General features: G+C 32.5%; 4 protein-coding genes across 8 annotated transcripts; 2 read left to right on the top strand and 2 right to left on the bottom strand.

Moving 5' to 3' along the window:
• Nucleotides 1–20319: 20319 nt before the first annotated feature.
• LOC108323658 (calcium-dependent protein kinase 10) lies at nucleotides 20320–23868 on the bottom strand. The gene is made up of 7 exons (XM_017556146.2): nucleotides 23035–23868; nucleotides 22684–22827; nucleotides 22413–22565; nucleotides 22047–22162; nucleotides 21767–21934; nucleotides 21138–21368; nucleotides 20320–20921 (listed from the first exon to the last, which is right to left on the bottom strand). Exons 1-7 carry the CDS (start codon nucleotides 23663–23665, stop codon nucleotides 20748–20750), a joined length of 1617 nt encoding a protein of 538 aa, XP_017411635.1. The 5' UTR covers nucleotides 23666–23868; the 3' UTR covers nucleotides 20320–20747.
• Nucleotides 23869–31462: 7594 nt separating this feature from the next.
• Nucleotides 31463–40944, top strand: LOC108342889 (uncharacterized). 2 transcript variants are annotated; one of them, XM_017580794.2, is made up of 16 exons: nucleotides 31463–31675; nucleotides 31745–34482; nucleotides 34574–34702; nucleotides 34780–34968; nucleotides 35058–35104; nucleotides 35208–35496; nucleotides 35845–35947; nucleotides 36040–36246; nucleotides 37067–37171; nucleotides 37693–37889; nucleotides 37995–38210; nucleotides 38293–38568; nucleotides 38694–38841; nucleotides 38926–39059; nucleotides 39592–39678; nucleotides 39753–40944. In XM_017580794.2, the coding sequence occupies exons 2-16, from the start codon at nucleotides 31813–31815 to the stop codon at nucleotides 39837–39839; spliced, it is 4884 nt and encodes a 1627-aa protein (XP_017436283.1). In that variant the 5' UTR covers nucleotides 31463–31675; nucleotides 31745–31812; the 3' UTR covers nucleotides 39840–40944. The 2 variants fall into 2 exon arrangements, with proteins under 2 accessions (XP_017436283.1, XP_017436275.1); XM_017580786.2 differs by having other exon boundaries at nucleotides 36037–36246.
• A 9242-nt stretch (nucleotides 40945–50186) lies between these two features.
• On the top strand, nucleotides 50187–51732 carry LOC108342317 (LOB domain-containing protein 27). Its single transcript, XM_017580078.2, has 2 exons — nucleotides 50187–51054; nucleotides 51630–51732. Exons 1-2 carry the CDS (start codon nucleotides 50267–50269, stop codon nucleotides 51730–51732), a joined length of 891 nt encoding a protein of 296 aa, XP_017435567.1. The 5' UTR covers nucleotides 50187–50266.
• A 1316-nt stretch (nucleotides 51733–53048) lies between these two features.
• Nucleotides 53049–63648, bottom strand: LOC108319200 (zinc finger protein BRUTUS-like At1g18910). 4 transcript variants are annotated; one of them, XM_017550259.2, is made up of 12 exons: nucleotides 63198–63645; nucleotides 61137–61355; nucleotides 59204–59398; nucleotides 58782–59071; nucleotides 58386–58617; nucleotides 56292–57979; nucleotides 55459–55677; nucleotides 55209–55343; nucleotides 53816–54050; nucleotides 53673–53732; nucleotides 53437–53508; nucleotides 53049–53367 (listed from the first exon to the last, which is right to left on the bottom strand). In XM_017550259.2, exons 1-12 carry the CDS (start codon nucleotides 63477–63479, stop codon nucleotides 53260–53262), a joined length of 3735 nt encoding a protein of 1244 aa, XP_017405748.1. In that variant the 5' UTR covers nucleotides 63480–63645; the 3' UTR covers nucleotides 53049–53259. The 4 variants fall into 4 exon arrangements, with proteins under 4 accessions (XP_017405748.1, XP_017405739.1, XP_017405744.1 ...); XM_017550250.2 differs by having other exon boundaries at nucleotides 58782–59128; nucleotides 63198–63642; XM_017550255.2 differs by having other exon boundaries at nucleotides 53049–53361; nucleotides 58782–59128; nucleotides 63198–63641.
• Nucleotides 63649–72089: the final 8441 nt, after the last annotated feature.

The raw sequence follows: 72089 nt of genomic DNA, 5'->3' as shown, positions 1-72089 counted from the left end.
CTTCCTAAAGTGGATTGCCACATGTCACTCTAAGAGTGGAAAGCTTTTGCAAAAGTGGATTGTCACATGGCACTTTAAGAGTGGAGGAACTTTGCAAAAGTGGATTACCACATGAGTGGAGAAGACTTTACAAAAGTGGATTGCCACATGGCACTCTAAGAGTGGAGAAACTTTGTAAAAGAGGATTGCCACATGTCTCTTTAAGAGTGGATAGTTTTTAGGGTTTCTTGTCTACTTTGGAGACACCTTTCTCTATAAATAGAAGGGTCTCCTTCCTTGTAAAATCACTTGATGAATTTGAATGTTATTATGCCAAAATGTGTGCAAACATATCTTGTCTCAAGTCAAGGCTAGAGCATCCCATGAGGTCCCTCTAACCACCCTTCTCTAGAGTTGGCCCAACCTCTCCGGAGATCCATCAAACACCTCCATCCTACCACAAATACTCACCAAAAACATCACCAAAATTGTGAGCCCACCACCATATCCATCGCTTCCGCACAAATTCCACCTCCATAGCTTCATCTTCGTGCTTTGGCCCAACCTAGCTCGAGGAGGACGCTATCATTTGGTATCAAGAGCTTTGGATCTACAAGAGCTAAGTATCTTGGTCCTTTACCTATCTTTGTGTATTTCTTGTTGTTATTGTGTTGTTCTTTATTGTCTTCCATTGTTTACATCCATATACGTTATTTTTATGGTTCTAGTTTGTTCTTTTGCGGAACCATTCGGTTTTTACCACTAAGTTTCCATATACATGTGTTGTGGCGTGCTTTTATATTTTTTTTGAGTCTTTCTTCATATATTTGGTTCTGTTTTAATGTCATTTTTGGGTTATTTTTTATTTTTAATTCCATCCATGTTGTCTAGAGTCATGTGTAGTCATTTTTATGTCATTTTCTCTTAGTTCGGGCTTTGCAAAAATCATAAAAAAATATGTCCCATTGGGATTTCGAAATTACAGTATATACATCCATTTGAGTGCTTTTTTATTTCATATTTGAGTTCATGCTTGTCATTAGATCATTGTCAAGTTCTTAGAGTTAAGTTTCTCTTGTGTTTCTTTGAGTTTCATGCTCTATTTTTGATTCTAGTAAGATTTCTTCCATTTTTTTTCTTTGAGTCATGAACTTTGAGCTACCCAAACAAATTGTCCAGATCTAATTTGTGTTGAAAAACAAAAGTGTAGACAAAAGTAAAAAGCCAAAGTAAAAAAAAAAGTGAAAGTACAAGCAAAAGCAAAAGTAAAAAAAAAAGTTACTTTGACTTGAGACTTTGACATGAGACTTTACCATGACACTTGGAGATGATACTTGGACATAATACCTTGACATGACACTTGGACATGACCCTTGGATATGCGACTTGGACATGACACTTTTGACAAAATATTGTCTCTGCCTACATTGCACCATTAGCTCAGTGTTTGTAAAGATAAGAAGTAATAATTCTCTATTCTGATTGTTTTTTGTTTTATTCATCTATTCTAGTGCCTTTCTTTAGGTAATTCTTTTGAGTGCCTAGCCTTTGTTTTTAAGCTTTATTTTCTTGATTGTCTTGTTCATTACTCTTTGTTTTGTCTCAACATAACTCCTTTTGAAGAGCTATTGTTCAAATTGGCCCTTGATTTGCATTCTCTTTGGATTCCTACCTTTCGGATTTGGTTTGATATTTGGTGTAGGATATTCTTTGGAGGAAAAACGAAATTGGACATAGTATATTGGGTGATCGGAGACGTCTTTGGACCTTGAAACCTTGAGGAAGAGACAAGAAGAAAAGGAGTGAAACACTTTAGAGAGGAACACACATTATTTATTTGTATTACGCATTTTTGAGTTGTAAAATTGTATTGCTTTTGGATTTGTAACTCATAACCTTGTTAGGTATCTTGGGGTAGTCTGTGATACTCAATCCCATATCCTAACAAAGACTTGTAAACCATATTGAAAACGTTTTTAGTTGGTTAAAGTTTGAAGGTTCCAAAGTGCCTTCTAACTTTACCATTAGGCCGCATAGTCTAGTTTAATTGTTGTCTTTAACTGCTTATAATTTATTGTGTGTCTACTTGTGTATCAAACCTAATTCCATTTGAGAAGTTTGGTGCAAGAGAACTTGAGGTAAACTTTGGCTAGGAAAGGCTTGGATTTTAAGTGATCCTTAGTGATTCTCCTCTCTTTCCTGGAAGTGAACTTGAGATTATTTTGCCTCCTTAAATCTCTAAAGGAATTTACTTTTGAAATACAAGTTTGTGTGTGCATTACATATTTTGAATTTTTTTTAAGAATGTCTAAGGAACCTTCTTACCAAATTGATAGTGATTATAGTGAAGAGGCCCAACCAAATTTAGAACAAATGGCCAAGGAACTAAAATCACTAAAACTTTGGCAAAAGCAAGAATCCATTTTGAAAGAAAAAGAAAGAATTGAGAGAGAACAATATCTTGAAACCTTAGAAGAAGAACTTAGAGTTCTAGCCCAAAAACAAGAAAAGGTCCAAGAAGAGATAAAGAAAAGTAGGAGTAGGAGTCACTCAAGGAGAAGTTCAAAAACTCCCACAGAAAACACATACCCTGAACAAGATAGTAGGACTGCTGCCCAATTCTACCAACATCCTCCACCTAGAAGGTATAGAAGGGAGAGTGAACAACCACCAAGAGAGATTAGGCTAGACCTTCCTCATTTCCATGGGAAAGAAGATGTTGAGGCATACCTAGATTGGGAAATGAAAGTAGAACAACTTTTTGAGTGTCGTCAAATAATAGAGGAAAGGAAAGTTTCCCTAGCCACCCTAAGCTTTCAAGGGAATGCCATGTATTGGTGGACTTCCCTAGTGAGAGAAAGAAGACTCTCCAATTCCCCTCAAGTCCAATATTGGAATGACTTAAAGAGTGCTCTAAGAAGAAGACACATACCTTCCTACTACCATAGAGAGCTTATGGATAAACTCCAAAGGCTCCAACAAAGAACCATGAGTGTGGAAGAGTATAGGCAAAAGATGGAACTCTACATGATGAGAGCGGGAATTAGGGAAGAAGAAGGAACCACCATTTCTAGATTTCTAAGTGGTCTTAATCTTGATATTAGAGATAAAGTGGAGTTGTTGCCCTATCAAGATCTCAATGATTTGGTACAAATTTGCATAAAAGTTGAGCAACAACATTTGAGAAAAGGTTTGAAAATTGACCACTCTAACTCTAGTGTTAAGAAAGACTATAGGAGGGAAGGTAAGCAAGTGATGGAAGAGGAAACCTCTAGGAATCTGTGGAAGGAGAAAGAAAAAGATAGATCAAGGGAGGGAACATCATTACACACTCGTACTAGTGAAATTAAATGTTTTAAATGTCAAGGTAGAGGTCATATGGCATCACAATGCCCCACTAAAAGGACCATAATCTTGAGGGATGTTGACTCATATAGTAGTGAAGAGGAGGAGGAGAAAGACACAAGTAAGGATGAGAGTGAAGGAGAAGATTCCTACCCATGCGAGGGAGATCTCCTCATGATGAGAAGAGTTTTGAAGAATCAACCTAGTCCCCAAGTCCAAACCCAAAGAGAGAACATCTTTCATACAAGATGTCAAGTTTTAGAAAACACGTGTTCTCTTATTGTGGATAGTGGCTCATGTTGCAATTGTTGTAGCACTAGGTTGGTTGAAAAGTTAGCCTTAACTATATTGCCTCACCCCCAACCTTACAAACTTCAATGGCTTAATGATGGTGAAGACATGATAGTTAATCAACAAGTGAAGGTTAAGTTGTCCATAGGGAATTATGAAGATAGTGTGCTATGTGACATAGTACCTATGGAAGTTTGTCACATCTTGTTAGGAAGGCCTTGGCTTTTTGAAAAGGAAACCATACATCATGGTCGTACCAATGAGATAACCTTCAACCATAAAGATAGAAAGTTTGTACTTCATCCTCTCACACCATCTCAAGTTGAAATAGACCAAGTACAAATGAAAAATAAGAGAGAAAAGGAAAGAGATGACATTAACATATACAAAATCAAATGTTCAGAGTGTCAAAGCAATACACACATGTCCAATGAGTGTCCCAACAAAAGAGCCTTCATGTTAAGGGCCACAAGCTTGTGTGAAGATTCAAAAGGGGTATTCTTTCCATCTTCCTTTAGTAGATTGGAAAGACAAGACCAAATGAGACTTGGTGGTAAAAAAGGAAGTCACTCCAAATGCATATGCATTCAACACAAGATAAGCCGGGACTTAAAGGGAAAATACATAATTGGGTTGATTATTCTAATAATACTTACTTTATCTCTTGTTTTTTGCAGAAAGTTATTTGACCCCGGAGGGTTTTGTTGATACATAAGTTGATCAATATGAAGAAGAGGGTTTTTGAAGAAACTTAAAGATTTGAGGACAAATCCTTTTTAAGAGGGAGGGTATGATGGCATATGCCCTAGCCATGGTAAAATTGTGTGTATTTTAGACCTTGTATTAAGGGTCAAGTAGTATAGGGTATATTTTTAGGCCTTGTATAATGGGCCAAGTATTGTATGGTTTGTAATATTAGCTTAAAAGAGTGTGTCCCACCATGGGACATGATGGCCACATGGCAAGCTCTTAGTGAAGACACTTCTTAAAAAGGAAGTGGCCATGTGTCACTTTCCAAGTGGAGAAACTCTTCCTAAAGTGGATTGCCACATGTCACTCTAAGAGTGGAAAGCTTTTGCAAAAGTGGATTGTCACATGGCACTTTAAGAGTGGAGGAACTTTGCAAAAGTGGATTACCACATGAGTGGAGAAGACTTTACAAAAGTGGATTGCCACATGGCACTCTAAGAGTGGAGAAACTTTGTAAAAGAGGATTGCCACATGTCTCTTTAAGAGTGGATAGTTTTTAGGGTTTCTTGTCTACTTTGGAGACACCTTTCTCTATAAATAGAAGGGTCTCCTTCCTTGTAAAATCACTTGATGAATTTGAATGTTATTATGCCAAAATGTGTGCAAACATATCTTGTCTCAAGTCAAGGCTAGAGCATCCCATGAGGTCCCTCTAACCACCCTTCTCTAGAGTTGGCCCAACCTCTCCGGAGATCCATCAAACACCTCCATCCTACCACAAATACTCACCAAAAACATCACCAAAATTGTGAGCCCACCACCATATCCATCGCTTCCGCACAAATTCCACCTCCATAGCTTCATCTTCGTGCTTTGGCCCAACCTAGCTCGAGGAGGACGCTATCAGTAGATACCTTGAAACTTCTAATTATATGATTGTATGGTGAATTGAGAGAATGTCTGATTTGTGTGGTGAGTACGACATGTTGAACTGGTGTTAAGTTCTTAAATTGCATAATTGAATTGTATGATGAAATTTGATGAATTGAAATTTTGGTTTGAATGTTTGATTCATGAATTTGTTGGTGTAGGTTTGATTTTGTGTGTTTAAAAGAGTTATAATTTGAGTAAGTGGTACACGTTTTCATATTTAACTGTTTTGAACTAATTCACTGATAAAAGATTACCTATTTGATCAATTGAACAAATATATGTTTTCTTGAAAAGTATAAAATATAGGTTTGATATCTGCTATAGCGTTGAGCGGTGTAAGGGTTACACCGAACGTCCTATTTTATGAATGTGATAGCATTGAGCAATGTCAGGCGATGTTGGGTGTCCGATTTTGCGAATGGTTTCACGCTAGTGGTGACAGAGTGTTGTTGAATGCCATACTTTTACTACAGGTCTGAAGCATTTTAACTTCAAGACACTGTGCACCAAAAAGTTTGGTTGAGCACCTTTTTGAGAGAAGAATAACCCTAAGCGTCATTTCTGAGCGCCAATGTTTGTGTTTGAATTATCTTATTCTTTGACTGTTTGAAATAAATTTACAATGGACTTTATGTATGTTTGAGAGTATTATGTTGTTTATTTAGGTATGGTTTGTTGAATGTTAAAATAATAGTTTATTTATAAAGTTATTGCGAGAAATTAATAGATTTATGAATAAATATTCGGGCAAATAATGATGTATGAAATTGTGATGATGATAATGGATATGAGTATTGTATGTGCTTGGCATAAATATAGGGATCTCATTTAGAGATTTTATGATGACGTTTCTTTAGTGTGCACATTGATGTGGTAGTACACATGGTTGGAGGTTATCATGTCACTCTAATAACCATTCAAGCTCGGGTAAAATAGGATGAAGTGGTGAGATGTACAAAAGGTTATAGTTTATAGACTTTACCTTGACCAAAGATGATAATACACTAACCTTGAGTGTGATAAGGAGAAAACCTTTACAAAGTTAAAGAGGCCCATAAGTGCGAGACTACTCAAGTTTTCACATAAATGTTTGTATCCAGATAATTGAGTATAGTATAAGTTTTTATGTGTAATATGATTATTTTTATGAATACGTGATGTATGAAAATATCTTTTAATTTCGTTATGAAAACTCTTTTGCAAATTAGTTTACCCTATTATTTTTTGTTATGTTTCTTTATTCATTGTAGTAATTTTCTTATTGGTATAAGCAGATGATTGATGATAGGTGTTAAAATATTTTTAGTAAAAGACAGTGATGAAATATTTTTCCTGAGTTGTTTTAAATATATTATATTATTACGATTATTTAATTTTTTTAGACAACTATATTAATAATATATATATATATATATATATATATATTTTTCTGAGATAATCTGTTTTATTTTATTAATCTTGTAATATATTATTTTATTAATTATAAGTCGTTACAAATCCAATAAAAAACTTTATAGTTATGACTATTTAATCTTTTATTATTTGATAATTCAAGATTGTTTTTTCTTTTTCAATAAAATTGGTGACGCTATCAGTTTTTTCTCTAACTTATCAGTTTTGTTTTTATTTGAGACCTATGATACCTATTTTCTTTCCCTCGTTACTGTTGCCTTATGACAGTGCACAATAAGAAAGATTTTGAGTACAACATGGTTTGGGGACGACTTTCGTACGCTTGTTCCCGTCGAAATCCAACATGCATGTGCTGCAACTCATCATTTTCAACATTTTTCTACACAGTTCTCTTCTTCCCAAAAAGTCATTATAACATGTAAAATCGAACAGTCTTTCACAACTAACGTTAAACATAATTTGCACTTCAACAACCTACAAAAAGCTTCTCACCTCCTTATACGCGGCACATCTATCCTAATATTTTATCCCCTTTTTACTTTGATCATACACTTGGAAAAATTCACTACTCCTCAGATTTTAGGATGCTTCTTTAAGTGGACTTTAAGGTATATATATCGAAATTAGAAAATTTTAATGGGTGATTAGATAGGGGTGTTCATTAAATAACAAATATCGTTAGGATATATTCTAACTATGACTTTGATATGTTTAAAGTAGACTTTAAGTCTAACTTAACTCCCTGGTTTGTAGGATGAGGTTTGCATCCACTTATAAACTATGAATTGACTTTATCTCTAGTCGATTTGGGACTTCCAACACACTTCTAGATAATTTATTGTTTAAATTAATTTGTGTACATGGATTGAAGAATGAAATATATTCGTTTTGAGGGAATTGCAAAGAATGAAATATATAAATACTTTTCCTATCATTCGATGATGATGTGTGAAGATTTGAAAAAATTTAATTTGAAATTTCATCTTTGTCCTCTTGTAATTTGACCATTTTCAATTCTGCATATGTATGAAAATATAACTTGCTGGATCGATTTCAAGTAGAAGTATTTGATTCCAAAACCGTGTTTGATGAATTTTAAAAATCTAATGAACCAAAAATTCAGACGAACATGTATGCATTAAATAATAATAATAATAATGGAATTTTAATTTTTTTTTCTCTTTTTATAATAATTTTTACAATTATGTAATATTAATAATTATCATTTTATATTATTAAACCATTTTTTATGTGTCACATCAATCAAATTCTACAGTAATTCTTAGAAATTCTCTTTCTAAGTCCATTCTCACTCATCTCCAAATCCACTTAAATAAACAATAATTAATTCACCTTCAAATCTTCTCAAATACATACATTCACTATCTTCCAAACATTTCCTTCAAAAGTAAACGGAACCTAAGTATAAGTATGTTGTAATAAAAAATATATTTTAACTTCATTAAAAAATTAAATAATTAATATTGGTCGATACATTTAATAGATATTTGTTTTTAATTAAGTATTTATTATAGTTGAAGTCCAAATTGACATGAAATACACTATAACAAAAGGAAACAACGAAGGGGAAAAACAATAAATTGTTCAATCCTTTCCATCAGTGTCAAAAACAATTTGATTACATAATATATATATATATATATATATATATATATATATATATATATATATATATATATATATATAGTAATGGGAACTATACAATTAGTGTACGACAGTGTTTTAAGTACTTGGCTTTGTCCTTCGTTTTTTTTTTTTAAAAAGTATACATATGTATGATTTCTCATAAAACGTATTTGAGATAGAGAAATGTGATGAATGAAGGTTTAAAGTATACGTTAATCTTGAATATTTGTTTAAGTGTTTTGGTGTAAGATGTAGAATTGTATAGAATAGAAAGATAGAGGGACCTACGTAGGTTGTGTTAGGACCCATTATTGAAATCACGTTACATCCAACCATTAATGTATCTCTTCATTGCGACACGCTTAGGCTGGCACCCTAATTTTCATTCCCTATATATCACCAACCATATCACACTAACTCTCCTATCACTTTTTTTCTTTCTCCTAAATCCATTTTAATTTTTTTATTAATGTTCAAATTTTGGTCAAAAATTAAATTACCCACTGTCAATAGTATTCTAATTATAACAAATTCATTCAGATTTCCGTTATCAAATAGTCAAATTCCATTCAAGTCTTCTAATTTTCTTTTCAAAAATTATTCAAAAGCAAATAAAACTTTCAGAAAAAAAAAATCTCCATTAGAATTTGTCTCAAAGTGGCAGAGCTTCTTGAGAGCATACGAGACTCTGACCCTCCAATTTTTTTAATATATATATATATATATATAAATTGATATATAAATCAAAATATTATATTAATTAATAATATATTTGATTTATTTAAATTTGTATGTACTTATAAATAAAACTTTAACACTCCTAATATATTTTTTAAGATCCACTGGTGGTTTTGAAGACCAAATTCTGATCAACGCTATTTTACGATAAGAGTTCAACTTCTTGAAAATTGAATTCTTGAGGCGAATAATGAAAAAGCTCTATTCTGAAAAATAATACTGGTATGAGTTTATTTATTATTTTTTTAAAATAAATTTGTTATAAATAAAATCTCTTTGATAGAGTTATTGTGGTCGTTCGTCCTCATCTGTTTGTTGCCGCTCGTCATTGAGACCATCTTCCGTACCGCTCGACAGGTACGATCGTCATCATGCCTGTCGTTCGTACCGCTCCACAGGTACGCTCGTCCTCATGCCTGTCGTTCACACTGCTCGACAGGAACGCTCGTCCTCGTGCCTGTCGTTCGTACCGCTCGACAGGAACGCTCGTCATCGTGCCTGTCTTTCATTCTGCTCGACAGGAACGCTCGTCCTCGTGCCTGTCGTTCACACTGCTCGACAGGAACGCTCGTCCTCGTGCCTGTCGCTCACACTGCTCGACAGGAACGCTCGTTTCTTATTACCGATCGTTCCCTTTGTTAGGACGTTCGGTCTAGGAAGCTTTTATAAGTTTTCTTTTCTTCCTGTATATATACCTTTACCTTGTTGTATTTTTTTTGCAATTTTTGTAATACAATTCTTTTCCTCTTTGCTCTCTGGTTCTCTCTCCCTCTTTTCTCTGTTCTCTTACATGGTATCAGTAGACAAATACTTTTCTCATGGCTTTCTCCAATTCTACCACCGATTATCTTTCCAATCCTGCTAATCCTCTGTTTCTGCATCCCGGTGAGAATCCAGCTCTTATTCTTGTCACTCCTCCTCTTTCTGACAACAACTATCAACAATGGCGCCATGATATGCTCGTTGCTCTGGAAACCAAGAATAAAGAAAAATTCGTTCTTGGCACTATTCCTTGCCCTCCTGCTGATGATATTCTTCACGAAGCCTGGAAACGTTGTAACAAGATGGTGATTTCATGGCTGACACGATCCATGACGCTTCCTATTAAACAATCTGTTATGTGGATGGAATCTGCCTATGAGATTTGGATTGATCTTCTTCAACGTTTTTCTCATGGTGATAAGTTTCGTATTGCTGATCTTCAAGAAGCCATTCATTCTTGCAAACAAGGTGATTCCACTGTATCTCAGTATTATACTCGTCTGCAAATAATTTGGAAAGAGCTTTCTCTATATCAAACCATTCTTGTCTGTACTTGTCATTCTCCTTGCAATTGTGGATTATTAATCAAGATTCAACAAGATCGCAATGATGATTCTGTAATCAAGTTTCTCCGTGGGTTAAACGATGAATTCTCTTCTGTACGTTCCCAAATCATGCTAATGGAACCCATGCCGAATCTTACCAAAACCTTTTCTTTGATCCTTCAACAAGAACGTGAATTTCATAATTCGTCCTCACAAACTCCACAAGATTCTATGGCCAATTTCAATTCTTACGATCCTCAACACAAGCCTTATAAGACCGATCGTTCTGGTGCTTTTTCTGGTCGTGGACGAGGACGCACTTCTAAATTTGGTGGTCGTTCTAAATACTGTGATCATTGCAAAAGAACTAATCATACTTCTGATAATTGCTGGATCAAATATGGCCTTCCTCAAGGTTATAAACCCGTCATCAAACCTCATTTAGCTATCTCCAATTCTTCTGCCAACATGACTAATGGTGATTCACACACCTCCACTGATACTTCTAATGATGATTCTTCTGCTGATAAAAATCAACCTCAATACACTTTTTCTCAAGATCAGTATAACGCCATTCTTGGTTTATTGAAACAATCTCAATCTCCTACTACTAGGGAGGCTAGTGTTAATCAATGCACTCCACAGTCATCAGGTTCTTTTTCTTCACTTAATATTTCTTCTTGGATTATAGATAGTGGCGCTACTGATCATATATGTTCTTCTAAATTTCTTTTTCATTCCTTACATCCCATCACTCCTATTTCAATACGTTTACCAAATCACAGTTTTGTTACTGCTGAATTTTCTGGCACTGTCATTTTAGGCAATTTGAATTTACATAATACTCTTTTTGTTCCTAATTTCTCTGTTCATCTTATTTCTATTTCTAAATTGTTACATTCAAATAATTTCTTTATTGTTTTTCATCAAAATAGCTGTCTCATTGTGCAGATGGATACTTACCAGACGATTGGAGTAGCTAAGAAATACAAGGGCCTTTTTTATCTTCTTAGTAATAATGTCACAACTACTTCTGAATTGAATATTTCTCATTCTGCTTTTCATAACAGTTCTAATGATTCTTGTAATTTGTGGCACATGAAACTTGGACATCCTTCAAATAAAGTTCTTCAAAGTCTAGCCTCTCAATATACTGATATTTCCTTTCAATCTTTTGATGCTTGTGACGCCTGTGCTTTTGCTAAACAAAAACGTCTTAAATTTTCTGTTAGCAAAACCAAATCTCCTTATTTCTTTCATCTAATTCATGTTGATATTTGGGGGCCCCTTTCTATTTCTTCTATTGATGGATACAAATATTTTTTAACTATTGTTGATGACTATAGCCGTTTTACATGGATTCTTCTTTTAAAACAAAAATCTGATGTTAAAAACTTACTTCCAAAATTTATTCTCTTAACTGAAAATCAGTTTTCCTGTAAACTTAAAATTCTAAGGTCTGACAATGGCAAAGAATTTTTTCTTAATGACTTTTACTCTACTAAAGGTATTTTTCATGAAACCTCTTGTGTTGCTACTCCTCAACAAAATGACATTGTTGAACGGAAGCATCAACATATTCTTAATGTTTGTCGTTCTCTCCTTTTTCAATCTAAAGTTCCTAACATTTTCTGGTCTTATGCTATCAAACTTGCTATTCACATTATTAATAGACTTCCAACACCTTTTCTTCACAATAAATCTCCTTATGAATTAGTTTATTCCATCAAACCTGATTTTTCAAATCTAAAAGTTTTTGGCTGCTTATCATACTCCAGCTCTGCCACTGCAGGACGTACAAAACTTGATTCCAGAAGCACTAAATGTATTTTTCTTGGATATAAATCTGGAACCAAAGGGTTTGTGCTGTATGATTTGTATTCACATTCAATTATCATTTCTCGAAATGTCATTTTTCATGAAAATATTTTTCCCTATAAAAATTGTTCTACTTCCCCTTCCTCTCCTACACATGATGATAATTCTGATGTTATTCTCTTTGATTTTCCTACTGTTCTACCTTTTTCCACTGCTCCAAATCATTCACCTTGTAACATTTCTCACCCTACTGATAATATCATTATTCCCACTGTTGAACAACGCATTTCCCTTAGAAATAAAACTCGACCTAAATATCTAGATCATTACTACTGTGGTACTACTTCTGCTATTCAACCAACTCATACTACCCCTTATCCCATGCATTTGTTTCTTTCTTATAATAATTGTTCCTCTAACCACACTTCTTTTTGTCATAATATTTCTGCTCAAGTTGAACCTTCTTTTTTTAAAGAAGCTAGCAAGTTTGAATGTTGGCAACAGGCTATGAATTCTGAACTTGCTGCCCTTGAAAGAAATCAAACATGGACTTTGGTTAATCTTCCTATTGGAAAGAAACCTATCAGTTGTCGTTGGGTATATCGTATTAAACACAAACCGGATGGCTCTATTGAAAGATATAAAGCTCGTTTAGTGGCAAGAGGCTTCACTCAAACTGAAGGATTGGATTACTATGAAACATTTTCACCTGTTGTTAAAATCACCACAGTTCGGCTCGTTCTTGCTCTTGCTGCCATCAATAAATGGTTTCTTCATCAATTGGATGTCGACAATGCTTTTCTTCATGGTGATTTATCTGAAGAAATATACATGAGGCCTCCTCCTGGTCTCCGTTCATCTACTCCCAATCTTGTCTGCAAACTTAAAAAGTCTCTTTATGGTTTAAAACAAGCTAGCAGGAACTGGAATCATAAACTCACTTCTGCGTTGGTTTCTCTTGGTTTTAAACAAAGCACTACTGACCACTCTCTTTTTATCAAACATTCTCCTACTGCTATCACTGTTATTCTGGTATATGTTGATGATATACTTCTTTCTGGAAATAACCTGTCTGAAATCACCACTGTCAAAGATCATCTACACAACAAGTTTCACATTAAAAATCTTGGAGATCTCAAATTTTTTCTGGGTTTTGAAATTGCTAGATCTCAAGCTGGGATATGTATTAATCAAAGAAAATATTGTCTTGAGTTAATCTCTGAAGCTGGTATGTTAGGTTGTAAACCTGCTTCTACTCCTGCTGATCCTTCTATCAAACTTCATGCTGATGAGGGCCCTCTTCTCACTGATCCTTATTCTTATCGGCGTCTTATTGGTCGTCTTCTTTATCTCACTCATACACGGCCCGACATTACTTTTGCCGTACAACAACTTAGTCAGTTTATCTCCACTCCTCGCCAACCTCACATGCAACAAGCCATGAGAATTATTAGATATTTAAAGAATGCTCCCGGTTATGGTCTATTATATGCTACAAATAATTCTTTCCGCGTTCACGCATATTCTGACTCTGATTGGGCTACTTGTGCTACCACTAGAAGATCCATCTCTGGTTTTTGCGTTTTTCTTGGAACTGCTCTTATCTCCTGGAAATCAAAGAAACAAACCACCATTTCCAAATCTTCTTCTGAAGCCGAATACAGGTCTTTGGCTTCCTTAACCTGTGAATTACAATGGCTGCAATATCTTTTAAAAGATTTGCATACACCGTGCCCGACACCTTATTCTGTTTACTGTGACAACAACTCTGCTATTCACATTGCCAAGAATCCCACCTTTCATGAACGAACTAAGCATATTGATATAGACTGTCATGTCACTCGACAAAAGCTTCAAGATGGTCTCATCAAACTTCTGCATGTTTCCTCTACCAATCAAGTTGCAGATGTTTTTACCAAATCTCTTTATCCTTCTCCTTTCAATATGGTCACTTCCAAGCTAAACATGCATAACATTCATGTTCATCTTGAGGGGGGATGATAGAGTTATTGTGATCGTTCGTCCTCATCTGTTTGTTGCCGCTCGTCATTGAGCCCATCTTCCGTACCGCTCGACAGGTACGATCGTCATCATGCCTGTCGTTCGTACCGCTCGACAGGTACGCTCGTCCTCGTGCCTGTCGTTCACACTGCTCGACAGGAACGCTCGTCCTCGTGCCTGTCGTTCGTACCGCTCGACAGGAACGCTCGTCATCGTGCCTGTCGTTCATTCTGCTCGACAGGAACGCTCGTCCTCGTGCCTGTCGTTCACACTGCTCGACAGGAACGCTCGTCCTCGTGCCTGTCGCTCACACTGCTCGACAGGAACGCTTGTTTCTTATTACCGATTGTTCCCTTTGTTAGGACGTTCGGTCTAGGAAGCTTTTATAAGTTTTCTTTTCTTCCTGTATATATACCTTTACCTTGTTGTATTTTTTTTGCAATTTTTGTAATACAATTCTTTTCCTCTTTGCTCTCTGGTTCTCTCTCCCTCTTTTCTCTGTTCTCTTACACTCTTACTTTATCAAAACTATTACATTCATCTTTCTCTATTTCACTAATATTAATTTTAGAATGTATATTAAATAACACTCATCCTTTCTTTTGTAATTTATGAAATGTACTTTGGTAAATTTTATGTCTAACATCTTATCTATGGACCACATGTATTCTTTTTTATTTATAGAAAAGATTCTCTAGTTCATATTTATAACTACATGAAAATGACACGAATTCAAAAGTGTTAGTTAAATTAAAAATATTTTTGTATGATAATTACTATTGATCCACATATTCAATAATGCATTAGACGACATCTTAGAACATATCCAAATATTAAGAGAGTTTAACTTTCTATCACACAAGTAATAAGGCGTGATTTAAATCAAATGATGATGTTGCACATCTAAATTAAAATAAGTCATAATCTAGAAATTTTATATTTTATATTATAAACGTTTTTTTCAAAATAAAATAAATTAGAGTAGAAATATTCATTCATTCTTCATAAGTATCAATATATAGAATTCTGCTTCCCCCATGGAGTGTAAATGCTTACATTTAAGTTATTATTATATGTACATATATTTTGTGTCTCCATGTGTCATTATGGATGAAAGATCATTAAATATCAGGTGCACTCTTTACTGAATTTGTACATTAAATAACTTTCTATAAATGTAATTTCTGTCAATTTAAACGTTAAATATGTAATCCTATTTTAATATTAAATTTATATAGTGTGCATGATCATAAAATATATAAAATTAATTTTAAATATTGTTTTAATTGCGATTTACGGAAATCCCATCACATTATCAATCACGTAATAATCATTGTGATTATTTTTTTGCTTTGACTCTTCTTGTTGGTGTGACAAAAAAATAAGTTATTGAAAGACATGAACACGATAATATATAGTTTAAAATTGAGTTCACATTCCATAAATTTACTCAACATGAAACGAAGTTTAGAAAAAAAATAAATGGGAAAGTAAAATATAATTATTTCAGTTTCTATTTTTTTTAATCTTTTCCGGTTCATAATGAAAAAAAATTACAGAACCTGTAAAAAGTGAATTATATATTCCGTATGATCCATACCACAATATTTTATTTTCTAATTGTTCCTACATTTTTGTTTTGAACAAAAATGTCTATCACTATTAGAAATCTCACATCGACTAAAAATGAAATTAAATTATAATATATAAGTGAGATGCAAACCTCACCATACAAGCTAGTTTTGTAAAATTAAATTAAGCTTAAAATCACTTTCTAATATGGTATCGAAGTCATAGTTAGAATCTATCCTAAACGGTTCTATGTATAACATTTTTGTTTCTACCGGTTGTCAGGCCTCAGACCACCCCATTAATTTCTAATACCCACATAAAAACCACTTTCTAATACCCACAAAGTGTAATTAACATAAGGGTTCCATTAATCCATTTGCAAAAGAAAGAAATTAATAGTTAATAATTGAAGTGGGGAAAATTTTCTGACTTCATATATATTGTAACGGCAGAGTTATCAGCATGAAAAGGGATCACATGGCAATGACAAATTGGAGGAAGATTCACATAAAGGAATTGCTTTCTGTAAGTGGAATCGCCGTCGTAGCTCATCAAATCAAAATTCTCGACCACTTTATCATACTTTTACACCTTTTTCATTGACATTTTAAGCAGTTAGGAAATTATTTAAAGTACAATGTCTCTACGTTTGCTCCAACTCAAGAAAAAGAGAAAAGTGTCATCCACTTTACCAAAGCAAAGTAGCATTGATTTAAATGACATCAATGCGACAAAATAAAATAAAAGGCATGAGAGGTGAGAATACGATGTGAGAACATTGCAATATTTTTGGTGGATACGAACCAGAAATCAATCAAATCAGTAACAGGGTTGCATGCATGGCTTGAGATTTAATTGAGCAATGACAAAATATGAATTTGTACGCACAAATCCAAGCTTTGACCTACTGAAAAGCCATATGATGTTTGAAAAGTGAGTGAGCTTGGTCTAGCTTTCATTCATTGTCATGTTGACATTTTTGCATGGGTTTTCACTGTGATACCTAATATTAATTTAGATCTTAGGTTTTGTTTGATTTACCATTGAAGTTTTTTTTGAAGAAAAGAGAATGGTATTTATGAAGGCTTCAACCACTTATCCATATGTAATGAATTTGTGGTGCGGGAGTTTAGCTAGTTGGGGAGGCAAGTAGCTGAAGGTGAGTTATAACAGTAGGTCCATTATTTAACTCCCTATAACATGTTGCTATTCTTAATTTATGCTGCCTGCCTACACCAACAATATTAGCTATCATATTTCCCATATATATAACTTATATCTTTAAAACCAACATCGATTATATATATATATATATATATATTTAAAATGTACCAAAAGTGAAATATATCGATAGGAAGAGAAATCATAGTCAACTGACAATGAAAAATGAGAAAAATAAAATATATTATTATATAAAGAAGATTAAGTTTTTTTTTACATTTTTTTTTCAATTTTACCATTTAATAAGTATTATTTACTAATTTTACTCTTTAAATGATTTTTTTAAAAATGTAATCACTTTTTTTTTTAAATTTGAGCATTTTTAAACTAAAAATTATCTACAATAAAATTATAAAACATAATTATTATAATAATAATTTTATTATTTTTTATTATCACATTTGCATATGTTTTTCCATCGGTGATAATATAGTAATGGATGCTAAATGTAAACAGTTAAAGAAATAAAAAAATTATTTCTGACTCGTCTACCTTTTGGGAAAAAAACACTTAAAAACACACGTAGAAAATACAGAAGAAGCACACTCTACTTGTATGCACCTTCGGCCTTTTCTTAATGCACTTATTCTTTCTTTACCACGTTGACGGGGATTCTTCCTGCACCCCATATTTTTCTTCTTGCACCCCTAACTTTTTTTATAGCAAAGTTTGAAAACCCCTGTCCAAACAGTAATCGCTGGTTAAAAAATTGAATTTGCTAAATAAATATCTCTCCCTGCAATGCAACCATAGATTATATGGTAAAGGAGAGGAAAAAACTAACTATTAAAACATCATTTTCTCTATTCTGGTTTGCGCATGTCAGAAATTTCCATTTCCATTTTTCATTATTTGTTTAATTTTTTATTTGTAGGTTGGCCTGCAAGGTACGTTCGCGGGCCTGTAAAAAGCTTACTCATTTAGGACAGTTGCTCCCTCTACCACCCCAAAAGACTCCCTCCACCTCCTCAATTTTTTTTATTTCAAAATTACCCTTTCTTACATTTATTATATACTTTTTTAACTTTTAATGTTAAAATCTTAATCTATTTTCCCACTTCTCATTTTCACTTTCAGCAGCACTAATACCCTCGTTTTCTTTCTCTTACCCTCGTTTTCTTTCTCTTTTTTCTCTGCAACCCCACCCCTCACTTTCCTTTTCTTTCTCTCTTTCTTTGCAACCCACCCCCCTCCCTTTCTTTGTTTCTATCTCTTTCTTTCTATGCAACCCCCCTCTCTCCCTTTCGTTATTTCTCTGCAGCCCCACCCCCACTCTCCATTTCTCTCATTCTCGTTTGGTCTCTAAGAGGTTAGTGTTTCTTTGCTCTTCTGTTGTAATTGATTGTATGATATGTGTTGTATGTGTTCTGCATTGTATGATATATGCTCTGTGATTTTTACGAATGTCAATATCCGTTAATGAACGTCGACATCCGATGGAGGAGAAGGGCCAACGGATCTCCTTGCTTCGTTTTTCGTTTTCTTGTTTTTTTAGGTTATTAATTTAATTATATTTAGTTTGTTAATTTTTGTACATTTATTAGTTGCAGGTGATGGAGTCGAGGTCCACGACTATAGAAAAGAAAGTGTGGTTGTGCAGATATGTATGAGTGTGCGTCGAGAGAATGGAAGAAGGGTTTATAAAATGCATAGGTTAGATTTTACTAGGTTTAGAAATTTGAATGGTTGAAGAGAATAAGGATGGGGGAGAGTTTATTGGGTCATGCAGTATAGCATATGCAAAGGGAAGAGTGAGGAAAGAAGGAAGTTGGATAATTGGATGATGTTATGTTGTGGTTGGTGAGGGAGTTATTGTTACGTGAACATTAATTGGGAGAGGAAAGAAGATGAGAGTGCATGGAAAGTCTACTTGAGGTGCAAGAGTGTGTGTGTGTTTAAGAAGGTTGCCTTTTTATTTTGTTAGGATGTATGATGTCTCTGCAGAGGCCTTATTAGTATATAAATTGTAGTGGTAGGTAAAAGGTGGTCTCATAGGTGGGAAAAAGAGAATTGGTATATGCAGATGTGTTTTTATACTTGTTAATGGTGAAAAGAAAGCATGAAAGGTGAAAGGATATGGAAAATCTAAACATCCGTCCACGGATGTGGGGATGCCTTTCATGTGGAAGTGGAAGGGTGTGGGGGTGCATTCATGTATGGGATCATTAATATTTTATTAAAAAGTGAATGGATGTTGGTGAAAATTAATCTCAGTAATTATTGAAGGGCAAAAGAGGAATGAGAAGGTGGAGAGAGTAGTCTGTAGTGGTGTAGGGAGCAACTCACCCCATTTGGTTATGTTGCGGTACAGTTTGGGCCTAAACAAAGGAGTTGTTAAATTGTATACCAATTTTGTTAGGAGAGTTGTTCCCTCTACCACTCCAAGTACTCCCTACACCTCCTCACTATTTTTTTAATTCCAAAAATACCTTACGTTAATTTAACTTTTATCAAGTACTCCCTACACCTGTTCACTACAGAGAGTTCGACAATCATATCCACATAAAAAAAAACTACATGAGGCTTTTGATTTGAAGAATCATTTTCGCAACTTGCTCTGGGCCACTCGAAAAAGGATATTTCCAGGATGCATGTTTGCATGAATGAAGTTGTCCACCTGAAAGAAGACATTGCAATGTCTTGAAAGTTAAAACTTTATATATTAAAGTTTAAAAAAAAAAGAGGAGAAAGTTGCAGCATTATTTGACAAAATTGAGAAGTAGCAAGAATAGTTAACTTGTTGGCTTTATTTCTCCATCAGAATAAGGTTGTATCAGCCACCTTAAAAAGATGCAAACCTCAATGTCAAGAGTTTGTCAGATTAAGTTTGCCATGTGTACCTGTGCAGCAAAGGGAGAAAAACAGAAAGCTTAAATACGGATATTGACATCCGTTTCAACGGATGTCAATATCCGTGCACGGATGTTGACGTCCGTCTAAGAATTCAACGTATATTTATATCGTTTAAATATTACTCAAAGGGCAAAAGAGAAATGAGGAGGTGTAGAGAGCAGTGTGTAGTGGTGGAGGGAGTAACTCTCTTTTGTTAGAGACTTGCGTACCTTTTTCAAAAATATTTCAAGAATTTAAGCCCAGGTTAAATTTTAGTTGAATGTTAACATATTATTTAATTGATATAAAAAAATATGACCTAGTGTCAAACTGAAATTAAAAAACTTATGTGTATTAGTTATTAATGCATCCAAAAAAAAATCAGAGACCGAAGTGCTGTCCGTTCGTGAACATAGTGATAGGAGTAATGTATTTGAATTCATTAAAATGCATCACAGTTTTATATATATATATATATATATATATATATATATATATATATATAAATTAAACAATTCAAAAAAAAAAAGAAGAAAGGAAAAACAGGGCACAGGATATCTATGTTGTTGTCGGACAAATTTGAATTAATTTTACAGACACTTCACATTCTCGGATATTCAGAGACAAACCCCATACAAAATAAGTTAGACAAATGACATTTACAAATGAAATTATGGAACACCAACAAAAGATATACAAAGAATTTGTGATGTGACATTCTTAGGACAGCACCAACGCGTGCTCCCGCAATTTGTGCTCACAATCTATCCATCAAACAACTTTACTATGCAGCCTCCAACGCATACTCTATCCAACTGAAAAACCCACACAACCCAAATCTCTATGCTTCAAAACGCTCCAACACAAAACTCCCTTGCTTTCAAGGAGAGATTTTTCAAGCATAGTAAGTAGAAATTAACCGAGTGAGAACTACGGTTACAGAAAGAAATAGTTTCTTGCTCAAACCACCACAGCTTGACCACTAATTCCGTCATGAAGCTGAAGTGAGCCATCCTTCATCAAATTTATGCTCAAGCTCTTGAATCTCTCCCTTGAATACTGTCTAGATGCTTTTCTCCAATCGGTTCCAGTTTTCATCATCGCCACAAACTCTTCATAACTGATGCGACCATCCTGTGTAAACACAAAATTAGAAATATAGGACTACAGGTTGTAACATGATTTGTTCTCAACTAAGTAATAAAACCTTATAAGAGAAAATTAGAAATGTAGGACTACAGGTTGTAACAACCTATCTGCTTTCTTTATGTTGCATTGGCAGTGTTTGTAAGAAAATAAAAACTTGTAAAATGGAAAATAAAACAACAGTTATGAGCAAAAATGTCAAACCTTGTCAGTGTCAACTTCACGCATGATGTCATTCAATATGGCAGTGTCATTTTCTCCCGACTCATCTACTAATGCTCTCTCTAGCTCCCCAAACTCAATATAGCCACTCCCGTCTTTGTCAAAAAACATGAATGCTTTTCGGAAATGTTCATCATTCTCCATTCTTTGCAAGTGAATTGTCACGGCTACGAACTCTCCATAGTCAAGTACTCCGTTCCCGTCGACATCGGCCTAAGCAATTAATAGCATAGAAAACATCCTCGAATCACAAATTTGTTATTGCAAATCTACATTACAATTCAGAACTCCAGGCTTAGGGTGTGAATAGCAATTCGATTAAAATGTAGTCTATCCTTTTAGATTGATAAAGCTCCATTCAAATGAAATATTGGTGTCATATGAATTAGTTAAGTCATTAAAAGTAAAAGGTTATGTAATGTAATAGAATTCAAAGCCAATTAAGACACTTCTACTTCTTTGTAGAACTGCATTCCATGCCAAGAAATCATGCAACAGAAAATAGTTTCAAAGAGCTGCAACAGATCACCAAATAAGCCATCGTAATGACAATCAAAGAAGTGAATTTATACTGAAAAATTGCAATATAGATAGTATACACAGAAGCCTACCACATCCATCAGCATCTTGATCTCTGGCTCAGCCAATTGTGAACCAACCTTCTGCAACCCAGCCTTCAGTTCCTCGTATGTTACTTTGCCATCTTTGTCAGTATCCATCAATGTAAACATGTCTCTGATGATTTCTACCTCTTCAACAGATAAGTGCTCTGCAATTACCTACAGCATTCATTCAAAGAAACACAAATCACCACCATCCAAACTTCCTTATACTTCCAATACATACCAAACTCGAGTTAAAAATTATGCACAGACTGAAACAGATGCTAACCCGAAGTGCTCTCTTTTTGAATCTATTCATGACAGAGAACTGCTTAAGCCTCGTCCTCACAATATCTCCTAACGGAACATTTGAAGCTTTCTTTGCATTCTGCAACCAGGGATGTTCTGCAAACATTTTTAAGGACGGTAAACATTTAGCATCACTTTCCAAGTAGTTAGGCCATTTGGCCGCCTGGTCGTAGGGTTCAAATAAGCACCAATTCTTGTTTTCTTTTACGAGAGGGCAATGGAACAAAGGGCACAAGAGAATGGGAATACTCTTATCAAACAAAAACAAAAGAACAACGTACATGGAAATTTTGAGCAGCCTAAACATTCTGATCCCATCTTGCTTCACAAACCATAAAGTACTTACCAAGCACCTGTTCAGCCGTCAAGCGCTTCTTGGGATCAGGCTCCAACATTTGGCGCACAAGGCTCTTCGCACTGTCCGAAATCTGAGGCCACGGTTCTCTCTTGAAGTCAATCACTCCCCTCAAAATCGCCAGAGCCACCCCTCGTTCGTCGTCTACACCAAATCAAACCATTTCACCAGAATTCAAACACCCCATCAATCAACCAAAACACACAAACACAACAGCACATTAACTATCAACATTTGTCAACGAGAAAAAAATAACACACACCTGCCCAAAATGGAGGAACCCCACACAATAAAATATAAAGAATCACACCAGCACTCCACACATCCACTTCTGGCCCATAATTCCTCTTCAATACCTCTGGTGCCATGTAGTAAGGACTCCCCACAATCTCAGAAAATCTCTCCCCTGTTCATTCATTAAAAAGAAAACATCAGCACACTTCATCGAACCCACATAAAGAAATCAACCCACACGTAAAATCAACGTTTAACCCAACTTAATTAGCAACATCGAGTTCAAATCTTAAACATGAAGCTTTTTTTAATACCCAAAGCATTCATAACGGTCCTGTCTGATTTGATCGAAACGAAACAAATCCATTCACTCGCGTACCAGGTTTGAAAAACACGGAGAGACCGAAATCAATGGCTTTAAGTACAGAATTCTCCTTCTTATTCGCAAAGAGGAAATTTTCCGGCTTAAGGTCTCGATGCATGACGCCATTGGCGTGACACATTCTGACGACCACAGCAATGGTTCTGGCCACGTGCGCGGCCGCACGCTCGCTGTAGTGGCCACGTGCGACGATCCGGTCAAAGAGTTCGCCACCGGCACAGAGCTCCATGACGAGGTGAACGTTCTCCTGGTCCTCGTAAGTGGCTTTGAGCTTGACGACGTTGGCGTGGTCCGGAAGAGTGGACATGATGGCCACCTCGCGCCGCACGTCCTCCACGTCAACGGCGGTCCTGAGCTTGCGCTTGGAGATAGACTTGCAGGCCAGCTCCTGCTTCGTCTCCCGGTCCGTGCACAGATACGTTATCCCGAACTCCCCACGACCTAGCTCCCGACCTATCACGTACTTGTCCCCGATGAAGCTCCGCGACGTCACGTCCTTCAGCACGCGGATCGGAACTCCCGAACGGAGCGTCTCCTCCGCGTAAGGGTTGTTGGGCTTCGTTTTCTTCTTCCTCCCGCGATTTGACTCTGCCACGTCATCTCTCACGCACGCGTTGCAGTTCCCCATGTCTCCGGCTAACTGAATCGGAGAAGAAGAAGAAGGTGGATGACGACGACGACGACGACGATGATGGGCTGTTGGAATAATAGTGAAGTTTTATTTCACTGGGAAGGTGTTTGACTCTGAGAACCTTATTTGACCGTGATATTGCATTTATTGGTTTTAACAAAATTAAATCATTCTCTTAGTTGTTTTAAGGATTGCATCCACGTTATGGATAAACAGTAGACGCCGCAGGTTGTCCTAATTCATTTCTTACTTTCCAAACATGGAAATCAACCTTCTTTGATTTTTAGTTCAATTAACTCTCTCAATTTTAAATACATTGAATTATATTTTTTTTTAATTTAGCAGAAAAATTGGTAGAGCAATGTTTGCTGGATTATCATGGATCATTCCGTGGGGCAATGACACCTGGAAAATGTTTTTTTATTATTTATATTTTAATTTATAAAGTATAAAGTGTATGATGGGATGGGACCTATTATTGCCTTTTGGCTGGTTGGGGCCTCTGCGTCACGCTTTTTAGATTTCTAGTTATACATAAATGTTGTTCTTTTTTTTTCAAAATTCACATGCAAATTTATTAATCAATCATTTTTATGACCAAACATTATAAAAATAAACTTACGGTTTATTTCATTTGCTGTTGATGCAATCATATAACCGTTGGATTGGTCAGCTTGAAGTTTACTTGAAAGATTCAGTGATATAAATAACATTGCAACACCTATCAAACTCACCCACTAATTCTGAGACTTGGTCCTGATCTTTTCTTTCTACCGACGTCATTGCATATTCTTTAGTGCAACCATTGAAAATCTTGTATTAATTGTCACAACAACAATCGATTCTTCAATGATATTTAAACAAAACAACCTAATACTTCCAAGTGATGTTTGTTATTGACAAGGTCAATATCTCAACGTTAAATGAAATCCAAAAGGTATGTTCTATTTACATTTTACAAAAGCTGTGACCCACTTGGAGCAAAATAATATTCCTCTATGCAAAAGTCAACAAATTATGATGGCTTGTTTTCCCCTATTCTATAGAAAAAAGAGATAAAAAACAAGGATGTGATTAGCTTTTTCTACATCGAAAGGTTATAAAGTGTTGGCTACTGGGTAATGTGCAATTTTTTCTCCTCTGAAAAGTTATTCCTTTTAAACCTTATCAACAAATTCTTCATATTCAATTCATACACGGTAAAATCAAGTTCATTTTCTTTATATAGTTTAACCGTTTAAGTAACTTCCTTTCTTGTATTTAGAACCAATCACGTCACAACCTTGGTCCACTCCAATAAGAGGAAATACAATAAAAAAATAGTGCGTTTGTCTTGAAAAGTTAAATAAAAAATTTAATTATAGTTTAACTATATGACAATTTTAAACTATGTTTCACACACAACTCGATTTGTCGAAAAAAAAACAGAAGGAGAGAGACCACAGAAACAAAAATAAAAGAGAATCAAAATAAAAAGAAAATGCACTATTTTTTACGAAATCAAATAGAAAAAGTTGGGTTTCTTTATTTCATTTAAATAAGTAAAAGAAATAATAAAATTGCACATCTAAGCAGATAAGAAAATTTATCCTCTCATCATTTCTACGTCAAGGAATTGGAGTGTGCAACTTTAATTTAATCTCTACTTTTTTTTTATGTAAAAATGTATATTAAAATAGCATTATGGTGTGAGAATGTCTGAATGAGATTATGTGTTACCTAACAAATGCACGTTGAACGATAATGTGGAGAACCCATATTTTTAATCTATGAACTTCCATGTCTCGCTACTTTTCCGGTTACACCAAAAGTAGCCTAAAACCCCATGTTAAACCATCATTGTGTTGGATCAAAAAAAATTACTCTACTTTATATCATTTGTTTATTTCAAATAAATACAGTTTACAAATTGAAAATTAGAAAGTTATATCATAGGCATTTATTTTAGGTTTGTGTGTATATGTTAACTTCCATATAAGTTTCTCCTACGAAAATTTATGGTATCGACTCATTGTACGCGTACACGGTGTTTATAAATGCGTAAATTTGTGTACACCTTAGATATAAGGGAAATAAGACAATAGATAAGGTTGATGGACCTAGAAAGGGTTATTTCTTTCTGCACCCCACGCTGTTTGTGTGCACTCTTATGAGGTGTTTAAAAAGACTAAACTGTTTTCTTTGCTGTGTCATCCTTGTCATCATTTTTGTCACCTTCTTACTATCATCGTCTCTTCCTTATCATTTTTCTTGGTTACTGACAGATTTTCAGACAAAATTTTGGAAGTGCTAAAGATAAATGTATAAAGATTTTAGAAGTGTTAAATACATAAATATATTACAATTAAAAAATATCACACACCCATGCCATGTATATAATATAGTATATAAATTTTACATAAGGTCCCTATAAATACTCTGAGTTCCACCACTAATCCTTGTCTTTTATGTTATACTTTGGATGGGTTAAAGAATAAAGTATTTTGGATGGTATAATTTGAAAATCCTTTTTTCTGCAAATTGTTTTGAATTTTAGATTGTATAGTCTAAAGACATTTTTTACTTGTGGATTATAAAATCTATAAACTTTTTTTTTTTAGAAAATGATTTATGGGTTGTAAAAATTAGAAATAAAAAATGACTTCACATTGAACAAATTGAAAATAAAACTTTTATTTTTCACAATTCAAAGGTCATTTTTAAACACAAAACAAGATTTATTTATTTTATTTAAGAGAGTGCAAAATAAAAATAAGGAGTGCTAAAAGAAATCCGCTTGGTCAAATTTTAATGATCCGCTTATTGTCTTATAAAGCCCAACTTTCTATCAGCCATCTAAGTTTTGTATACCTTTAAAAGAACCCTAACTTCTTTTCCAACTTATATGTTTAAGATTCTTATTTCTTAAACCAAAAAGTCTAGTGCTATAAAATTTTAATAAAATCGAGACATAAAATATTTATTTTGAAAAATATGTGTAAGGAGAGAAAGATATACGTACGAAAGCTTACAGTAGAAGTGCCTTTTTTTAAATCGGATAAAATGATAAATTTTGCCGTAAATAGAACTATGTTTAGAAACTTTGATGTGTTAAAACAAACTTTGTATTTGATGTTTGCTAGATACAATTCACTGATTTTTATCGTACTTTTAATTTTTATTGTAAACTTTTTAATTAAAATCTAATAATTAAACAAAGTCAACATCTTATTCTAATAATCCATGAAAATACTATTTGTAATATTACTTACTAAAAATCGAATATATATTGTTTTAAAAAATAATAATTTAACCATAACAATAACAATATTACAAAAAATATATATGCATTCAAGATGCCTGTTTTTTATTTAATTTAATGTAATACATTAATTTGTTAAAAAAAAAGTATGTTGACTAAAATAACCAATTATAATCAAATTTAAGATATTTATTTGTTTTATTATATATATATATATATATTTATTGTTAACCTAAGTAAGTTCTTTTTCGGTCAGTACATTTTAGCAAAGTGTATCAAGTTTTAGTAGACAAAAAAATCTTCATTCATAAAAAAAGACATACTTTAAATACAGGGTGTTTTAATAATTTTTATTTTTAATTTAAAATAAAAAATAAAAAATTCACAAACACTCATGTAACTCTAACACTCTTGCTATTATAAAGTGATTTTTAAGCTTAACTCAACCCACAAAACCGGCTTGTAAGATGAGGTTTGCACTCCACTTTTATATTATAATTTGGTCTTATATTTAATCGATGTAGAACTTCCAACACTTGCTTTGTTGGTTTATTTGTTTGTCACTCTAATAACAAAATAATTTATGATGTTTGATGTTGATTTTTTATTGGAAGGTTGTGTTATATTTTTTTCCTTCTGATTGTTATTAAATTTTGTTTTTAAATTCTAGAAGCAATAATTTATCTTCAGGAGGTTTGATACTTTGATTATTATGTGACCTCTCTTCTTTTTGGTGACTTTCTTTATTTATTTTGCTTAACATTTTGAATAACTAAATAATTGACTTGCTTTGAGTTAAAATCATGTTGATTTGCAAGGTGAAGAATCATTATCGGTATGAAAAATCATTACTCATGTTTATTTTATTTTACTATGTTTTTAGGTTGGACTTTTCTCTAAATTTTCACACACATAATCACATTGGAATGAATTGGTAATTGGCTTGAAGTGTTATTTTAGAGACAATGATTCTACATCCGAAGACGATGAAATTGAAGAGGTTCTCAAAAATGATGAAATCAAAAAGATCTTGAATGAACCTTTGTCTAAAGGCGAAAATGTCAATGACTCAACTCTTTACAGGAGCAAATTGTTATAATTTCTATTGTTTATTTATGTTTCTTAAATATTAACTTTTGTATTTTCATAACTTTTATTATTGGTTATATTTTCATAGTTTTGTACCCTTTGTCAAAGGGAAATGTCCACAAACAATTCTAACTTTGTTATGATTTTAGAGTTTTGTATGCTTTTGTTATATTTTCATAATTTTGTACAATATATTTTCAGAGTTTTGTACCATAAAAATGTAAAAAACTTTAGAATGCACTCATTGTTTTGGATGATTGTTTCTTGGTAATCTTTTACTGCTAAAAGACAAACTTGTCGCCGCTGTTTTATTACACTCCCTCTTTACATGAAAAAAGAGAGAGTTATAAACCGATAACAAAAAAGAACAAACCTAAAAATGAAGAAAGTATACACACACACACACACACATATATATATATATATATATATATCATGCATTCTAAATTTTAAGGTTAAAAGTATTTTAATAATTTTCATTCTTAAAACTAAATAAAACAAGAAACCCCATCATCTCTCTTATCCTTCATCTCTCTAATCTCTCGTTTCTCTCAACCCTTTCTCTTTCATCTCTATCACTCAAACATTTTCTCTGTCATTTCTATTGTAGCTCCTGAAAAAACAAAAACACTTGTCTAACCATAATTCACCTTTCTCACTTATCCAATTTGTTTCTCTCTCATCTCCATCCTCTCTCTCACCCACACACAACAATTCACGACACCGCAATTTGTTTCTCTTGTTTTGTTTGTTCATTTGTTTTCCACTTTAATAACAAAATAATTAATGATATTGATGTTGATTTTTGATTGAAGGGTTGTGTTATAAATTTTTCATTCTGATTGTTATTAAATTTGTAAAAAACTAAAGTTTATAATAATTTCAATAATTTAAAAACTAAAAAAACACAAGAAACCCCCACGAAAAGACGTTAATAATTGCAAAATATTTAGTTTTTTAACACCAATTTTGATAAAATCATAGAAATTACAGGAGTAGAAGTTAAGCTATGAGTGTGATGGTAACAAATTTATTAAGTTTAAATTCCAATTTGAAATTCAGTGCGTTTTGTTTTTTTTAATTTCACTTCTACGGCAAATGATAAATCAGAATGATAACATCATGTTTATATTGACCAAACAATTGGAGATGTGAAATTTTTAAAATAAACTTACATGATGTGATTTATCTTAAAAAGTAATTTTCTGATCGAACTCAAAGCTAACAAGTTCATTATGACTAGTTTGTTAATATTCTGCAATCTGCTCAAATCTAGAAGATGTGTAACTTGTTAAAATATTTTTATTTTTTTTACAAAAATGAAATGAAAATATGCTTATCAATATGAAACATTAGAGAGGGAATGAACAACCACAACAATTTTCTCTGTTCATAATTAACTCTCTTCGATAATTTGTTCCCTGTAAAATCATTTAGTAAGATGAGCAAAAGCTTAATTTTATGCTGTTTGACGTTCAAAAATCCATTTTCTGGACAATAACTTACCCCTTCCGGAATCCCCTTTTCGCATAAGGGTTTTTCTCTTCTAAACCATATGTTCGGACAATTTAATAGTCAAAATATCAAATCTCTCTAAAGATAAATTACTAATTCTAAAACTTAAAAAACGAATTTAATAACAATTAGAAGTGAAAAGATATAACACAACCCTCAAATAAAAAATCAACATCAACATCATTAATTATTTTGTTATTAAAGTGAAAAAAAATATGAGAAACAAATTGCGGTGTTACGGGTTGCTGTGTGTGGGTGAGAGAGATTATGGAGATGAGAGAGAAACAAATTGGACAAGTGAGAAAAGTGAATTAGGGTTAGACGATTGTTTCTAATTTTTTCAGTTGGGGTTACAGTAGGGATGACAAAGAAAATGTTGAAGTGATAGAGATGAAAGAGAAAGAGTGTTGAGAAATAAGGGAGGCGAGTAAGGGGGAGTTTCTTGTTTTGTTTTTTAGTTTTAAAAATGAAAATTATTAAAATATCTTTAACCTTAAAACTTAGAATCCATAATATATAAGGGTGTTTTTGTTTACTAAAACGTAGTACAGCTAAAATGTACTAACTCAAAAAAAAGCATACCTTTTAGGTTTGTTTCTTTTGTTATGGGTTGATAACTATTTTTTTTTTAATTTTTCTCATGTAAAAAAAGAGTGTAATAAAGTAGCGGCTGCAAGACTTTTAACGGTAAAAAAATTACTAAGAAACAAAATTTTGAAAACATAACAAATTTTATAAAATATTTTCAACTCTATAATATAAATATCTTTAATAAAATATTTAGTAATAAGTATAGGGAAAGAAAAACTATAATTGAATATAGTTATTTATGCTTTAATAAGATATTATTTTTAATGTAATAAGATCTTATTTAACAAAATATTAATAATTGATAAAAAATTACAATAAACTATGAATAATTTTTTTTACCAAATTAATCACATTTATTACTATCTTTCTATTCAAATATATTTACTTTTAATTAATTTAAATAACTTTCCACCCTCTTTATCCTAACTATTCCCCTTTCTACTCCCATTCCAATTCAAACAAACTAACATGTTAATAAATAAATTATAAGTAAAATTAGTACTAAAAATACATCAAATTATAAATTTAAATAGTAAATATAAATGTTTTTAGAAATTATTATTTAGATACAATGATTTCAAAAGTTTTTTTTAATTTAATGATTTTATGTTATTTATTCCAACATATTTATTATCTTTAAATTTAAATTTAATTTTATTATTTTTTGACAAACATAAAATTTAAAATGTTTTACCATACATTTAAATTGATAAATTATTTATATTTTATAAGTTATACCCACATTATAAAGTTAAATTGTTCTTCATTATCAACTTAAAACAATTAATTTGTTAATTTTAACTATAAGAAAAAAGCGTATGTATGTTTCCACATAGAATAATAATTATTGAACCAGATAAGATAACGCTTGGATTTTATATCATTTTCAAGAAAGTGACCCGAAATTATTACAAAATAATACAACAGGTATTATAAAACTTGTGATATATTTTACTAGGAGTATAGCATTCTCAACTTTCTATTTACTCTATTTAATTTAATATATAATTTTGTTAAAATATATGTTTATTCTTGGTCGGATTTCGCTGAAAGATGACGTGATAAATAATCTGACCCATGATGTAAACCAATTATGTCATGTCATTCCTTACAACAACACAATTAAATGTCAACCTTCATCTTAAATAAAATTGTTCTAGAAAGCTAAAATAATTTATTATATGAAAACTAAAACTTTTAATTTTTCTATTTATGTTATAATAAAAAGAAATATGTAATTAGCAGGTAGAAAAAAGAAAATGAAAAGAAAAGTGGACGAGTATTGATCTGATTGATTTATTATTTATAAATAATTCAATGATTTCTTCACTGTAATTTTATTTGATTAATTTATCAGTATTTTCCTGCGCTGCGTCTCATCAAACCCCACCCCTCTTGTGTGGGTAGGTGCTCTCTATTCTTCTGTTCTCTTCACTGTCTTCTTCCCTTCTCAGCTTCCCCAAACCCTTCTTATTCAAATTTCTCAGCACCTTCTAGATTCTTCCGCCGATCCTTCTCCATAACCGTTATCGCCGGCTACCACCCACTACCTTCCTCCGCCACTTATCTAGGTAAGGTCACTTTTTTTCTCTTTCTCTACCTCTTCGTAGTTTGTATCGCTTCTAAATTTATTCGCACAGCCACGCTCGCTTGCGGATTCTTGCACGGGTGTTTATGCACGCGAATCGGATTTGTATGAACTCAATCGATGGGGCACAAAAAGCGAAACCCTGCGCCGCGCACGAAACAACCCGCGGCGGCTTCTCCGGCGGTGCAATCCGGCGTCGGCGGAGCCGCCAACGGTGCCACCTCGCCGGACGCTGATGTTAGCATTGTTTCCGATCACAAACCACATAACCCTAGCAAGATCGAATTGGCTCCGCCTCTATCCGAGGGTTCTGAGTACTCCACAATCAAGCTCGAATGCGAGCGCGCTCTCACGACGCTCCGCCGAGGGAACCACAACAAGGCAATGAAGCTGTTGCGGGAGATTTGCGCCAGAGAGGAGGGTTCGCCTCACTCCGCGTTCGTCCACCGAGTTCACAGTCTCATGTGTTTCAAAACGGCGACGGTTATCACCGACCCTAGTTCGAAGCAGCGGCATTTGAAGAACGCGCTCGAGTCAGCGCGCCGCGCGGTGGAGCTTATGCCGAATTCTGTTGAGTACTCGCATTTCCGTGCCACGGTAATGTTGGAGGCGGCAACTGAAGGTAAGGATTACGAGGATGTGGTGCATGAGTGCGAGAGGGGGCTGGCCATCGAGAACCCCAGTGATCCTGCCAAGGAGACGTTGCAGGATGAGAGCGAGCAGAAAGCATCATCTACTGAGGAGCGTATTGCGCATGTGCAGAATGAGTTGAGACAGCTTATTCAGAAGTCGAATATAGCTTCCTTGTCGTCTTGGATGAAGAATTTGAGTAACGGGGAGGAGAGATTTCGATTGATTCCGATAAGGAGGACCCCAGAGGACCCGATGGAGGTTAGGCTGGTTCAAACTAGAAGGCCTAATGAAATCAAGAAGGTGACCAAGACGCCCGAAGAAAGACGGAAGGAAATTGAAGTGCGAGTGGCTGCTGCCAGGCTTTTGCAGCAGAAGTCAGAGGCACCACAATCTCCGAATGAAGGAGATAGGGATGACAGACCGTTGGATTCATCTGGAGGATCTGGTCAGAGGATTGGTGATAGGAGAAGGCATGGAAATGTGAAAAAGAGTGGCTTTACAGCGGAAAGGATGAAATGGGTACATTCTTATTGGAATTCGGTTAGCATGGATAGGAAGAAGGACTTTCTTAGGGTTAAAATTTGTGATCTTAAGTCGCACTATGGGTCTTCGAAGGATACTTTGCCGAATGATATCTTGTCAGAGGCTTTGTCTTATGCCGAGGCCAATAAAACTTGGAAATTTTGGGCTTGCTGCAACTGTGAAGAGAAACATTCCAACCCGGATTCTCACAGGCATCATGTTGTGCAAGAGCATATGGGGAGTCTGTCGCCACAGATGCAGAGACTTCTGCCCCACAATGTGGATAGTGAATGGATTGAGATGATTCTTAATTGTTCTTGGAAGCCCCTGGATGTCTTAGCTGCAGTTAGAGTGCTTGATAATAAAGCAAGGTTCAAAAGTCCATCACTTCCTGAGGATTTGTACTTGGATCATCATACTCTGGACTATAATGTTTGTTTTAAAGAAGCAAGCAGCTCTTACATTGAGAAGGAAAGTTCAGGGGACACTCTTCGTAATTGTTTGGAAGAATGCAATAACAATTGTAAAATTATAGAAAATGATGTAAGAGAAGGTGTTGAAGACCAACTGTCTGTGGTTGATCGCATTATTGATTGTTGGCCAGTATCTGATGATCCTGAGCGTGCAAAACTTCTGGGGAAAATCCATGCCATGTTTGAGACTCTTATTAGGCATAAATGTCTTGCTGCTAGTCATCTGAACAAGGTCATACAATTTACTATGGGTGAGATACAGGGTCTCGCTGCTGGTTCGCAACTTCTAAATCATGGCGTGGACCAAACACCAATGTGCATATGCTTTCTAGGACCTTCACAGCTTAAGACAATTTTCCAATTTCTGCAGGAAATATCTCACGCATGTGGGTTGGCCAGACATGCTGATAAAGGTAGTAGTCCCACAAATGATTCACTGAATATCACTCAGGGTCCCGAGATTAAAGACAAGATTGTACTCGATGGAGATGCATCACGACTCCTACTGGATGAGTGTTTACTGCAAACACAAGTCACTGCTGGTACAAATCAGGGGTCTGTCTTGGATGATGTGACCACCCCAAGGTCTCCAGATGGAATTTCATGCTATAACAATGCTTTGCTATCCTGGATATTTTCAAGTTCCCCTATTGGAGATCAAGTGACATCATGGCTGCGGATCAGAGAAGATAAAATAAATAAAGGGAAGGAAATTGTCCAGATGCTTGAGAAAGAGTTTTATCACCTACAGGGACTGTGTGAGAAAAAGGGTGAGCGTTTAAGTTATGAGGAAGCACTGCAAACAGTAGAGGATCTATGTCTTGAAGAAGGTAAGAAGAGGGAAACTCTTGGGGAATTTGTTCAGCGAAGCTATGAATCTGTCTTAAGAAAAAGAAGAGAAGAGCTCATTGAGAGTGAGAATGATATGATGTATGTCAGCAATAGGTTTGAGTTGGATGCTATATCAAATGTTTTGCAAGAAGCAGAAGCAAGGAATGTTAATCAATTTGGTTACAAGGAAGCTTATGCTGGTGTGACTTCTCAATTATGTGACTTGGAATCTGGTGAAGAAGATGAATGGAGAATGAAGGACTACTTGCGTCAAATGGATGGCTGCATAGAAAATGCTATTCAGAAACTGAAGGAGCATTTATCTATAGAGGTCAGTTTCTATGTTTCATATGTCTATAGAGATAACAGCAAGGATATCCTTCTTTGCTTTTATGTTCTAACGCTCCTTTTTCACCGTGTAGCTTAGCAAAATTGATGCCCGAATAATTAGGAGTGTCACAGAGATGCAGCAATTGGAATTCAAGCTTGGGCCTATTTCTGCTAATGATTATCGAGCAATATTAGTGCCTCTAGTGAAGTCGTACCTGAGGGTTTGTATTGAAACTGGTGAAGCATGTGCTCTTGTTTTACCTTTATCTTAAGTAATTGTTCCTTTTCTATATTTTAGGCACTTTTGGAAGATTTGGCCGAGAAAGATGCAAGAGAGAAGTCTGATGCTGCTAGTGAAGCATTTTTGGCTGAACTTGCTCTAGATTCCAAGAAGACTGTTAAAAGCGGAAGTGAGAACACAAAACATGTCGAGAAAACAAAAGATAGGAAGAAGAATAAAGATCACAGAAAAGCAAGAGATTTGAAGGTGTTCGTCAAGGATGTTTAATATGTTTATATATGGAGGTCATTGACTAATTGTCTTTGACAACTGACTAAACTTTTTTTCTCTTACAGGCCTCGGGTGATCATGTGCAATTCTCAGTGGGATCTACAATTCCTGAGTCAGTTTATGTTTCCTTCTTTTTATATTTTTTATATTTTTTACTGTGCTATCCTCTAAAATCACTCAGTCGTAAAATTGTTTTTGATGTGTTTCTGTAACAGTTCCAATCTTGTTGCACCTGAAAGTGACTTCCTAGATCATGAGGTTGTTTCTATGAATGATGATGACTTGGAACAACTCGAAGAGGAATTTAGACGTAAAATTGAGCTAGAAGAGGAGGAAAAAAAGCTTGAAGAAACTTTGGAGTTCCAGCGAAGGATAGAAAATGAAGCCAAACAGAGGCATCTTGCAGAGCAACAAAAAAGGTCATCTGGGTTGTACTTAGAAGTGGAAGATCTTCAAGATTTTCTGACAAAGGAAGATATGGGTTCCCCAGATTCATACAAACATGTAAGAGAAACTATGCAAATAGGAATCTCTATTTTTAGTTTCTCCTGCTTCACTCAGGGAGACAGAAGTTGCGGTGGTCATTAATCTTGCTGTTACTTGGTTTGCACGGTTACCAGTAGGAATTATACTACTTTGCAAACAAACAAATGAAAGGAAATAATACTTTATACATGAGAATTTGTTATTAAAGGAATATACCTCTGAACTTATGCATATGTTACTTGGTTTGCACGGTTACCAGTAGGAATTATACTACTTTGCAAACAAACAAATGAAAGGAAATAATACTTTATACATGAGAATTTGTTATTAAAGGAATATACCTCTGAACTTATGCATATTTTTCAGGACCAGTTGGTACAGGATAATGGATCCCGAAGTAGTCTGGATGGTGTGCTTATGCCCACAGCAAACGGTTCCATTTATTTGCATCAGTCAAAAGTTAAACAAGGTTGGTGGTTTGGATGTCCTAAAATGTGAAGTTTATTTATTTATTTTTTCACTTTAGGTTCTTTGCATTTATTTGTTTCATTTTTGCAGCAGATTTGCCTAATGGAGTTATTCGAGAGAATGGTCTACCTGTGGCTGATCGGCGCACTGGAAAAAAACATAAACGGAGGAATTCCTCCAGACCAGTCGATGGAAAGATTGAATCTTTTTCATCAGAAAAAGAGAGTACTGAGGATACACATCCTGAGTCTCACTTAAGAGAGAAATTTAAATTTAGTAACAGTCAAGTCAATAATAATGGTTAGTTTAACTTTGCTCAAATACTCTTTTGATGTTACGCAGTGCTGCATAATTGCCAAATTGGGGTCTTATTATCATATTTGACTCAATTCTTTTCAAAAGCAGTATTCACTCAGAATGAACTGTGTTACTACTTTGTGGCACTGTATATACTTGGCTTACAAAACGTACATTGTTTAGACATTTTGATTGCAGTGGTAGAATTGTGGGTTCAATATCTTGATATAGACCTCTTGTTATACTTTTTGCACCTTCCTAGTCCTTTTACATGTGTAAGTCAGTTGTTGGGTGTTTGTTTTCTCATCTTTTTTAACCGAGTCCATTCATCTGTCATTGTGTCATCATTCTCTTCGAAGACATTATAACTTCACTAGCAGTAATATTATCAGGTTCATTTTGTGGCTAATACTGTGGTGGGAAATTTAATAGCCAAACTTGTCTGCGAATTATATTCTCTAATGACTCTGCTTATTTGTTTATTTTTTTGATGGGCTTAGTTATAATGATTTATCTGTTATGGATTGAATGGTTGCATGGTTTGGGATTAGTTTTCAAATAATACTTATTTACATCCTTTTCCCCCAATGTACTTTCTTCTCATAATAAAAGAAGTTTCTGGTTAAAATGTAATTTGTCACTATTGCTTTCTTTCCTGGGAGGATTCTTTCAATGTTAGTTGCAATGTTTGTTCATGCTGAAATCTTATTTCAGTTGGTAAGCCTAGTCGAAGGCATTTATAAGATATTTTATATAATACTAATAATAAAAAGCACCTTTGGTGTGTGAAAATTGATTTTCTGTTGCTTGGATATGGCATCAGTGTGGAAAAACAACGGATCAAATGCGAAGAGAGAGTTGCCTGTTGAAGATGCGGAGGAGGAAAGATTCCAGGCTGATCTTGAAATTGCTGTACGCCAAAGCCTGGGTATAACATTTACATTCTAGGCTTGTATAGTCCAATTGTTTTTATCTTACATACATCTAAGATGGATTCTTATACTTCACACATCTCTTTATTAGTGCGAAATCCACTTCATTGTAAATCACTCAAGAAATAAAACGAAACTGCTTGAATGGTCTTTTTTTTGAAGGCTTACCTTTCTCCTATTCTGACCCTTTGGCCTCTCGTTTTTTGTGCTAGCCTCCACAGGATTAATTATGTGTGTGCGTGTGTGATTTACAAACTCTAAAAGTATATTACTAGGTGTCTACAGAATATATACGATACCTAAATAGGAGAGATTTTCTCTCAACATGAGAGACCTTCCACCCCATGCATAATTTCTACTTGACCTACAAGAAAAAGTTGACATAAACTATTCACTGAATTCTGAGAATGATGCGAATGTTTCCTGCTCTAAAATGTAATTCTGGGTTTATCTTTAGGTTTATGGAACCTGGACGATTCTCTAATACTCTAACCTCAAAATATGTTCTTCTTATCAGACACGTTTCAAGCTCGGGGAAATTTGCCTTTGGCTTCCAGTTTAAGGATGTCCCAGAGAGCTTCTTCAGTGGTAGATAGTGTTGATTGCCGGCCTGGAGAAGACCCAACGGATAATTTGGATGGAGCTACTTTGCTTGGTACTGGACTGAAGAATGAAGTGGGTGAATATAATTGTTTTCTCAATGTTATTATACAGGTAGGTCTTAGTTTTCCTCATAAGGATAATATCTACTGGTGTACTATTTTGTTGATGTATTATTTTCCATGGCCTAAAGCAATTTTGTTTCTCTGTTGAGCTCAGTCATTGTGGCATTTAAGACGCTTTCGAGTAGAATTTCTTGGCAGATCAAGAACAGAGCATGATCATGTGGGCAATCCTTGCGTTGTCTGTGCATTGTACGAAATCTTTACTGCACTGGACATTGCATCAAAGGATTCAAGGAGAGAAGCAGTTGCACCTACATCCCTGCGGATAGCTCTAAGTAATCTGTATCCTCACAGTAGTTTCTTCCAGGAGGTAACTACATTAACATAAACAAAGAATGAAGATATATTTTTCTTTGAATGGTTTAATTAATATACGGACTGACATTTGACAGGCTCAGATGAATGATGCTTCTGAGGTACTGGCAGTGATATTTGACTGCCTTCATCGGTCATTTACTCGTGGTTCAAGTGTTTCTGATGCAGAATCAGCTGAAAGTAACTGCATGGGATCCTGGGATTGTGCAAATGATAGTTGTATAGCACACTCACTTTTTGGAATGAACATTTTTGAACAAATGAACTGCTATCACTGTGGTCTTGAATCCAGACATATGAAATATACTTCCTTCTTTCACAATATAAATGCCAGTGCCCTACGCGATATGAAGGTAGCTTTATGAATATTTTCTTTTTACACTAGACAATTTTTGGTGTTCCTTATTTTCTGCTGTGGGAGCACGGACAAACAATTATGCCTGTTTAGTACCTTATCTGGATCCCTTTCACTTGTTAGGAAAAGTCTTCTGCAAGTTTCTTTGATAATCTTTTGAATCTTGTGGAGATGAACCATCAGTTGGCTTGCGACCCAGAAGCTGATGGTTGTGGCAAGCTGAACCACATCCATCACTTTCTCTCAACTCCACCCCATGTTTTTATGACAGGTACCTAAGGTTGTTGCTTATGGAATGTTGACATTTTTTTATATGCTTTATAGATACTTTCACTTACATGTTTATTATTTACAGTACTAGGTTGGCAAAATACATGTGAGAGTGCTGATGATATAGCAGCAACTCTGGCTGCCCTGAGCACCACAATCAATATCAGTGCCCTTTATGGTGGTTTAAATCTCGAATGCACCCATAACTTGGTGTCAGTGGTATGTACTTTAATGATAAATACGTAAGGAATGTTTATATTTAATTTCATTTCAAGCATCTAAGATGAATTTGGCTTTATTATTAACATTTGCCCATGAAAATTCTTTTAAAAATGTTGCCTTCTCTGAAGGAACTGCTCTGGCGGTGAAGGGTTCCATTTGCATACTAAATGTACTTTAATGATAAATACGTAAGGAATGTTTATATTTAATTTAATTTCAAGCATCTAAGATGAATTTGGCTTTATTATTAACATTTGCCCATGAAAATTCTTTTAAAAATGTTGCCTTCTCTGGCGGTGAAGGGTTCCATTTGCATACTAAATGAGCTTATTCTAATAAAATGAAGGGAAAAAAATCTAAATGAAAGCTTGAGATAAATAATATACTTTTATCAACGGCCCCTACGTCATTCTGCTATTTTTTTTTTGGTTTAGCAACATCTTTTTTGGGTGAAAAAAAACAGTTATGACAATAACACTTGCCCCAATTGTCTGTCTTATGTCTGCTAATCTGTTATTTAACCTTTTAGGTTTGCTACTATGGTCAGCACTACCATTGCTTTGCTTATAGTTATGACCATGAACAATGGATTATGTATGATGATAAGACTGTCAAGGTGAGTTGAATTTAATAAACAGATGAATTTTTTTTGTCATTCTTGGTGTTTAAATTTTTTTATTAAATGACCAGGTAATTGGTGGATGGGCGGATGTTGTTACAATGTGTGAAAGAGGGCATCTACAACCTCAGGTTCTTTTCTTTGAAGCTGTAAACTAAACTTTTGGTGGAAATGATAAAAGATCATTTGCTGGACTGAAGAGTGTTGAGTTTGGCATCCTATTGGTTTCTGGTGTGGCCTTGTTTATGCAGATGCATTACATTTCTGCATAACAGTAAAGTGATTTAGGCAAATAAATTTGCAAAGTTGCAGTGATGTCACTAGTTTTGTCTCTGATGGGATGTATAGCATTTTAAAATTTATGATACAATTTAGTTTAGATAGAAGCAGGTTCTGGTGGGGGAGAGTGACGACAAATGCATTTAGTGTAACAGAATGACGTAGAAGAACCCAGAGAGTGGTGTTTTGATACCGAACACATTTGGTTCGTTTTGAGGATATCAGATTCATTCCTTGTATCCTACCAATAAGAAGGTTTTGGTATTTGCTAGATGAACTACAATTTGTGGAGGTTGGCCAGTAATGTATGAGAAGATCCTAGGATGTTTTATGATGGAAATAATTACCCATTATTATCGGGAACATATAACACATGTACGAGGGGAGTTTATTCACTAGTCGTCGAAGAAATTTCCCTCCCACCCCCTCCCTCAAAACAGAAAAAGGGATATATGTATAGTTCTTATACAATTAGATTTGTCAAAATGTCAGCTTCTTGTCACTTAAGCTGTAAAAGGAGTGCCGTTTCCTGGTCTACTATTCTCCCTTTCAAGATACATTGTGTTGGAACGAGCTGCATGGCAGATTTTGTGCAACAGTAAATTGAGGAGCTTCTATACTTTGGATCCACAACACTGTACTCTATTTTTGTTTACTTCCGCTTGGGTGTGGGATGGGGATCCGTAAGTTGAGTACGATTGAAGGTGATTAACTATCAATTTCTAGTTGCAGATGTTAACTGTAGTCTTGAGTGAGGAAAAAGCTGAGAGGTTTTGGCACAATTTTGCCCCACACTTTTTCGGAATAGCGTCATGTGAGATGGATTATTATTATATACCCCATTGTTCTATATACATTAGTGCAAAGTATTGTGCGGTTTAACATCTAGAATTGTAGTCGTGTTCCTTCATTCTGTCAGATTATTTTGAACTCAGTGCAAACATTTAAGCTAAATTACAAATGTATAAAGACACTTTTTTGAGATCTTTGGTGTCATTGTCGCTGACTACATAATTCAGATTGTTAATCTTGATTTCCTGACGTGATTTCGTATTAGTGTTATTAATATTGATGTGTTAAGCTTGTTAGAAACAATTTTAAACCCTAATAAGCTCTCTATAAATACACAGTAAGGTCCATCTGCAACTTGTATCTTTTATCATTTCAGCAATATAATGCGATGCGTTTTTTGAACTCCTCTTTTAATTTTATTTCTAATTTTTCTTTTATGATATGTTTAGCTAATTGAGGAAACAATGATTTTGTAGCAATATCAGATGAAAAAAATATTCGGTCAATCTTTTATGGTCTCTTTGATAGACTTGATTCAGTGGCCAATTTTCTATATATCGTTTGTGTTTTTAGGCTCTCTTTTTTCCTTTTTTATTTATTTATAGCGACGACGATATTGATGCTCTCACCTATTTTGGACTCTTGTAGTTATTTTTGTTGTGTGGAAATGGATGGTATTGGTAAGTTTGTGGTTTAGTTGGTATAACCACGAGTTTTCAATAGGAACTTCAAAAAGAGATTTTTATTTTATCCGAAAGAGGAATGCCTTTGTTTAAGTAGTTCTGGAAGGTCAAACATTCACTGACAACTTCTGTTCCTTTGGGTTACACATGTTATACGTGTTGATTTGAAAGGCATGTCTTACAGATGCATATTCTCGATCGCCTTCTCTCTTGAAACGTCCAAATCTTTCGATACCCTTTATAAACGTGTGAGGGGGCGTAAGTATCGATATTTTTAAGAATGGAAATAGGTGTTCATCATGAATCAACAGAACTTTGAATGTCTATTTTTTATTTAGAGGACTGAATTTTAGATATCCCAGTTTTCAACAGTAACACACTCATCGTTTCATAGTGGGTTCATTTTCACCCAGTTTCATCAGTGGCATGAGTATGATTTGAGTATCTTATTTTCAAATTAAAAAAATATTTTCAGTTTCATTTTTATTTCAATTTTATTTCATTTTTGTCTCCATCAAATAATAATATACAGTATTTGTCTCCTTAATGTTTTAAATATTTTTAATGAAAAAAATCACAAAAAAGGTAACAAGATGTTATAACGATTTAATGTCATGTGAAAAATAAATAAAAGTATTACAAACGAATAGAAATAATTAAATATGAGTGTTAAAAACTATTTAATTTAATAAAATTGATATTTGTGTTTTTTAAACTGCATAAAATCATTTAAATAAATCTGCACAAAAGAATATAATCAATGTTGGGATAAAAAAAATATCTTAGGAATTGAAATAAACTTTATGAATATTTAACAAAATAATAAAAGAAAAAAACTAATCCTTTTTAAATAAAATGAAACTAAGTACAAGAGAATATTATGAATATAAATTTTCTAATGGATAAAAATAAAAATGAGACAAATAAGTACACACTAGTTTTCATATCTAATTTTAAAAAAATTATAATATGTATTTAGTCAATATACAAATTTCTCATAAAAATTGGAACCACGTTTTAACAACACTCACCACAAATGAATTTATTTATCATTCTTAATACTCTCATTTGATTTTAATATTGATTTAAATATGTCTTTTAAAATATATTTAAAGATCATATCAATAAAACATAGATAAAATAGCTTAGCTTTCATTTTTTATCAGCCATCATCATCTTATCTTATATAAATACAAAAAGCAGCTTTCCTAGTAAGTAAAAAAATATTAATTATTGTTATGTTTTATTTAATAACAAACGTTACCATTATAAAATTACCATTTTTTAAACAATTTCTTGGCAAAATTTTATATAAATATCCATTTTTAAATAGTAATTATATACTATTTTAAAAATAAATAGTAATATAATTATAGCAATGACTTTCAAATTTTTAGTATCAAAACTTTAGACCTTGTCGTCCAATTAGCACACAAGCACTGCCTTTCCAATTTCAAATTTTCTAAATAAGAATATTTACTCCGAAATTAAAATAAAATCTTGTTACATATGTAGATTATTGTCCTACCTTAAATGGTGTTGGTTATTGGCAACCTAATGAGACATAAATCACAATCACCAATTTTGCATCAATATTTTCTCTTTCATATTATCAGTAGAATAGGATCATTACATCTTATATTTTCTTCTTACCTGTGAGACTATTAATTTAAATTTCGAAAACAAACAGAATGTAAGTACTTCATGTTGTTGAGCCGTGATATGATTTAAACTATTGTGAAACTCAAATATGATTTCAACATATTCTTAAGTTTTACCTAACTCTTTCATTATTATCAACTTTGTTGATACATTATAAATAGGATGTCAGTACTGTACTTTTGTGTGTAATAACGCAAATATTCGAGACAAATATTTAATTGTGTTTAATTATCACATGTCTCAGTATTTTGAAAAATAAACTCTAGAAACCTATTTATAATTGAGTCTTTTATTAATAAAATATTTATGTACTATTTTGTTAGAACTTTTATAAATTTTTAAAATACCTATTTTCTTACTCTTCAAACTATATACATAATTGTACACATAAATTTTAATTTTTTTTCAAACACATTTCCTCTTTCTTCACATTCTAAAAATTAATATAATTTTTTTTTCAACATATAAGTTAAGGATTTAATATAAGTTTTTTTTAAAAAAAACTACAATCCATCATCTTTATAATATTTCTAAAATAATTTCCTTCATGATGCAGATATTATCATCTTTAGTTCTTATTTTTGTTCTTTTATATATATATATAATACTATTATCGCAAAAAAAAACAAAAAAACAAAAGACACATTATATGAAGTGGTAAGCTAATTTTCATTATAATAAGTTAAATCAAATATATTTATATTTTCTACAAAGTTGTATAAATAAACATGAGATATATTAAATTTCACAAAAGAGACCAATGATTTACCATATGATTACCATACATATTTAGACTTTTTGCTTTCTGAAGTAATGAGATTTCTCACCTATCATATTGATCATCCTCTTCTCTTTCTCTACAACAAAGATTAAGTGTAATGTTATATATCTCAACCACTACTGATATAACTTCACTAACTTCTCGAGTATAATCCTCTTTCATATCATATTGTTTGTTCTCTGAAATCTCCTTTGACTCTCATCACCTAATCATCTTCTTTTATGTGAGTTAGATACTATTGGAGTTAGGATAGTCCCACACCACAAACCCCTTCAATTAGACGCAACCTAAATTTGCATTTTCCCTTAAAAATAACCAATTTGACATCCACAACATGTTCATTGTCAAACACGTGGGAAAATAATCATAATTATAATTGTAGCATAGAACGAAAACCATTTAACAATATATAGACTACTTCTAGTATGTAGGGATGTCAAAATAGGCCAACTTAATCCGTTTTAGCCTAACCCACTAATGGCTTGAAAAAAATAGGTCAGGTCAGGTCAACCCTCATCATTAAAATGGTGATTGCTTGGATAGGGGTAACCTTCAACGGATAATCTGTTGAAGGTCTCGACAGATTTCAAAATCTGTTGAAGTTTAGTTCAAACAAGTGTGTAGTGAGGAGAATAACAAGAAATGAGATGTCGAAATAAATGTCTAGTAAGACAAAAATGAAGAAGAAGAAAATGGATGTAAGACTGTCATTTTAAATTTGAAATTTGAAATTTGAGTTTATTAAGAGAGACAAAAGGTTAAAAAATTTTAGGAAGGTCATATGTGATATTTTTGAAAATATTGGAGGTACAAGGAGAAGGTGGTGAAGATTAAGATAGAAACACTCAAGATTCATTAAGAAGTGTTTCTCCCTGCACCACTCGATATTTTTCCTACACTCCCACATTCCAAAAATAAATTTTTTAATGAATTTCGAAATCCGTTAAAGAAAAGAAGTGGAGTGTGAGGTTTTTTTAAATATAGAAAATAATTTTGAGACTTTAAAAAATGTGGGATAAAGAGAAAAATGTGAAGTGATATAGGAAAAAAAATTCTTTATTAAGCTCCTTAGTCGAATAAGCTCCTTAAGAACATAGTGAGGAACGAAAGACGTGAACAGAGAATGTGTGGAGAAAGTGAAGGATCATGATGTGGAGAGCGGCCCTAAAAGGGAAGAGCTGCACTCCTAAAGCTTTTAATATAGGTTTAAAACCTTCGGTTGGTCCTCATTTTTGTATGGGAATCTCAGTTGGGTCCTCATTTTTGCAACCGTCTCAATTGGGTCATATTTTTTGTAAAAATGAACCAATTTTACCATAACCGTTAAGTGGTCTCAGACGGCGTTAGCAGTTGCTGACCTATGCACGCTGATGTAAAAGTGTTTTATTATGTGGATTTTTTTTTTTAAAATTAAGAGTTTTTGACGTGACAAAATTTAGTAGTAATTGAACCAATGAATTTGTTCCTGATCGAACCTTTCTGAGACTCATCCAAATCTGGTCAGACTCCCTCCACCACCCACTTCACTCGGCTCACTCTCCCATGGACCTCGTTGGCGGAGCTTCGCCGGCGCAAGTCATTAGCAGGCATACCATTGATTGGGTAATTAAAAAGATAAAACCATTGAGCGAGTCCTCCTCGTCGCGCCTTCATGGGTCGCCACTGTGGGTCACTGCTGTTGCGCGAACACGAAACCCCATGGGTCGCACCTCTGTCACTGCGCCGCATCGAATCATTGCCACTATGCCGCATCGAATGATCATTGCCGCTATGCCGCACCGAACGATCGTCGTCGTTGTGCCGCCATTCGTGAGAGAATGAAATATGTCATGGTTGAGCAGTACACCGAAGGAGAAGAAGAGCAAAAACAGAACGCGAAAACCAAAAATGGCGAGACTTGATGTGCGAACTGCCACTGCCTGCGCCTTCACGACCTGAACCAGGAAGAAGAAGAAGCCTCTAGAGGTGGTTTCTCCACAGCACCAGAGAAGAAGGAAACCATAAAATTGGATTTTTCTTAGGGTTCAAGAGCATTAGGGTTTCAAATTGGGAATTTTCCCAATTTAAATTTCAGACTTTAATTAGGGTTCTTAAAAGAGATTTTCTGGAGGATTAAATTCCAAAAACATAATTGGGATTTTAATTTTCAATTTTATCATAAACATTAAAGTTTCCCGAATTGGATTTATCATTAATGCTAATTGGTTTGGGTTTCATATACTGGAGAACCAATTCGATCCACCAAGAAATCAGAAACAGAAAAGGGCACCGCAGGAACCCAATTCGATCCACTAAGAAATTCAACGGTTGTCCCATAAGAGCATCATCTTCCTCTATTCATTCATTCATTCATCATTTGTCCCTGATTTTTCTCCCAACAAAGCTGTCTGAAAAGCCTGGGTGAAAGGAGAGGGTCCAACACCACCAACAACAAGGAAATTTTTTTGGGATATAATACCAGGTCACTGTAACAACAATATTTTTGGTAAGTGTTGGAGGAGGGATTGTGGGAAGTAGCCGTTATGTTTGTGGAGTTTATCAATTAGGGATGAGAGGGAGGAGAGGATGCGAGAGAGGTTGCGAAGGTTATGGTCGGAGGAGAAGACGACGACTTGGCTTCGAGGTCGAGGAGCGTGTCAATGACAGTGCTGGAATCTATTGGGAAGAGGAATGTGAAAGGATTGGTGTTCGTGTGAAGGGCTTTGAAAGCTTCTTTGACACCTTCAATTTTGTCATATCATAATTCTTTAATTTAAATAAAATTTCTACCTAATCAAACAATACATGTCAGCATAAACACGTTAGCTATATTTAACGCCGTTTGAGAGCACTTAACGGTTAGGGTAAAATTGGTTCTATTTTTACAAAAAATATGACCCAATTGAGACAGTTGCAAAAATGAGGACCCAACTAAGATTACCACACAAAAATGAGGACCAACTGAGGGTTTAAACATTTAATATATGAAAAGGTAGAGCTGCATTCCTAAAGTTTTTAATATATTTTAATAAAGGGTAAAAATGCGAATTTATGAATGTTGGTGGTGTAGAAAAAAAACATGAGAGTGCAGGAAGAAGCATCCTTATTGTCTTGGCATTTTGTAGGGTTTTTTTTTATATACACTAGTTTTTTTTTAAAAGCATAATTGCATATTACATTTTTTATAATATTTAAAAAATTTAGTTTTTTGGATTTGTTCAATAATTTAAAAAAATTATTTACATATAAAATTTTGATTATCACGTTAACTTTCAACTTTACATGATAATTAGTTTTTATAATATTTTTTAAAAATTAATTTTTGTTTTGGACTTGCTTGATTATCATAAAATAATCTTGAAAATTAATTATTATAGATTTGCTTGATAATTAAATATTTTGTAATAATTTCAAAATTACTAATTATTATGTAAAATCTTGAATTTGTTTGATAATTAATTTTTTTATCATGATGAGTTTTAAATTTACTTGATAATATAACGATTAAAATTTTAAAATTAAAAATATCAACCCTATCAACATTTATTTTTAATAAAAACTATATTATTCTTTAGTTTTGAATTGGAATAAGAATACATAACAAAACAAAGTCAGTCTTTTTTGTATAATTTTTTTAATAAATTATGATGACGAGTTCATGTATTTTTATAATTTTTTTTATTCCGTTACTATTTCAGTTACAAGGTTGAATTTGTTTGATAATTATTTTTTTTATCATTGAATTTCATATTTATTTAACAATTAACAATATTAAAATTTTAAAATTGAAAGGCTTAAATGTTCACTTCATCCTTGTGTTAAGATCTGAATTTCTTTTTAGTACCTAGTTTTAAAGATGAAGACATTGGGTCTCTATTAGGGATGACAACGGGTCGGGTCGGGCACGGGTAGTGCCTACCCGCAACCCGACCCGCCGGATAAAATTGTACCCGCTACCTGACCTGCTACCCGTCGGGTACCTGTTTAAAAAATACCCGTACCTGACCTGCTACCCGTCGGGTACCTGTTTAAAAAATACCCACGGCCCGCGGGTACCCACGGATACCCGCAAAAAAAATATATTTAATACATATTTAAAATAAAATTTAAATAAAATTACAAACAAATATATATAATATAATATAGATTAAATTAAATATAAATTAAAATTTAATTTTAATTAAATTTAACCTAATACAATATAATTTTATTTTATTTTTAATTAATTTAATTAAAAAATATATAATTTTTTTTTTAATTTTTCGCGGGCAGCGGGTACCCGCGGGGCAGGTAGTATACTGTACCCGACTCGTTTAGAAGCGGGTATTAAAATACCCGCTACCCGTTACCCGCGGGTAGTAAATATCCGCGGATAGTTACTACCTGCCGCGGATTTTACCCGCGGATACCCGTGCCCGCGGGTAAAATTGTCATCCCTAGTCCCTATGTTATGAAAAACGTATGAATAAGGTCTTGTCCGTTAAGTTGACAGCAACAACGTTAAGTCCATACTGATGTGGTCGTACTTTACTCTTCTCTCTTCTGCTGTCGAGCTTTTTCTATATCTTGTTCAGCTTTTTCTTTGATGATTTGTGGAACTTGTTCTTCCTTTGTGGACCTTATTCATATATTTTTCATAACATAGGAACCCAAAGTCTTCATTTTTAAAACTGGATACTTAACATGGGACGAAATAAGTATTTAAGTCATAAATATCAATCATATTAAAATTTCCTTTTAGTAAAAACTAAGTTATTCTATTTTTCATTTAGAACGAGAATACTTAAAAACAAGGTCAGTTTTTGAAACCGATTTGGTTTCACGAATTATCTTATTTTAAAATTTTCGATAATTTTTCTTAATAAATTATAGTAACGACATCATATATTGTTATAGATTTTCTTTTTTCAGTTACTATTTCAGTCCGGACAATGTCTATTAGAAAAAGATAAAATAAATTAAAAAAATACAATAAGATAAAATAGATATTTTTTTATGAGTTTTATTAAGATTCGCTCCAAGATAAAAGTACTTATTACCAAAAGTCACAAAAAGCTACCCCTTTTATTTACGTGAATTATGAACATGTTTAAAATTGAAGAAGCCCCCATATCATCTCTTCACTACACAAAATTCTCCTATAAAACACACACCTTTTCTAATGGAAAAGTGATGATAGATATGCTTTACTAAATTTGCATGTATCAACCGGATACTACTTAACTTTAATTTACAATTATATTAATTTAATGAAAACATTGCACACCGATTTACCTAAAGTGTTATAATCTTAAAAAGGTTTTAAAATATCATGTGTTTTCATTATAACTAAGTAATAATTGATATTTTTCATATTATCATAAGGTTAATAATGATTATAGGAATTTCTTAAGAACTTTTAATGATTATAAAATATTTAGGTATTACAACATATTAGATGATATATGAAATTGATCAACAAATATACTAATTTAATTAATACATTACACAGATTTATGAAAGTTTAAAAATAGATCTGTATTTAATAGAAAGCCTCTTTCAATGTAAAAGTCGTTTCAACAAACAGAAGAAAAGCAAATATGAAGTTCAACAAATCGATCCTAACAAACAAAAGAAAAACAAAGGCAGAACAAATCAACTTAACATATGAATCTGTTCACGACTAACAATAGAAACACTAAGAGCATCTTAAAATAAATCAGAAACTAAAAATAGTGATTTATTTTAAAACATGAAAATAAAAAGTGTATTTAAATCACATTTTATACACGAGTTTATCTTATTAAAAAAGAATCGTCACAATCACAGAGTCTAATTTGACAGTCAAAATGATATTTAAATCTGAAATGTGAACAGCAGGCAAAGTAAAAATGGTTGTTTTCTATTAGACGTGAGTTGCGGTATAGTTGACATGCAAACAATACAGAATATATAGTAAAAAGATAAGTTATTTGAAGAATAGATTGTTTGGATGATAAGAACATAGTGTGGAAAATCTATCAAAAAATATATTACTGCTTAAAATCTGAAGCAGCAGAAGAAAAAAGAAAAAGAAAAAGAAAAAGAAAACAACCTAGACAGAATGAGCAGATGGAACTTAATTAACCCTAAAACCTAGGAGTTATCACATTCTCCACAAACCTATCCCTAACGGCATCACTCTTGAAAACACCATGTCCCTACAGCTGGCGTTTTACTGGGTCTTTCCATGCCCAACAGATCCGCATATTAATAAAGCATGCTACCATTCCACTCTTACCTCTCTATCTTTTTCTCTTCCTCTAACTGCATCCTTCATCTCTCTCACTAATGTTCTTCTCTTTCTTCATCCATTCATTGAAATCACCACCGTGGAAACGAGGGGTTGCAGCATCGTCTCCCAACATAGCTGCTGCTGGGGGATTCAACAATGACCCTTAAGGGTGGCACGACCCAAGCCTGTGCGGCATGCAAACATCAGAGGAGAAAGTGCACTTCTGAATGCCTTCTTGCACCCTACTTCCCCGCAGACCAACCCAAGGTTTTTCTCAATGTCCACAGGCTTTTTGGAGTCAGCAACATCGTTAAGATATTGAAGATTTTGGAGCCTAACCAGAAGAAAATAGCCATGGACTCTATCATTATTCAAGCAAATTATAGGGATAAGTACCCTGTGCATGGCTGTTGGGAAGAGATTTGTAGGTTACAATACCAAATATGGCTTGCAGAAGAAGAGCTTCATGCAGTTTATCAACAGCTTCAAATATGTAGGCAGCAACAGCAACAACAGCAACAGCAACAGCATCGTCCTCCTCCCATGCCGGATGATGTTACTTCACAATTAGAATTGGGCATGACACCATGTACTAACAATAATGCACTCCCATTGTTTAATCATCATACTCCACAACCAAACACTTACAACAATAATGTCACTTCATTCTCTGTGTCACAGCAACATTCCTATTCCAACAGTAACTGTATGGACTATAGCTCCCTCTACTTAGATTCCAAGGATAATGCCATGAATCCTTTGTGGGTTCAGTACCCCTGTTCAAATAATGACAATTCTGTAGGAATGCAAACTCCAATGCTTTCTTCACAGCCATTGCCCATTCAACAAAATGTTGTTGAGGATTATGTTGACATGCCTCCCATTTTTTATTCACTTGATGATAGACAATCGTACATTTATTCCAAGGAAGCTTACGAGTCAAGGTAGATTCATTAATCATGTTTTTCATTTGGTTAGAAATGAGGTTGATTGAGTTTCAACTTTTACATGTTCTTAAAGCTAAAACATAGTTTCGTCGTTTAATAAGGTTTTAATTTGATTTACAGTCTACATTTTATTTTTTTACTTTCGTTGAGTGTTTATCTTAGATCAGAGTAATCCTTCGGTTTCAGGCAGTTTATATGTAGACTATAGCTTATTTGAGGGCCTCTCAAACAGTTATCACCATATCAATGTAAGAAATTAAGGAATAAAAACCAAATAATCGGAACTGATTCAAAACAATGTAACATTTTTATAATCAGAAAGAAAAAACCGTAGATAAAAATGCAAGTATACATCTCTAAAATATCGAAATGGAACAATTTTATTTTAGTTTACCTTCAATTAGTTAGCAAAACAATCAGCTAGGCTTCTTTCTTATTGAATAAGGAAGCTGAGAGTCAATGCAGAAATTGCATAAAAGGAATGCGTAGTAGAAATTTAAGTAGTTATGATGAACTTGAAGTGAGATGAGATGTTCTTATTTGATACAGTATTTGTATATCTGTGCCTGCAGTTCAGAGGAATCACTGAAAGACATAAGAAAGTGCACAGAGGATGTTTCTGAGAATGAATTGAAGAGTGCTGCTGCCTGCTTTAGCCTTACCAGTGTCAACTAATGAGCAATACGTTCCCTCTCCCACATCAAATGAAAAGATATACTAGGTTTCCTTTTTGGATTCTTTTATTCTTGGTAAGCTTTTGATAGATTTTTTTCATAGAGTTTACAACATTCTCTGTAGATGTAGATACTTTCCATTGCATTGGTTATATGCAAAGCCAAATAATACAATCCAAACTAGATATTTCATCAATCTTTGTGCTAAAGAATTCTTCAGTTCTTAGTTGCTAAACCTTTTTAGAGTTAAGTTTTCAAGTATGGTAGTATTACATTTAGTTAAAGTCCTGAAAGTACTGGGAATGTTTCTTTACTTTTCTCTCATCAAGTATCTTATGAGGTGTCTATTTTCAATTATATTACTAGAAAATAATACTTAACATATGTATAGAAGTCTTCATTTGATAAACACGTTTTTATTTAGAGGCATTTGTTCCATATGAAGCATTTTAATCAAATTCGACAGAAGATATCAAACAACTCTAGATATGAAGTTGAGCAAATCATATTTGTTTGAGGAATTTAGAAAAATAAAACAACGAAGTTATAAATTTACAAATCCGAGTATTCTTCTTCTCATGCAAACTTTTCAATAATTTTATATTATCATTTTATTATTATTTTTGTTTACTTTTAGCTGGTAGATTGTAAATACAAACAAATTGCATAGCTGTGTGTATGAAGTGGTCAGGTACTTTATAAAAGCATAACGAGAGTTCATTTTACTTTCTATTACTTTATTTCAAGATTAGGCAAAAAAAGAAGCAATTGACATGCTCTGCATGCTAAAATATTCCCTAAATAAAAAGAATAGTTTGTTGTTGTTTCCACTTTATTTATTAGTCTTTATGAAAAATAATCAAAGTTCATTTTTCAGTTAAGTTTATAATATTTTAATTCTTATCTTATATCAATATCTTGAGGGACAAATTTATATTGATAAGTAATAAAAATATATTTAAGTCAATTATATTATATAATAATCAATGTTTTTTTACTGTAATCAATGTTACTTTATCACATTTTATTTTGTGACATTTAAGGATGATATTGGGTTTAGGAAATAACGAGTTTAAGCATTGAAGAAAAGATCAAGTCTGCAGAGAGATTTAACCAATTTCATGCTAGACTCGCAAAATTACTATTATAATTATATACACATTGAAAAAATTAAAAGCAATCTATTAATAATTTATGCAAATAATTGTTGAAAAATGAAATCAATAAGATAATAAATTAATTTAAAGTTAATATATATATATATATATATATATATATATATATATATATATATATATATATATATAAGAAAAAGAGTGAACAACGAATGTCTACTTGTAGAAAGTTGTCGGTCATGACATTTCGTGTTTTTCAAACTAAAGATGCAATGATTATTCTAGCGTTTTGCAAAGAGAGATAATTTAAATGTGCTGGACAACATGGGATGATTATTTAGGCACAAGCAATGCAGATAAAGATTAAATGTTTTACAATCTATTGTTTAAAAACAGGTCTTGATGGAGAGGAATCATAGAACTCTGGTGTTGTAGGAACCACAGCTAGGGCATTTGTGGTAGAGCCAGTGGAAGGGAGTTGATCCTTTCTTTTCACAGTCATTACATAATATAGCCTGCAGCTTTATAGGATCCATCAAAGTATGCATTTGAAAAAACCACACAATAAGTAACAAAAATAGCTCACAAACCTGAGTTTGACCTGACATCTCATCGGAAATACTCTCTTCAGCCAATAACGCATCTAACATCCTAAAATATACCTGTGTTTCCAACAATATGAAAAATGTATCTTCATATGGATTTTATGAATTCACTCTCTCCAGTGCGTGTTAGTATGTGAAATTCAATGGCAAACGAGTTTTCAACAATATGATCAACATATATCCTATTATATGATACGTGATAACATTGAATAATAACTAACCTGCATGTCTCCAAGTGACTTGCTACATATGGGGCAGATATAATTAAAGCTTGTATATTCCTGAAAGTACCGTCACAAATGCTACTAAAGTTGTTTCTGTACTTGTTGGATGTTTTTGAGGGAAAAAAAATACAAGGAAGTACCTGAAAACATGTTGAGTGCATCACATGACCACATGGGAGGGCTTTTACAGGAGAGCAGGATGTGAAAATATATTCATGACAAATTGGACAGTTGTCCTCTAAATGTTTCTCCCTGCATGTATGCGCCATAAGAGAACGGGACATACAAGCATTGCAATTCATACAGTGAAAGTAGTCTACACCCAAACCCTTTCCAACTCGGCACAGGTTACAGTAAGGACAATGGTAGATTTCCCTGTTGACCATTTCAAAAGAGGTTTTCATTAGCAATAGCTAAAATAAATTGTTAAAGAAGCAGTAACAAAAATTGAGAAGTTTAGCATAGAAATGTAAACACACTCGGGTCGACCTTTGTTGTTTCTGGTAATTAATTATAATGGGAATAATTTTTCCACTTCCGATTAGGATCCAATTATATCGAGGAAATAATCACTTTCCAACATTCAAAATATCACACATTTGAAAAATGATATCATGTATTGCACACTAACACTAGCAACTACAATAACACCTTTCTGGGCAAACTAGTAACTATGTAGACAAAATCAACAACTACTGCAAATACAAGAGCATTCTTGTCTTTTAGATAAAAAAAGATGAAGAGAGTATGGCTAGCATTCTACAAACTTATGGATCAAGATTGATCTATTTCATGTAGAGACAGGTTTTAGTGCTGTGGTGTCCTCGAGTGAAAGAAATCACTGCACTCTGTTTTCGGACTAAAGAGAAAAGGAAGGTCGTCATACAGTGCAGCCATCAATACATGAGCTCTGAGTGGACATTCAACATTTACTATAAATATAACCAATGTAATCTTTCAAAGTTTGGACAGTCCTTATTATACAAGTCTTTTCTTTCTTTGAGTTAAAATCTAAACTTATATTCTAAAATTGTAATAGAGTTTATTATAAATCTATATATAGTTCAGTCTATTTTTAAGTTTGATAGTTCTCACCTTACAAACCTATTTATTGAGGTTTAATTAAGTTCAAAACCCAAATTTTAAAAATAGGCATTCACATATTTGCTAGCTGATAGCATATAATTTAAATACTATCAATGAAAATCAAAATTGTTTATATAGTTACACAAAGTCGCCAATCAATAACGTAGTTATATTTGGCCTTTGATCAACAGTTTTTACGTTAAGTTGCTGATGTCAATTAATTATTTATTAGCTCCTTCCTAGACTCCGATTATCTCTTTAACTAGTGGGATTTATACCATAAAATAAGAGATTAGTGTGCAATCGCGGACACACAAATCTCAAAAACTATTGAATGTTCTATAGTATGGGTAATTTCATAGAACCCGCCAATGAATTAAAGTGACAAAAATATGAAATTTTCTATTAAGGTAAAGTATAGAAAAAGACCAACAAAGCTACTACTACCTTTCATCATCAAATAATTTGCAGATTCTGCAGTAATATTTTGCCATCGATAAATTGCAAGAAATTGTTGAGCATGTGGCACCGATTGGTTGAATCATCAAGCACTTCATACACATCATCTTTGTAATAGATTTTCTATATATATTTAGGCAATTGGCCAATGATCAAAATAGAAGTTATCAGTTCAAAAAATTAAACATTTAATTTTTTTAAACATAATTAAAACATCAATTGAACACAATAATTTTACCTATCAATTGAATGATCTGATTCGTCGTTATGACAATGTATGCAGGTATGAAGTTGGTTGCAACATGGAGCAAAAAGCTTACAATTCCTCTTGTAGTGTTTACATCCGTAGATTAGTTTGAGAGGATCCCTGTACGATGGATGCTTCCCAGGAAATTCCGGTTCATCATTTTTTATACTGACTTCTGTAGAAGAGATCTGCTGGCTAATAATCCAACGGCTGAAATTATGTGGAAAGTAAAGTTAAACTCCACACGAGCGGATCTGTTGCGTGAAATAAATTACTGAAAGCTGCAATTTAGCTCCCCATATCACATTTCAATATATTCATTTACGCAGTAGAATCCCGGCTGCTAAGAAATGTGTAGGTGCCAAATCTATATCAATATTCTATACTGGTGTTACAGTATCTCATTTCTAATTCACAGGCATTCAATCAACTATCCAAGGCATCATTTGATTCACAAGGACTACGGTAGGTTTACTCTATTCCAAATATTAATGGTAAGGAAAATCACGCTAAATTGCATAACTTTGTCATTACTGAATGTTAGAATTAGCTTATTTTAAAATTTGAAAAAATTGTCTAAAGGATCATTCAGCAGTAAAACTGACAAATGAAACCAACCGGGTACTGATAAATTGTTACGCTAAAATTGAAGATGAAACTGTAGTTTCCCAACTCTTTCAAAAGCTTAAGTTGGTTATAAAGGATCTAATACCATGTCATTTACCAACTCTCCCATAAGCTTCAGATGTTAGGTGAAGGCATGTGAATGGATTTTTAACTGACATCTAAAAAAAGAACACCAGAAAATAACCAATAAAACCAACCTCATCAGTAGGTTCTGTATTATGTACGACTTTTTCTGAGGATCTAAGCAAGAGTCACGAGACACCCTTCTTATCACAGTCTCCAGATCATCTTGGCTCAATTTCAAAAGTCGGTCATAACGCCCAGATTCGTCACAAAGCTTAGACGACTTACCTACATTGACTACCGGATTTATGAAGTCTGCTACCTCATTGCAAGCATGTTTGTCGTGATCATGAAATTGATTTGTGCTTTTTGAACATTGATTATCTTTTTTTTCTGCATTATGAACCTTAACATTATCATTGTGGTTGCAGTTAGACAGCTCAACATTATCACCAACACGATCCTTCTCCAAAAAATTTATGCTCTTGTTGGCAGATGATTCTTCTTGCAATTCATTTAGAATTTCTTCAGATAAATATTTGGATATGATCTCCATTGGCTCAACAGGCTGAGGAGGGGCATCGTTTGAGCCCTCCGTTACCTTAGCTAAACTGTACCCATCCCACCATTCACCTAACCATTCACCAAACATTGTATTTTTAGTAGCCATGGACCATAAGAACATTGAAACGTGTTGTTCTTCCTGTGTCAAAGATGCCATTAGCCAAGGTATCATATCTTGTAATATTTCTGCTCTTATTCTTCCAAGCATGCATCCCATGATCTTCCCTTGCTCCTGATTTGTGAAGAATTTTCTAATTATAGGCCAAATTTCTATTTCCTCACGGTTTATATGATTGGAAAGCGATGTATGCATTGATTTGCACATTTCTTGCAGCTTCCTGCATAAATGCTGATACCTCATCAGTCCCGCCTCCTTTACATTTGAATCAGTTGTAGAAACTGAAAGATGTAATCTAGACATCTTATCAAGGATGTGAGATATTTTATTGAAGTGTTCAATTTCATGTTTGTGATCAAAAGTGTAGGCATGGCTAATGTTTTTTAGTTTTCCTCTTGCCTCCAAGGCTGGAAAAACTATCTCATCCTCAGCATCACTGTGGATTTGATGAAGAAAATATATGAGATGGAATCGTTTTTGGAAATCCATAAGCAACTTACCATTTTTTTCTAGCTGGGCTGAGCCAAGAACTAGGAACTCCAAATCTTTCTTGATAGCTTTGTGAAAGAAAAATATTAGGTCAATTGGTTTCGGATCATCAAGAAAGGAAATAGAAGATAGTTCTGCTGCATGTAATGCAGGATACTGATATAACTTCCCAACTGTGGCAGGAAAAAATATGTGCAGATTAATTCCTATAGAATATGGTATCTCATGCTTGTTTACATTACTGGATCCAGACGAGGAGGAACAGGACAAAGAATTCTGGTCAGAGATTTTATAAAGCTGCTTCTCAGAATTTAAGAAAGAAAATCCATGAGCTTCCTTAATTTGTTCAGGTGACTTAAAGCATCTTCTTTTGAACATGGTTTGCAAGTCTAGTCTGAATTTTTCAATAGAGGTTTTACCTGAATAACCAATGCGGAACCACTCATGTAACAATGATGAAAAAGCTTTACAGACAGAATTGTTTCCTTTCTTTATGCAATAGAGAATGGACCTGGACTCTTTTTCAGACAATCGAACTGAAAACCAAGTTATAACACATTTGAGCAACCCCAGAGGCATCATATGTAGGCTCAAGCTTAGAAGTCTCTCTTGCATTCCATTTCTGCAGTTCTTTCTAAATATGGGAAACACCTGATAAAAAACATAAGGGTTCCAAATTGGTAACTCTTTTATATGTTAGCATGTAGCATCCCTCTCGGGTAGGAAACTCAATTTGTTGAAAAAATATGAAAGTCTATAAATTGATTTTCTAAAACAAATAGAGATTTGTTCTATTCTCTGAGAGTAAGAAAATTTTCATGGATGAGAACATTACATCAATGTTTTTTATTAAGTGGATAGGTTAGGTACTCTACTTGCTATCTTAATAAAAAAAATGATAACACTATTCCAGTTTAGAATAGTTCCAAAGCACATTTGGATATTTTATAAAAATTCTGCGTGTGAGGTTAAACTGAAGGGCCAAGCACAATTTCCATATTACTAATTTCATTCCCTGCCTTCCCAGGTAAAGAAATTAGTGATTTAAATATTATACCTCATTTTCTTGAAAAGCAAATTGTTTGTTGACTCCTGACACAAATGATTCAAGTTTTCGGCAAAGCTTCTCTACGAACTTGGTCAAAGGTATTCCACTTTCTGAGTTATAGAATAGCAACTGTTGTATATCTTCAATGTTACTTTCACTCAGAAATTGTTCAATAGACTTGGACAACCAGCCATAAGCATATTTACTCAGTACAGGATTAAAGAATTTTTTCTGAGCATTGCTGTAATAATTGAATTACATCAAGTAATTAGACGATTGAGAACTACAATAATAAGCATTTTAGATAGCAGAGAAGAATAGACCTACAGGAACTTTAGTAAATAACATAAAACAAATTAGTCAGATTCCAGTCACGCCAAAAAAAAAAATTGTCAGAAGCACTACCTGTAGAAGATGAGGACATCGGCAAAGAACTTTAGCTGGATAAGTACTGAGTCTAAATTCTGAAAACAGCTGGATTTTCTTAGTAGGTAAAGTTCTTTCAGAATTTCTTTCAAATCTTTCTTGATGGCATTATGCCAAAAATGAAGGACGTTAACCTGGTTGGCCCCATCTTCTATTTCTCGGCCATTAACTTCCGTCATACTTGAAGTTTCTTCGCTTTTCCTAATAGAACTCAGCTCTAGTGATCTTTCTATATGTAGGAAACCCTCAACACCTTGAAATTCTCCACTCTGAAAACAGGTCTCAGTAAAGGTTTGTTTGTTGCTTCTAAGCCAAGAAACCAAAACCTTCATAATGGTATCTAAATTAGTATAAAAAGGAAGTTTATTCAAATACATGAATTACTGAACTGTGTGGCCTACCTCTTGCAGGGCTTTTTCCATTGGAGCGATTTCATTTAAACACTGGGTAACTTCTGATTGCTTACTTGCAGAAAGGAAGGATACCATCCATGGCAAAACTTCCTCCAGCAACATTATAGGAACACTACATATGAATTGCCACACAAGAGAGGCCTGTTCTTCAGTTGATAATTTCTCCATCAACAGGGGAAAAACCTGCAGTAGCGGTAGTGCACAAAATTGATAATACGAGTTTCAGAATTCCAGACTGTCTATATACTTGCTCACGTAAATATACACACACACACACACATTAGATAATACGGTCATAATTTAAAATACGCCACAAAATGTAATTTAGTATTGCTTGTTTGTCTTGTTTTTCCCCATCATACATTTTCTTATCCTAGAATGAACGTAGTGATGCAGATAGTTGAAATTGACAAAGCATATGAACAAGAAATTAATTGCTGCAAAACTAAATTTTAACCATGCATCTAAGATAAAGGTGTACCAAGCCAAATAGCTAGTCATAATTGACACCAACGTGAACACTTTCATTGGTCGGATTAACGTCTGTTGAACATAGGTTTTGTCTTGCACATTCAATAAAGAAAGAATGAGTTCTCGTCCTTTTCAAATGTCAGCGAAAATAGATCTTAACTCGATCACTCAATTAAGAGGTCTTCAGTGATAAAGATGGACGGTTTGACCACTTGATAAAGTGTACATACCTAAAGTTGAAAGCACGCTTTTTTGCATTTTACCATATATTGTTAGTTGTTTTCTTCAAGTGAATCTATTCATAACAATCTGTGACCTGAGTAAGCTCCAAGTTAAGAGAATGTCATAATACTCATCAAGACTAGTTAGCATATTAATATAGATTTGTTTTCTTATACAGCAATGCTATAATTAGTCAGTTATAATTACGAAAAATAATTAGCTGCGTGGTCAGTCCTTTATTCGCCTCTGTACTTAAACATTTACTACACAAGTTAATTAGGAGTAATGTATAGTGTTTCTCCCAAAAGCTCCTTATTTCTAATAAAATACACTATATCACCATAAAATCTACCAATAACAACTTAAAAAGAGTAGTCATGTATGCAAAAACAAATAGTTCAAGCACAAACAAACATATAATCGCAGGTTTGCATATTAAAACATTTTTGTTGTTGTGCAAGTAACATATTGAAACATATGTTGTTGTCATCATAAAAAAACACACAAGGGTTTGAGTTTAGCTTTCACAACAAAGAGAAGTTAGCTTTCGCAATAATGCAGTAAAGGGCTTTGGGGCAGTTTGATCTTTTTTAACAAGATAAAAGTGCCGACCTACTCATTACAAGATAGCGCTAATTTCCCAGTATAGTTGCTTTCAACATCATGGTCTGTATCCCATAAGAAAAATGGAAGCAAAAAGTCAAATATTTCCTCCAATTCTTACAAGACATATTTTAGAAGAAACTATTGATCCCTTTTAGAAACCATTCTATAATTTATATACGATTTTATATTATTTTTCTCATTTACTCCTATCAAATATTATAAGTATTTGTGTTTTGTATAAATCAATAGTAATAAAAGTTTATTAGATTAATAACAAAAGCTAATTCGAAATATTAAAAATTGAACTAAATTAATTCTTTTCATTGATAGTGTGTTTATATTAAAAATGTCTTACATTAAGAATCAGAGGAAGTATATTACAAAAAATTGTATTATATGCAATAATCCAGTGTTGATGTCAACAAATTAATGGAACGTGTTTAAACTACACTTAATGAAGCAAGTATCTTTCACAATAGGTTCAGATTAATGGGAATTAAACAAAACAAAAGCGAAACAAATTAACGAAATAAATGCCTTTCTGTCAGTAAAAAATGACGGAAGAACATTTCATGTAACTAGAGTATATTTTCATAAATCACAAAAAATAGCAAACAGCCACCTGTTTTTCTTCTTTCAGCATATGTTTGTAGATGTAGCTTTGCAAGATACCAATACAGTACACAAGTTCTTGGAACAGCTTCGAAATATTCTCTTTAGGAACCATCAGCTCTTCCAAGAAGTGGAAAACAGATCCAAAAAGCTCCGAGGTGCTGTTATGTTCAAGCGAATATGTACAAACGACATTTTTCACATGAGCATCCAGTGCAAGAAAGATAACCTGCCAAAAAAGTTTCAAAATTGATATTCAGAAGTGTCAACTTGACTAGAGATAACAATCACAAAGCTCATCGTCAGTTGTCACAGACAGGCATTTCAGCTCCAAACATGCGCTTGCAGTCATGAAGACAAATATTTGAGAAACGTATCGAGCGAGAAAAGAAGGCAATGCAATCCTCTTTCCATACTTTTGTTTGTAGAGATGATTGAATAGGAATAGAACGAGAAAAGGTCAATTTAGTTCTTAAAATTGCATCTCACTTTCATATTCCCTTGAACAAAGAAAAACTCAAATTAGTCCCTGAAATTATCTAGAGTTTCATTTAAACCTTTGAAATTAACTTCTTTTTTACTGTAGGGTAAACTTAAATTATAACATATGGTTAGCGATAACATGAAAAAATAATTGATTAACTTTGAAGGCTTAATGAAACCTTAAAAATTTCAAAGACTTATTTGAGTTTTATTTAATTTTAGGAATTAGAGAATTTTATAATAAAACAATGTTTTTATTAATTAATAATTGTATTGATCAGTTACTCAACTAGTGGCAATCCAAGTGTACCATCAACATTAGTCGATAGGTACCAACATGTAAAAAGTCAAAAAAAGATCATTTTGTCACAGTTAATTTTAGGATTTGACATTTCTTATTTAATTTTCCTTGTAAAAAACAAAAAATACTGAAAACTACATAAGTGAAACACCAGTAGCAGCAGCAGTAAAAATATTATTTTTGCATCCCAACTCAATAATTGTATACCTAGATAAGACAAATAAAGTATCCATGAATATTATTAAATTTAGTTTCTGACTTGTAATATTTAGATTAGTCAAACATGTATCTAATATGTCTATAGTAACATAAATATTTTTAAATTTTTTAAATTAAAAATGAACAAAAAAATAAATATCTTTATATCTATTTTTAGCTTTATATAAATTCTTATTTTAAATTATAAAATTATTTTATTCTATTTTTACTTTATTTTGGAATTAATAAAATTATAGTTTTCTTAATTGTTATTCGGTATTGAAGAGAAAAATTATGTCTTCTTTTTACATTAAATTCTTAATAATACAATTTTTTATAAAATATTATTTAATACATATTTGAATAAACATGGTACCAGAACAATATGTATTACCTAATATGAATAAATTTAAGACATAAATTTTACATTCATTTCATATAAAAAATAAAATATAAATTGTTATTTCAAAAATGAAAAGATAAGCATAATTCCGAATCACCTTAAATAATTCAGTAAATGTGTGTATATAAATTAATTTAAAAGAAGTATAATCTCTATTAAAGCGTAACCAAAAGTAGGTTAATTCTCTAGACATTACTATATATCAAATATCCCATGAACTCTGTCTCTTCCTATCACCACATATCACCTGTTATACCTACATTTTTCTCTCCATCGCTTGGTTGGGTAGGTAATGCAATTTTATTTATTTTTTGCCTCATGTCTATATCCTACAGTTCACCGTCAAAACATAAAATTAACAAATTAATTAAAACTTACCCAGAAGATGAGTAAAGGGATTTAGCACATAAGAATCAAGCAGTTTAAGAAAGACATAATGAAGTTTGAAATGAAGGGTTCATTTATCAAATTACTCAAACTAACAGGAGAATCTTGACACACAAACAAATTATATTTTGCTGCCTCATTTGCAGTAGCAAAGTTGGAAATCATAGCTGAAACAATAGCACTCAATACTTGATCATTTTAACTGTTAATTACAAACTAAACTACTTTCACAAGTAACGTGTATTTCGTCAACAACATATATTTCTTAGCAACGAAACAGAGCGTAGACTGAAACTGACCTCGTCTTCCGCAGCACAGTGATACTTATGTGCTAATTTCAGAAACTGGAACCTACGTTGAAGCAGAAGGATCAGTTGGTGGCAACGGCGTGGCTCGTTCTCCAACGACGCCGTTTCCGCCAAGAGACGAAGGTGATCGAGTTCAGAGCGAAAAGCCTTGTGAAAGCAAACAAAGACGAGTATGGGAGCATCGACGATAGGAATTCGCAACAGAATGTCTGCCACGTCTTCCTCATCGTTCTCCTCCTCTTTATCGGACAGGGAAGGATCGCCGTCGTCCATCCACGGCGGAAGTTCCGGCAGCAAGCACCATCAACGGCGAAAGAGGGAAAAGGGAGGTTCTGGTGGGAGAGTGGCATGGAATTTATCTCTCCCTCTAGTAATTTTTTTATGCGGAAAAATAAAAAATAGAAAATAGAAAAAGAGATTGACGCTGAGAATTGGAAAGAGACCTCGTAACTAACGGCCAAGAGCGTTTGCGTCTTGCGAAATAAGGAGAGAGGTGGCATGAAGAGTGCCTGTTTCTAGGGTTTAATAATTGCCGCGTCACTGTCACGCGCGTTTTAACTAATGCCTTTGGCGCGCTGAGAATTCCTTTGAATAATAATGGGTCGAATTCTCTCCTCTATTTACTTTCTTTATGGTGTGGTTTTTCTCTATTTTTTAAATTTAGAATAAAATTACTTAACAAAAATATAATGGGGATTTTTTCACTCAATTAACACACTTTGGTTTCTTTTTTAATAATTTATTCTGTCAATTATTTACGCAAATAACATACTTTATTATACATATTCAACTTTTTCCATCTTTGAAAAGTTAAATTATGAACGAAGTTATTGAATTCTAGTAAAAAAGATAAGTCGAAATTTGATTTCCCACGGATTTGAATTTTGAATTGGGTTTTAATATTTTGTGTTTTTAAATTTAAAATGGAAGAAATGAATTATTTTAAGAAAATATTAAAACACAATTGGTTTAAAAATATTAATTTATAAAAATAACTGCAGAGAATATAATAATTTATAAAAATAATTATTTATAAATGCATATATTTTAAACCATTTGTAATTTTTTTTAAACGTGTGAATAAGAAAAAATTGTTAAAAAAGAAATAAATAGTTGTAAAAAACAGTGCGAAGTATTTGTATAAATTATTAATTTGTAAACAGTGAATATAATAACTAAAATGTTGATAAATTGAAAAAATAAAATAAAACAATTATGCAAAGAAACATAATAATTTGTAGAAGTATTTTTTTAAGTAACGTTATTTCTCATTTTTATCTATTATTGTTATTATCATCGTTATTATAATAATTATACTCATGAATATAAATTAATTATAAAATCATATAAATAAGAAATTTTTGATATAAATTAATAAAATTTTGGAATGATAATTGAAATGAAGTAACTTACAAATAAAAAAGTTGCCAAAAAAATATTTGAATATTTAGTTGAGAGTAATTAAAATTTCATTTAAAATTTTTAAGTGAAAGATATCAAATTAGATTAACATAAATATATTTGAGATGAAATGAATAAACACTAAATCAAACATGGAACTATGTTGTGATGGTTGATATAGGTAGTGTCTTATAAGTCATAATAATTTCTTCTAGGTTTTTTAGGTAGATGTTTGGTTTGAATAAATTGTTTAATATTGTTATGAGATTCTTTACAACGCACGCTTAGGTATACAACTTGAATCGTTTTTTTATGGAATAAGCTCATCCAATAACTTAAATACTATGGAAACTTCCAAATGGGGTTAGTAGTTATGGAAGCATAATGGTGGTGGGAATATGGTGCATATATGGTTAGTTTGATATGTGAAAAGATGGTAGCTTCTTCTCCAAGTAGTATTGTCAAAACAGGTCACCTTGTTCAACTTGGTTCGACCGACAATGTATTGGCTAATTAATGAGTTAACCTAATCCGGTTCACTTATTAGCGAGCCGACAAAATTGGAACCTAATCCGACTCACCACAGGTTGATGTATTGACTCACTTAATCACAAGTTTTTTTTTAATTAATAAAAATAACAAAAAAATAACAATTCAAATCTAAATAAAAGGGAATGATCATAAATTATATTTATGATTAATCAAACATAAGATTTCATTCACACAAAGAAATCATAAAATCTTTTCAACAAAATTTTTAGTAGATTCATATCGATTCAAAATTGTTTTTGTATAAATATTAAGTATAGATTTATGGATTTTTCATGTTGTCTAATTATTTCATACAAAAATAATTACACGCGAGTCTTGATTTCAATATTTTGAAAATTGACTAACCTAACAAAACGTACTTATTAGAAAAATTAGGTGGGTTAGTGAGCCAATCTAGCTCAGTACAAGTTCAACTCGGATGAGCCGAGTTCAAAATTAGCCTGTATCGAAATTTCAAAAAAAATTTCAACCCAACTCGGCCTGAATCCGTGGTGGACCGGGTTTGCTCACGGGTTCCAACTCGTTTTGACAGCACTACCTCCAAGCTATAGGACTCAAGTAAGATAAGAGATCGCCTTGGTGTTTAATGTGCTCTTGATAAAGGTTTGATCAACTGTTAAGGAATGATGACTAAAGAAAACAAAAATGTGGTATTCTAGCCTTGGTGACCTAAGTTAAGTAATATGACACAAATTTGGCATCATAACAATACTTAATTCAAAGGTAAATTTGCTTGGGAAAGACACCTCTATTTATATAAACTTAGGTAATCCTAAATGTGTTTTCAAATTGTAAAATTAAAACCCCAATACTTTAATTTGGAGACCAAGGTAAAACCCTCTCCATTAAGAGGATGACATATGGTCACTGTTAAGAAGAAATCATGTCCATTAGGAGCATGACACTTGACCATTACTAAGGAGAAATTCTCTTCATTATGAGCATGCCACATGACAAAAGTATGTGTCTTGTAAAAGATAACAACTTGGAGACTACTCTAGCTAAGGGCCAACGAGTTTCTAAAAGGTTTGCTCACCAAGTTAAGTTTTTACTCTAGATCCATGTTGGTTCATCCCTCTAGACCTAAAACCTTACACTACAACCCAAGACCCAAAAGAAATCATAAACTATTTGACTCGTTATACAAGGTTTGACCTACAAAGGACTCATTAATGGCCCATGATGATAAGAGTTTGGGTACACCTTCCACAAATGACTTCAACTCTTTTTGAGTGTGTTTGGCTAACTAAGGGATATGCCATCAATTTTTCAATGATTGAGCATTCATGCAACATTGATATCATATTTGATATGTAAGTATTCCTGGACAATTTTTTTTGTTAATTGCTTTAAATGAATAACATACTATATTGGAGTAATTAGATTATGTAATCCTTGATGATAAGTCCAATCGTGTTGGATTATCATTGTTATTGGGTTGTAAAATGTGTAGGTAAGATTATAATTATTTAAAATTTCCATTATGATGGCTATTTTAGATAAATCATCCAAAGTAAATTATTATAATAGTTTAATTAAATTATTCGGGAATTATAACTCATTTGGTCATATTCAATCTTTGTACGTTGAGACAACATTCTATGTTTTAAAGTTCACAAATTCATCATGAAATTGTTATTAAAAAACATTTTAAAGGATGAGAGAGAAAATGTATTAAATTGACATTAATACCAACTCCTAAATTATGATAGACTATTGAACATATTGAAACATGTATTCTAATAAAATTCTAAAGAAAATAGGAGTCTCAATTATTCGCTATAAAACTCAAAATTTCGTTATGATTTTCTCCAAAAGCTTAAGAGACTACTAAAGAGAGAAAGATATATTCAAATTATCTTTGGTTTTAAGAGATACTACTAAACATACAAAAATACTAAATTTATTTTTCTAAATTACTATTCTTTAATATTTCTTTTCTAAAATATTATAGTTCGACATATTTATCTTTTTGAATTTTCAATTTTATTTTTATTTTTCTAAACTTTTATTTTCAAAATATTCATTTTTTTAGTTACTTAATTTTCAAATTATTTTATTTTAGTTTATTTTTTCTATAATTTTTCCATCATTGTCCTTTATTTTTAAATAAAAACAAAATTTTAAATTGAAAACTAACACGGTATTCGATTTTTCGGAAATCAAATTTCATCTTCGATTTTTTGAAAACTAAATTTTAAATTATTATAGTAGACCATATTATCTATATAAATAAAAGTGTATACCGTGAAGAAAATATCTACAGTAGGAGAATATCTTAATTTCTAACTCACACATAATATATATATATATATATATATATATATATATATATATATATATATATATATATATATATATGTGTGTGTGTGTGTGTGTGTCCTTAAAAGGTGTACTATGTTTTTTAATTCACAACCTAAAATATTATTTGACTTCACCTACTCATACTCCATCTTACATTATTTTCATTTTAACCCTTATCACTTAATTAAAAAAATTCATATAGTTAGCTGACAACTAATAATGGTAAACTTAATTTATTCATTTTTTAGTCATTAACAGTTATTTAGTCATTAATAACTATGCTTGCAAGCATTTGTTTAATGATTTTATACTCTATAAATGTAATTCACATAAATATTATGATCTACAAATTATCCCGAGGAATTTCTAAAACTATGCTTGGTTACACTTTAAGGATATTTTAAAATTAAAAACTAATTAAAATAAGAAAAAAAATTGAAGTTAGTTATGCGCGAGGTTATAAAATATCTCCTTAATTATAAAGAAGATTTAATTTATCCACCATTTATCATGGGAATAGAAACCATACAAATGAAAAATATGTATAACTTTTTTTGAAAATAAAACATCCAAAAGAAAAAAATATAACCTCTAATAAATATTCGCACTTTCATATTCTTAAAATTATGCAAATATTCAATAAAATAGACTGCAAAAACTTAGTAAATTGTTTAGGAATAGAGTTGACATAATCAATATGAATATTTTATTAATTACATATAAAACTTAAAATATAAAAAATATTGAAATTTCATTTTAGAAAAACCTCCACTTCTCTAAAACACATTTTCTTTATCTTTTCTTTAGATTTTTTTTAAGAATTCACTCATATTTTTTATAAATCATAATACACCTTAGAAATTATGGTGAAAAAACAGAAAAAATCTATCTGAACATAATTTTTTTTAGTGTAAGTTTTCCTTTACCTTGTTATTGTGTTGATTTTGGGAGATTTTGCATGTTGGAAGTTAGGAAATTTTCATGTGTGGTTCTTTTAGAATAAATATAAACCTTTATTAGAAAAATTTATAGAAATATATTTAGATAATTGATATGAGTTTGATGTGTAAATGTTTAGTTTTCTTACTTGGAGTTAAAAACTTAAACAAACAAGCAGTGAACCTAATTAAGATATGATACTATTTTAATGTAGATGATTTGTTCGTAAAACTCACGTAATTATTGTGTGTGATTGTAAGAAATATTATTTTAATATATTAAAATTGTTTGAATATTGAGATGAATGTTGATGATATATATGTATTTTTTAGTAGTGTAAAGTTATAATATTTTAATAAGTTATTTTGGTTCAAGTTGATATTATTTTGGAACAAAATAGTCATGGTTGGAAAAAAAATGAAAAATATCAATTTGAACCAAATAGACCCCTTATTATATATATTGTACATTTTTTTTAAATTATGCATAGTTATTTGCTAGCAAAACTTGTGAAATTCATTTAATTGAAAACTCAATATGTTTGATTTATGGGTTGGTCAAATCTCTATCGACAATATTAATTTTATTGAAATTTCAAGAGTTTAGGTTGTTGGACAAACATTTCCTCGGTTGGACGAATTATTTTTGTTGAAAACTCCTCAAGGTTTTCATTTATAATTTTGGTAAGTGAATAAAATTTCATTAGGTGTGTTAAGGCCTTTGATTGGGTGAGCAAAATGTTGGTTTGACGAATTACAACATATATATAACTTACCGGATGTAAGGGGAAGAATGTTTATGAACTTAAAAAACAATTTGTAAATGTTTCTAAATGTCAAAAATGACTCAAGATGTATATCTATTAATGGAAGTGTATGATGTTATGATTGTGATATTGTGAATGTACTAGTATTGTTTATCAATTTTGATTATATATGTTACATAATAGGGATTCACCAAATAAACACAACAACAATGAGCATGAGTTCAATCTACATACAGGATTAATACAACATCTAATTCAAATGAATTTATGGATTTTCTTTCTTATATATTGTTTAACTTTCTCATTTTGACTTAATGTGAAATTTAGACTCACACTTGGATACCCAAAATCCCTCCTCTAAATGCGAGTCCTTTCATATTGGTATATCCCCTCAAGCTAACCACAAGTGCCATTTACTTGTATCGTCGTTTATCATATCGAGACACACTTACTTGAATATCTATCAAGAAGACTTTCAATACATATTTGTACTTTAGTCGTCTAAGTCATATAAGTTTGATATCATTAATGAGTCTTTTTGAAAAGTATTCACCGAAAAAATACAACCATAATAAGACATAAATCTGAGATGCACAATACATCAAACCTAAAACTTTAAAGTAATGAGTTTATATTTACATTATTTATGTATTGCTCAACTTTATCATGAAATTTATTTTTATATTTTTATTTTTAATATATAAAAATACTTGAATTTAAACAAAGTTAAAAAAATGAAAAAAAAATATGTATTTATACATTATTTATAATTTTATTTTTAAGATATGTAAATATAATATAATTCCTCGCAAATATGAAAGTTTCTTTAAACAAACCTTTAAATGGTAATGTAAATATTATATAAATTATTTATTTTATCTCCTGTAATTATTAGTAAAATGTCATATAAATGACATGAAAAACTCGGTATCATTTTCATATTTTAGAAAATACGTTTTCTTTACATTTTTATTCACTTGACATTGAAAACAAAAATATCTAAAAATAAATAAATCCAATGATTGAGAAGGCGTGCCTTAACTCTCTTAAACATTTACTATTCAAACTCAAAGTATAATGATAGTCAAAAGAAAGGTAATAGTTTAGTGAATTAGATTCATTTGATAAAGAATATTAGTAAAAGAAGTGATATTAGCTCATTCAAATTATACACACACACACACATATATATATATATATATATATATATATATATATATATATATATATATATATATATAAAAGCAAAAATATATCAAATGATAAATGTAAAATGTTTTTGAAAGTTAAAATAATTATGTTTTTGAAGTGTTTATGATTTTTTTAATTGAGTCACTCTACATCAAGTAAATATAACGTTATCCATTTTGTAAATTGAATTCTAAAGGTTTTAAAATCGTCACAGATTATTATTTTATAACATTCAAGTTACTATGAACTAATTTCAGTGATTTAATAACAAAAAAAAATACAATCTTAATATTTATCATTTTTTTTTAGTTTAAAGACCTAGTTACAAAATTTAAGTAGTTCAAATCCTAAAAATTGATTTAACTAAATTTAAATTATATTTATTTATAAAAATGGAAATGAAAAATTAGCAGGAATTTACAATAACTTAAACACTCTAATTAACCGTAGTTAAGTTAGTGGTTAGATCTTGATAATGTTATGAAAAAATAGCTGGAATTTACAATAAAAAAACTCTAATTAACCGTAGTTAAGTTAGTGGTTAGATCTTGATAATTTTTTTATTAAGCTAAACACAGAGTTTAATTCTCTGCTATTATGTAAGGCCGTTCGACCATAATCGTATCTTGTTAAGTGTAGACTGATCTGTAGTATTGTTAATATGTGATTACTCTCGTATATAGGTTTATACTATATTTTTGGGATGTTACAAGATTCCCCTTAATAGTTAAAATACAATATCAAAGGATAAAATACAAAAATACAATAATAGTAATAATAATGTGATATAAATACAACGAAAATATGATATGATAAAAGTACAATAAATACTAATTTTATTTAGTTTTTATGGGTATAATATACTACCAACATAAAATGTTAATAGGTGTTGCGATGATAATAAAAATAGTATAAAAAATGATAATAATAATACATAGTTTTAAAAACAAAAATATTGATAGAACAATAATCATAACAAAAAATTAATGACAATATAATAATAGAAATGATAACGGATAATCACAATAAGAATAATACAATATGATAATGATAATATTTTGAATAAGAATAAGGGTTAAATATGATAATAAAAGTAATAATAATGATAATAATTATTATGATAACAAACTGATATTGATAATAATAATAACACAAATACTGATATTAAGATATGATTACAGAAAAAATAATCGCGAAAGGTTTTTTTAAAAACCTTAATAATTATAGTAGACCATCATTAAATTGATGAAATAAAAGGACAATGAGATAAAAATATGTATCTTATCCTATCTATATAATTAAAATATGATACGATAGTTATCTTATATCATATCTATATCAGTAAAAAAGTCTGGGGTGTTGCTCCCTCTACCACCGCCCCTTCTCCTTTCACCTCCCTAACCCTCTACAATTTTTTTTTAATTACAAAAATAGTCTTTTTTTACTTTTAACCCTATTTATTTATTTTATTCTGAAATCCTAAATTTCTACCCATTTTTACTCTCCCATTTTTACTCACCCATTTTCACTAGCTTAGCCCCACCTCCACTCTCCCAAGTCTCACTTTCTTTATTTCCAGATTCTCACTCTCTCCAACTCTCACAAGGTCCATTTCTTCTCATCTTCCAACTTCTACTTCTCTTCTCCATATTCGTTTGGTTCTTCTCCATGTCCCTATCTCCATATCCGTTTGGTTTCATGGTGCGGTGGTATGACTTTTCGTGGCGCGA

Source organism: Vigna angularis, chromosome 1 (assembly GCF_016808095.1).
Source record: "Vigna angularis cultivar LongXiaoDou No.4 chromosome 1, ASM1680809v1, whole genome shotgun sequence".
NCBI lineage: Eukaryota > Viridiplantae > Streptophyta > Magnoliopsida > Fabales > Fabaceae > Vigna > Vigna angularis.
Note: the sequence above shows the minus strand (reverse complement) of the source record. Positions and strands in the feature narration are given on the sequence as shown.

Coding starts and splice junctions, on each gene's coding strand:
- LOC108323658 (XM_017556146.2), bottom strand. CDS start 23,665: ATGGGGAACTGCAACGCGTGCGTGAGAGATGACGTGGCAGAGTCAAAT. Junction 21,935..22,046: donor TCAAAAAGAGAGCACTTCGG/GTTAGCATCTGT, acceptor TGAATGCTGTAG/GTAATTGCAGAGCACTTATC. Junction 21,369..21,766: donor TCAAGATGCTGATGGATGTG/GTAGGCTTCTGT, acceptor TTAATTGCTTAG/GCCGATGTCGACGGGAACGG.
- LOC108342317 (XM_017580078.2), top strand. CDS start 50,267: ATGACCCTTAAGGGTGGCACGACCCAAGCCTGTGCGGCATGCAAACAT. Junction 51,055..51,629: donor AAGGAAGCTTACGAGTCAAG/GTAGATTCATTA, acceptor CTGTGCCTGCAG/TTCAGAGGAATCACTGAAAG.
- LOC108319200 (XM_017550250.2), bottom strand. CDS start 63,479: ATGGACGACGGCGATCCTTCCCTGTCCGATAAAGAGGAGGAGAACGAT. Junction 59,399..61,136: donor TGCTGAAAGAAGAAAAACAG/GTGGCTGTTTGC, acceptor CCGCTACTGCAG/GTTTTTCCCCTGTTGATGGA. Junction 58,618..58,781: donor GATGTCCTCATCTTCTACAG/GTAGTGCTTCTG, acceptor CAATTATTACAG/CAATGCTCAGAAAAAATTCT.
- LOC108342889 (XM_017580786.2), top strand. CDS start 31,813: ATGGGGCACAAAAAGCGAAACCCTGCGCCGCGCACGAAACAACCCGCG. Junction 36,247..37,066: donor CAGTCAAGTCAATAATAATG/GTTAGTTTAACT, acceptor ATATGGCATCAG/TGTGGAAAAACAACGGATCA. Junction 37,890..37,994: donor TTCTCAATGTTATTATACAG/GTAGGTCTTAGT, acceptor TGTTGAGCTCAG/TCATTGTGGCATTTAAGACG.